This window comes from Dasypus novemcinctus, chromosome 14 (genome assembly GCF_030445035.2).
Source record: "Dasypus novemcinctus isolate mDasNov1 chromosome 14, mDasNov1.1.hap2, whole genome shotgun sequence".
NCBI lineage: Eukaryota > Metazoa > Chordata > Mammalia > Cingulata > Dasypodidae > Dasypus > Dasypus novemcinctus.
The window spans coordinates 64097057-64169145 of NC_080686.1; the positions used below are offsets into that span (position 1 = coordinate 64097057).

The following is a 72089-nucleotide window of genomic DNA, read 5'->3' on the forward strand; positions in this document are numbered from 1 at the left end:
TCAGAGATCATTCAAAAATCACTTAATGAGCACCTACTATAGGTTTTGTTTTGTCCCTGCTTTCCAAGAATTTACAGTTAATTGGAGATATGGGTATAGTGGTAAATTGATTTATGTACTCCAACAGAAGACTTGTTCTTAATCTGCATTGCTGTGGTTGTAAATAGGACCCTTTGAAGATGTATTATCAGTTAATTCCATGTGAGGTTGTTCAGTGAGTCCCTTTATTCTAGGAGTCACCCTGCAATCCTTCCCATTAATCTCTTCTGTATGAAAGCTAGCCGTCACTCTTGCTTGCAAACAAAGAGCCCTGATGAGGAAGATGAAGGGCTCAGCTCTGGACATGGTGAATTTCAGGTCCATGTGACATCCATATGATGACCAGCAGCTCCAGGAAATAGGATTCTTGGGGGGGAGGTCTGGGCTGGAGCAATCAGCATATGAATCTTGGTTGAAACTAAGAATAACTCAGACCATCAAGAGAGAGTGTGGGGATGAGGATAACAGTGAGCAAAGGACAGAATCCAGGAGAACATCAACATGTAGAGTGTTCAGGGGGAGGGGAGAAAAGGAGAAATAGAACCATAACTCATCAGCGAGAACCTCGGAGAACCAGGAGAGTTGAGGAATGAATAAGTGAGGTTTCACATACAGTGGAACAAAGTAAACCAGGGGCTAAATGTTGGACTTGACAAGTAGATTGTTGATCTGAGGGAGAGTGTCACTAAAGGCGTAAGACAGAAGGCAGGCTGTGTGAGGTTGCAAAGTGCATGGGAAATGAACAAATGGAGGCAGTGACCCTGGGGAGTTTTAAATGAGAGATTAGAGTAGATAGTAGGCGGGGAGGGATATAGGGTCAGGGAAGAGTTTGTTTCAGTAATTCCAGTCCAATTACCCTGATTCCAAAAACCATGTTCCTTCCATGTAAAACCCATTATCCCATGGTCTGAGAATAGTAAAGAGAGCAAAGATAACTGGAGTGCAAAGAGTACTCTTTTTCAGGTCATTTTGCCTGCTGCCAGGTGCATCATTGCAGTGGTATGACTAAGTGTGGGAGTGGCTGATGAGCATTTTAAAAATTGATCAAAGTGAAAGCTGGTAGATTTCTTGTGCCTACCTCATGCCTATCTTAGTGCCTAGACAGTCCCCAGACTGTCACAACACAACAAAACTAAGCAAGAGAAAGAGGAAAAACTAAATTTGCTCTTCAGTACTCAAACTAAAGATCCTCTCCTGGGTCCCCCCACCCCAAAATTCAGTGGGGGGGGACAGGGATAAAAACCCAAACCTCAGAAATTAGTATTATAAGGTCAGTAACTGTCCTCTTGTTAGTTGATAAAGGTGTACTCCTTCAACGAAAGCATGGTTTGGCAGCCCATTGTGCTAATGGTTCATAGATGTAATTTATATATATATATATATCTTTAGAGATTTACTGGCAAAGGATGGGTGAAAATGAAGTTGAGCCAATGAAAAGATTTTTAAAAATTCATTTAAAAAATCACTTGAAATTGTAAATTTTATATAGTTTTGAAAATATACAAAGACATAAAATACCATGATGTCTCACCACCAGCGATAGTAGCTTGGAGTATTTCCTTCTAGTCTCTTCATCTAGCAGCATGTCCAATGTTAACAGAATGGCTTTTATGGCAGATCCACTAAGGTCGGTTGTGAGAGTGATCTCAGGAGCCACTTAAAACAGGATCCTAGCCAGTCTGTTAGGGAACGGGAAAATGACGATAAACTTAGGAGCAGGGAAAAAAAAAATCAATCTGATGGTCCAGTTTTAATATCTATGGCGAAAAATAGCAACTTGAGGATGCCCCAGATCTCCTGACTTTGCATCAGAGAGCTGTCATATGACAGGTACACCTTATTGTAAAAAAACCAACATCCTCCTGCACTCCATTCCTAATTTCCATGTCTCTAATTTGGACCATTGCCTCCTATTCTTCACTCTTTCCATCAGGTGACTTTGCAGTGCTTTGGCAGCCTTGACGGACTCTTCCTTGCTCCATTGTCTTTGAATTTAGCCATGTGACTTACCTTTGGTCAATAAAAACATTAGTGGAAGTGATATGAACAGAGGCGTTAAATGTGCTTTCATGGTTTGGTTTAGTCTCTTGGTCTTTTGGCATCTGCCATAGGATGAACTTGCCTGGATGGTATCTGGTCCCAAGGTGAGGAGACACTTGGAACAGACCTGAACCCAACTAGCAGCCTGAAGTCAAGCCTATCTGGGCCCAGCCACCCAAGGGTCATAGGCAACCTGCACGCCCACAAACAAGAACTAAATGCTTAGTGTTGTAATATACTGAGACTATGGGATTGTTACATAGCATTGTAGTAATAGACATTTGGCTCTTAGAACAGCTTAGATGTTAACCTTCAGTCATCTTTGGCTGAATATTTCCTTCCTCTCTGTAGCTATTCCTTGTAAAGTCCTCTTAAAGCTACTTTGAATCATCTTCTATATGTTCCCTTATTTCAATTCCATTGCCATCACCCTCCCTCCCTTCTTACTTGGGATTCTGCAATGACTTCCTTAACAAACTCTTATTTTCCTCTACAGTCCACTGGTCCCGCACAGAATTGCTAGACACAATTGCCTTACCAAGTCCTTGCACAATAGGAAACCTCTGATCAAAAGCCTTCAGTGGTTTCTATTTTTTTCAGAGCCTAGGCATGATCTTTTATGCATGATCTTAATAACCATCTGTAGTCTATGGATCCGATATAATTCTCTCCCCTTACTTTCCATAGTTCTTACCTTTTATCTTTATGGTATGGTCTTAGTGATTATAGGTCATTTTAGTTTAATTCTTCTAAAATAATTTCTTAGAAGTAATAAATAAAAACTTTCCTCTGCATCAGGTCAATTTTCTCTCCTAGATTTTCAAGCCTCTCTCTAATTTGGCCTTATCTCATCCGTTATTCAACACAAAATAATAGTGACATTTATCCAACATTCATTGAATTGCTATGGGCCAGGCATTGTATTGTGTTCTGCATGTTTGTATCAGTTAAAATTAGGTTCAACTATGAGTAACAAAGACATCAAAAACAGTGGCTTAAATAAGACAGATGTTTATTTTTCTCTCATGTAAAAATACAGAAGTAGGTTGCCAAGAACTAGTATGGTGGCTTTGCTCCACGGAGTCTTCAGAGATACAGGTTCCTTCCAGCTCACAGCTCTTCCATCCTTACGGTGTTATCCTCATTTTCATGGTCCAAAGTGGCGGCTAGAGTGCTAGACATTACATCCACTTTCTAGGCAGCAGGCTGGAAGAAGGAACAAAGAAAAAAAGAGCCGGGGGGGTGGGGGGGGGGGTGGGAGAGGGCAGCAAAAAAGTACATGTCTGCTGCCTTTTCTAGGTAGTTACTACTTAACATCTGCTACATACTATTGGCCAGTAATATTTATACGACCACACATAGCTGTAAGGGAGGTTGAGAAATGTAATGCTTTTTTCCTAGGAGGCCATGTGCCTAGCTAAAAATTGGGAGTCTATTATGAGATGTCTTAACCAACCCTCAAGACAATCCTATGAGATAAATACTATTCTCATGATCATTTTATAGATGTGGAAACAGGCAAAGCAAGGATAGCTACCTTGCTCAAGGTCACAGCTAGGGTGAATTCAGGCAATCTGCCTCCAGAGACGGTGCTCTTCACTCCCATGCACACAACTTCCATGGGAGTGAGTCTGGTCTACTTGGAGTCCAGGAATTGCCTTGCATATTCTGTTAGTTGTGACTTCACCCGTATTTCCTCCTCTGGGAAAGATCTCTTCTATCCCTATACCTACCCTTGGGACCTAGGCTCAGTCTCTGCCTGCTCTTGGTTCTCACTAGGATCTCCTTAAAATTCTGATCCCTGTCCTGGCTTAAAATGCCTAAATGGCAGAGACCGTCTTTTTATGCAGCATCCGACCATATAAGGAGGATGTAGTGTTTAAGAGCTTGGCTCTGGAGTCCAACAGAGTGATGCGTGACTCCTCTGTGAACCTGCATAAGTCACTTAACCTCTCTGAGCTTAGCGTTCCCTCATCTTTAAAATAGAAGGAACAAGAGAACCTGCCTTATAGGACTGTTACAAGGGGCAACTGAGAGGATGCATGTAAGTCCACAGACTAGAGGCTCACACACAGCAAGTGGTCAATATGTGGTGGCTCCTGTAATTATGCTAGCCTAAGGGCACCCCTAGCTTCCAGGAGCCCTCAGAGGCACTGAGTGGGCAGGGGACTCATCCCTGAGATGGGTCCCTCCACACCTGTCCCCTTTCAGGGACCTGCAGGGGCTGCTTGAGTTGAGTTTCCTCTAAGCCACGGACCCTTCTGGCATGGCCCTGAATGGCTGTTAGGAGTTACAAGCTCTAACTCCTCTGGTTTAGGCCACCTGTGGAATTTGCTTAGTAGGGGAAATGCTACTATTTAACAGATGTGAAATATCATTCTTGGACAGAACACAAGGCGACAATGGTATCCACCAAAGGGAATGATTTTGATTGTCACACAAGACATTTCCTATTAGAGTACATATAAATCCAGAGAACAGCTGTGTTTTCAGAACAAGGAGATTAAATACCTTTGGTGAACTAAGGGGGAGAACCACAGACCACATTATTTTAAAATTCCGTAGTGCTTTTCTGAGAGAATTTAAACAAAAGACAGTCAGGACAGAGTGAGAAAAAACTTCTGCATGAACACAAACACCTTCTCAAGAGCAGAGCGATTGCAGTACTCATTGCTTTACACGATGAGTTTTCTGTCCTGGGCCTGGGGAAGATGCAACTCCAGTGCCTGCCCCTGGCAAAGAAGGCCTTTGCTGGGGCCCACCTTTCTGAATCTCTAAGGTGGCCAAGCCAACCCGCACCCCGGATCTGTCCTCCTCTGCCCCTGGTTGCCATCTAAGGGACATATACTCAGTCCCCTGCACCCATGCGGCAGGGCACACAGCACACCTGGGCGAGTGCGGGCGCCCAGCAAGGCCCACCTAGTTGTCTCACGCTTCGCCCTGCTTACATCTTCCCGGCCATTTTAGTGCTTCCGCACTCCAGGGCCAGTGCTGGCCTCTCCTGACAGTTTGGTCTGCCCATCTCCAGGCGTTCTCCTCCCTGTCCACACCTACACACTGTTGTTGAGTCATAAAGGGTTACATTTTATCACTCCTCCTTCTGAGTGTAAATTCTTCTAAACATTTTTCTTGACCATTTTCAGAGGTGGAGAGCTCTAAGTCCCAAGATAGCCCATTCCTTCCTTAAGAGTTCTCTTTTACGTGTTTTCTCATTAAATCCAAATTTGCGATCCTGATAACTACACAGGTGAGAGACAATGAATCCATCAGCTCCTTCTTCCACATGGAATTCTAATTCTCTTCGTGGCAGACTTCTAATTGTTTTCCCCACATAATTTCCCCTTCTGTAAAAGTTAACAGTTTTGGGCCAGGGGCTAAACTAAACCCAGCTAAAGACTCCATTTCCCAGACTCCCTTTTAGCTGAGTGTGGCCACATGATAACTTAGGCTATTGGGATATGAATAGAAGAGCCATTTAGCAGGACTCCCAGGATGGGAATTCAATACTTTTTCAGTTATTGCGTGGGTCTCCACCCATGAAAACAACCTCCCACGAACACATGAACATATTCATCTGCCTTAGAGGCATGCCCCAGGTGCACCTCTCCCCACACTCCCATCACTGACCCCTGACCAGTGCTCCTCCACTGCCACAGTCCTGACCTTTCTGTGACCCAAACTTCTCCAAAAACAAAGCCAAAAAAAACCCAAAACAATAAAATTAATAAAATAATTAAAAAAATAAAATACAAAAGTTTTAAAATCTGAAAATTGAAATTTTTAATACATTGTGTCTTTCATCACCTTACGATCTGTTATCTTGTATGTACAGTGACAATTCTTCCGTATATTCCCCAGCATCTTACTTTTCATTTTATCTTCAAAGAAGTTTTAGGTTACAGAAAAGTCACAAAGAAAACATAGGGGAATCCCGTATCCCCAACGCCCTTCCCCTTTCCCACGCTCCCCTGTTAAGAACACTTTACATCTGGATGGTACTGTGTTACAATTGATGTAAAATATTGAAGCACTGCTACTAACCATGGTCAATGGCTTACACCACTCTCACTCCCATCCACTGCCCAACCACACCCCAAACCTTATCACAGATTTTGCCCATATGGGCGTCAGCTCACCTGTCTCTCCCTACCTTCTGGTTGGTAAAGGCTGGAGCAGTGACCTTGGGCACGTAAGTGGAAACCTCGTCCTGAGGAGGACAGAACAGTCAACTAGACTGGGACACCTTGCTTATCTTGATGGTTGAGAGAGAAATCACCTGCCACTGTGTTAAAGCCTATGTATTTTAGATTCTTTTTGTTACAACAGCTTAGCCTGTATAAAATATTCACCCCTCTATATATGAAAATCCTTCCTATTCTATAAGTATTCACCCTACAAGAATGTGCTTCTCCATCCTTTGAGTCTCCAAAGCCCTCTGACCTGCCTCTTGTTTCGCCTCACATTCTCCTTGTATTACAGATGTCTGTGTATGTGTCTTATTTGTTCTTTGCAAGCTTGAAGAAGGCAGAAGCCAAGTCTTAATCATCTTATTATAATCCACAAAGCCTAGCACACTGTCTTATACATGATTGGTTTTCAATAAATGTGTTAAAGGAATGAGTGGAAGATTCTTCATTGTCTATATACAGAATGAATGGTAACCAATGAGAGGCTACTCATAACCATATCCCAAGACTGCCAGATAAGAGTGCCAAGATGGCAAGCTGCTGGTGTGCCTTCCAGTCAACATTTCTGTCAACAATCTGAATGAGACATAGTCATTATATCCTTCACACCTGTGGAAAGCACAGTGGAATGCCAATAAACTAGATAAGAAGATCAAGAATGAAAAAGATCTTTACAGGCAAGAACAAGAATAATGGATCAAAAGTAAACTTTAACTGAGATAAAGTCCTGAATATCAGTTTAAAGGTGGGCAAAAGGAAAGAATGGAGGGGACACTAGTTAAGTTAAAGGTAATAGTAAAAAGGCTTAAGGACTTTATTTGTTTGGAACTTCAGTATTAGTCAAGAATATGATGTGCTGGTCAAAAAACTTCAGTGCAATTCTTGCTGTACCAGTTCACCCAATAGTATTTATTGGGTGTCTATACTATGTGCTGTGTGGAGTGAAGAAATTGCCCCTTGCTTTCAAGGAGGTTATAAGAATATACAGTCAGAAAGTGGATGTGGCTCAAGCAATCGGGCTTCCGCCTACCACATGGGAGGTCCTAGGTTCCGTTCCCAGTGCCTCCTGGAGAAAGCGAGCTGGCACATGGGCAGGCGCAGGGAGCTGATGCAACAAAAGAGACACAAAGAGGAAAGACAATGATAGACACAACAAGTCAGGGAGCTGAGGTGTCTCAGGTGACTGAGTACCTCTGTTCCACATGAGAGGTCCCAGGTTTGGATCCTGGTACTTCCTAAAGAGAAGATGAGGAGACACAGACAGTACACAACAAATGGCCGTAGAGAACAGACAGCAACCACAAACAATCAATGGTGGGGAGGGGGAACGACAGGGGGATAAATAAATAAAAATAAATCCTTAAAAAAAAGAACATAAAGTCCATCCTATAGCATTAGGTAGACAGCATTTGGTGCTGTAAGATCAAAGACATGGAAAAGCTAGACACAAGTATTGCAAAAAGGGAGAAGCTGAGTTTGCCTTGGGCGTGGGTTCATGAAGGAAAGGTAAAACAGGAAAGATAGCTTGGTGCCAATCTGTAGTAGATCATTAGTGCTAGGCTAAGGAGATTGAATTTTTTTAATTGAAAGGAGGGAGTACCTGAAGGACTTTTGCATCCAAAAAATAAAGGGTGGGGAGAGATATCAGAGTGGTGTTTCTGGAAAATTTCTTTGGAGGCAGTGTGTTCACAGATTGGAGTGGGGAGACACACAGGCGCTTAGAATCAGAGCTGTCTCTTTAGAGACTGAGTGACTGTCTTGTTCAACAACTTCATTTTACAAGTGGAGTAATTGGGGCTAAAGGTTTAAATGATGTGTCTGAAGCCACAGAGCTGGCAGAACAGCAGAATTAGAATTCAGGTCTTGTGCTTCTTGGTCCAGTGGTTAATAAACCAACAGCAATTAGACTCTGCTTAGGAAAAGCATTTCTGGAGAGATTTGAGGCGAGGAAATCAGGTAAGAGAGTATTTCCAAAGTCAAGGTAAAAACTACTGAGTAGTGGAAGTGGGAAGAGGGGCAGCTGTGAGAGAAACTGCTTAGTGTCAGAGGGAAGGAAGAGAGGCAAAGGTGACTGCATTTTTTAAGGCTGGGTGTAGAAAGGATGGTGGTGGGATTAATGAACATTGGGGATACAGGGACAAGGAACAGGTTGAGGCAGTCCTGTTTTGGGTGGGTGTCATTTTAATAAAAGGGGCACTGAAAATTGAAAAGTGACCAGAGGAGGCTAACTAGAAAGCAAAAAACAGGAAAGAGTGAAGGAATTTTGCTTAGTGTGGAGAAGCCCAAACTGATTGCAAGGAGTGGAGCTGAGAAGATTTAGGAGGAGATTCCATAGCTGGCTTCCCATATCTGGAGAGCTTTCACAGAACATCTGTAAAATTGCCTTGTAATTTGCACTAGCATGGCACCAATGGAAGGTGCTGTTGCGTGGCTGCAATGTGAAAAGAACATGGGCCAAATGATTTGGGGCAAATCATCTCCTCACTGTAAAGCAAAAGAGCAGGAGCACAGGCTCTGGTGTCACACAGGCCTGGGTTCTGCTCAGCCTACCATTTATGAGTTGTATGACCTTGGGCAATCTCTCGGGGCCTCAGTTTCTACATGTGAAAAATAAAGAAGCTGGTTATTAATATGTACCAATAAAATTGATTTGTTTAAATAAATAAATATAAAGAAGCTGGGCTGAAAGACTTCAAGGACCCCATCTAGATATAAAATTCCTTGGTTCTAAAATAAATAATTAATTGAAGTTTTAGGATAGTCTTATTGGATTTTCCTCCTGAATATGTACTAATATTGGTGATCAAGTATCAACAGCTAGCCTGCTTCTGTGGCACTCCATGATGGCATGTAATAATGGAATCGAGCTGACATGTTCACAAAAGCACTGTTCTCTGTGGGTAGGAGTGGGAAACATTCCCATTTAGCTGATATCACTAATTTTTAAAGAAAACCATATGAGCAAAAGAGAACTAGAGAAGAATGTGGGAGCTATGAGTCAGCCACTGAATTTCAATCGCATTAATTTTACATTATAAATGACATAGTTTTAAAGTTTCTTAGATTGTATAAAACTTGTAAATTTTTCTCTAAAAAAGCTCATACACACACATGCTGATATATGTTGGAAATACTGAACATTTATCCCCATTCTAAAACATGCCTAAAACCATGATTATGATCTTAGCTATTTTCAATAGAAAACCTGTTTTCTAGCAGTTTTTTAACTGGTAACAGTTTTGTTGAAGATTGGCTGCTTCCTATAAAACATAGGCCTTGTGATCCTTATGGGATATATTTTTCCTTCTCAAATTGTTTCATAATGGCTACTGTTGCTTCAAAACATCCAGAAATTTCCATTAGAAATGGAATATTCAGGCTGCCTCTGGATAACCAATTTTTATAAATTGTACCTTTATTCTTAAACACCTAATTCTCAGATACCATCTACTGTGGTAGATTCAAGTGGCATTACAAATTTTGAGGTAGAACACTAAAAAAATAAGATCCAGAGATTATATAAGACCTGTGCTTGCCATTCTGACCTCAAAACAGAGGTAGGCAAGAATTTCAAAGCCTGACTTAAAGGATTATGAAAAATAATTTTATCAAATCAAAGTTTAGGACAGTCTTGGACTGTGGCAAGTAGAAAAGAACATTGAGCACATTGTTAAAAATAGATACTCATTCCCTTTCAACAGCAGACAGTTCTTTAACGTTTTATATTAGCAATGCAGACACAGAGACTGGAGATTTTAATTAAAGTCTGGAGACCCAGGTTTAGTTCATTCTTTGCCATAACCATTCTGAGCCTCAATCTTTTCATCACTAAAATGGGGGTGTTAGTATGTATTTACTACTAGGGTGAGTGTGAGGCTTAAATGATATAATGTCTGTGAACCTCATAGCATTTGGAACACAGGGTTTTAGGTTATTGGCAGAGTCTGTCAAGGAAGATCAGGGCTCTAACGCTAATGTTGTTTTTCAGTATCAAACTACAAGCAGGATTCAGTCTGTAAAAGCATTATTAAGGGGGAAATCCATTCAGCCCACCGTGACTGTGGTATGGTGCCCTATTTCTTGGCACAGAACTCCCACTTAAACACTTAAATGAATAAAGTTCCACGCAGGTAGAAAAAGAATCATCAACTTGAGATTTGCCATGGGAACCTAAAGGATGGAGAAGTCTCTGACTTTTTTTTTTTTTTTAAACAGAAAGCAGCATTCTCTTTGTTTAAAGGGGGAAAGTGGGGGAGGGGAATGTATGTGGGTTTCTTAAATGCTTGAGGAAATTGTTTTAAGCAGCTGGAGGAATAAAAAGGAGGAGCACTAGGAAAAGAATTTGTTAAATCTAAAGGTATAAGAAAAAAACAGGAATTGATTGAAAATGATTTGGTGACAAACAAGGCATGTAATGACAAGAAAGAAGAACGTGCGCATATTGAAGGGATACATGTAGAAAACAGCCGTCTCCTTTTAATTAGCTTTGCTGCCGAGAGGATCTTCTCCCTTGGTTTCTGGCCATTTCTTCTGGCCTAGAATCTTGTTTGCCATCCTTGTGACCTTGTGACGTGCTGTGAGGCTGAGGGGGTGGCTCGGTTGGGGGGTGTTAAGGGGGACATCAGTTACTCTGCTCTGCCTCCAGGCCACAGGCGGAGCCCTGGTGTCCACTGGCCACCTCAAACACCAGGGCCCAGAGTCACCAGGAGGGGCAGCCAAGGCTGTGGGATGGAGTGCTGTTCCTGCAGCTCCACCAGTGCCTGCTAATGGAGAGCCAGTCAGAGCACAGGTCTTTTTAAAAGTGGCTTAGATACTTTGAGCCAGTAGTCACTTTAGATGTGGTAACGATTCCCCCTTTCTGTCTCCCCCAATCCCTTAGCCCTTTCCAGAAATTTCACATTTTCAGGAATATGCTGCAGAGACTACTTGCTGTTCCCCAATGTCTGCTCTCCTCTCTCTTAATAGAATCCTCTGCCTTTACTGGTTGCCCAAATAAAGGCAACACTTCCTGGCCTTCCTTGTGGCTGGTGTGCGTGGGGGGGTGAGTAGCAGATGTGGCTTCTGGGGCGGGCGCCTGGCTTCTTCCTCTCCCTGGCTGGCCCATCCTGGGCCGTGAAGATGAGGGCTTCCCCCAGGGAGGGGCAGCTCTAAGGCAGGAGGAGCCTGGGTTGCAGAATCCGTGGGGCCGCACCCCTAGTCCTGCACTACAGACGTACAGATTGCTATCTGAGAGAAACAGACCTCGTAACTGTGAATCCCTAGGCCAGGAGATGCACTTTCTTGACTAAACTTTACCTTCTTACCCCCTGATTTATAGTCAAAGAATAAATTTAACTTTTTCTGAACCTGGGGTGAAGAAAACTTTAAAGGACCCAGGAGCTCTTCAATAACTCTGGTTCTTGACCAAAGCAGTCCACCAAATTCACGTGATTGAAAAACCAGGGCGAGGTAGTAGGGATAAAAACAGGGTTTTTCACAGGGGATTCTTTGGGCAGCAAACATCTCCTAAATTTAGTCTCTGACAATGTCTGCACAATGCATGTCTGGTTAGTGAGAAGCCAGTGAGCTTAGTAGGCAAAGTTGGCCAAAAAAGAGGATATGGACGCCATCGCATACTGCGGTGTCTTGGACTTCTTTGGGTGAACAAAAAGCCGTTAGGCTCTTGCTAAAATGATCCTCTATTGTCTGGATAAGAACTGATCACACATGAGTCACCAAAGTTAAAACTGAAAAACAATAGCTGAGAGTGGCCTAGGAGACCAATAAGGAAAAGTCAAGTCTGTTATATATTATTTAATGGTATGATGGGGAGAGGGAGAGATTTTGGAAAGGAGTAATGTGGAAGAATATGTGTTAGATTGCTTCAAGATAAAAATAAAATAAAATAAAATCCCTAGCTGGAGTCTAACATCACTTTGGACAACTTTTTTACATTAAAATTCACTCCTATACTTGCATAATCAGAGATGTTGACAAATTCAGCTTTCAAAGAATCTTAGAATTAGAAAGAGAATTAGAGATCCCTCTCCTTCCCGGCTAAACACCAATGCATTATCACCAGGGTTTGGATGTGAATGTTGAGCCAGCTGTAAATTCACCAAAACTAATAACTTGGCCTATGTTTCTACAGTTTATATTTATGGTTATTTTGTAATTTTGTCAGAGGTAGGGTTAACATCCATTGTTAGCACCCATTGATCTACCAAAACAGAATGGTCTAGTCTTCATTTCTGATTCCTTTTTATTTTTTCAGGAAGCACCTGGTATTGAACCCAGGATCTTGTACTTGGGAAGCAGGCACTCAACCACTACCCTAATTCCTTTTTAGAATCTCACATTGTCTTTTAAATTAAATGTTCTATAATTTTTCAAACTTTAAATTTTTTTCCAATTTTTAAATTTTTCAAACTTAATGGCTTGTATTTGCCATGAGTCACCTTTTAGATGACTAGGTAGACATATCTTTGGTTCTGTCTTTGGACCATGCTCCTTATAGGCTGTAAGGTCTTAAGGTTATTCAGTAATATCTGAAAGCAAGTTTTTAGGTCCTAGAAGATTAAATACATTTTATACAGCTACCTATATAAAGCTTTCTCTTTATTACGTTTCTTCCATCCTTTCTAATTTCAAGGGCACTATCCCTGATGGTGAAGAAATGGAAAATAGAATTTTTCTGAAATAGATATCATGGAGAATAGAGACTTAAAAAAAAAAAGTGCTATACTTTTCTAAAGTTTAAATACCAGTGGTTCTCAATTCTGGTTGCACAGCAGACTCACTTGGAAAGCTTAAAAACAAACAGAAACAGGGAAGTGGATTTGGCTCAGTGGATAGACATCTGCCTACCACATGGAAGGTCCAGGGTTCAAACCCAGGGCCTCCTGACCCATGTGATGAGCTGGCCCATGCGCAGTGCTGATGTGCACAATGGGTGCCGTGCCACACAGAGTGTCTCCCGTGTAGGGGAGCCCCATGCACAAGGAGTGCGCCCCATAAGGAACCGCCCCATGTGAAAAAAAGTGCAGCCTACCCAGTAGTGACACTGCACACACGGAGAACTGACACAGCCAGATGACGCAACAAAAAGAGACACAGATTCCCAGTGCTGCTGACAAGAATATAACCGGACACGGAAGAACACACAGCGAATGGACAGGGAACAGACAACTGTGGGGGGTGGGGGGTGGGGAGGGGAGAGAAATAAATTAAAAATCTCTGAAAAAACAACAACAAAAAACAGAAACAACCCATGCCTAGGCTCCACCCCATAGATCTTGATTTCATGTGTTTGAGGTACAGCCTGGGCATTTGTGTTCTTTAAAAGCTCTCCAGATGATTCTAACATGCAGAATTAAGAATCATTTCAAATCTAACCATTAGAAAAGTATGACAAAGTTGTTGCTTTTTAAAGTATTGACTAGCCCTAGTTTGAAGTTTGCAGGCTTCTGCCTTCCTACCACGGATCTCATCAGTTTGTGCTGTTCAGGAGCTCTCCTTGTAACTCACATCCATAAAAGAGTTCCATGCAGCCCCAGGCCTCTGCAGGTTCCCAATCTACTTCTCATGGAAATCATATGTGGCTGCATGACAGAACTGCCTCTTTTTAGTATTCGATCCCTCTTGCTCCATATTCCCTTTTAGTTTCTGGCCATGTAATCAACATCTCTAATTCGTCTCAAAATCTCTACCTCCTCAAAGTTAAGTCTCCTAGTCCCCCAGAGCCTGACTCCGTTCCACCTCCGATTGAATTCCCGGTTTACCTCGGGTGTCCCTGCTAGAATCTGGGGACAGCCTTTGTTCTTTTGTATTTGCAAGCTTTCATACCACTTTTCCACTATTAGTCTCAATACTTTTCCAACATTTAATTGTTTACCCTACAGTGATACATTTTTCCTTCTTGGTCAGAATTAAATCTAAATAGTTGATCATTTTTTTCATTCCATCTTCTGAGAGATGCAATTGTCAATAAGTCAAAATTTTATCAAATACACTCTTTTAGCAAGTGAAATTTCTAGTAAAGGCCCAGAGAACTAAAATACATTTTCACAACGTCTTGCCTTTCTTGGTTTGGAATTGGGCTTAGGAAAGTGCGGCAAGGACACTGTGAAAGGCCTTTGGTCCCTCTTTAATACTGCCCTCATGGTGAAATCACTTCTGATTCTTTCATCTCCACCCACCCAGTCTCCATCATGCTTCTTCATCCAGGTTTCTGACTTTCTGTGCACTTTCATACTTTTTGGATATACACCGCTCCTCTGCCATCCTTTTCATTGGGGCTTCCATAATACAGTCCTGAGCTCTATATTTCAGCAGTATCTAGGAAAGACTGATTTTTTTCAAATGTTAATACTTCAAGTTCTCTTTTCCTAATATTCACACTCGTAACTTGAAGTTGTATATATTATTCCTGACCTTTTCCCTGCTATTTTCCCATGCAAATAAAGGAACTCCCCAATTCCTCTATGTCTAAAAGTCATACGTGTTTTCTTACAAATACTGTCTTACAGTTTCACATGAGCAACTTTTCCATCCTCTCAAATTTCAGTTTAAAGTCTTCTTGGTGAAGTTACTAAATCTCTGGCAAGTACTGACTTTCAGATCTTCACAGGGTGAACTTCATCCTTTGCTAGGAGTCTATTATTCTGCAAAACATTCGCCTCTTGCAAGATGACCTGGGGAGCAATCAAGAGTTTGGAAGCCCTTACAAAAGAAATGACAATAGGGAAGTGGATTTGGCCCAATGGATAGGGCATCTGCCTACCACATGGAAGGTCCAAGGTTCAAGCCCAGGGCCTCCTGACCCATGTGATGAGCTGGCCCACGTGCAGAGCTGATGTGCGCAAGGAGGGCCCTGCCATGCAGGTGTGTCTCCCATGTAGGGGAACCCCATGCACAAGGAGTGCACCCCATAAGGAGAGCTGCCAAAGCGAAAAATGTGCAGCCTGCCCAGGAATGGTGTTGCACACACAGAGAGCTGACACAGCAAGATGATGCATTAAAATGAGACACAGATTCTGGCTGATGCTGACAAGAATAAAAACAGACACAGAAGAACACACAGCGAATGGACACAGAGAGCAGACAACCGGGGGGCAGGGAAGGGAAGAGAAGAGAAATAAATAAAAAATAAATCTTAAAAAAAAAATGACAATAGGTTATTTTTGGCTCATGACTTTGTGGCCCTTAAAGTTTTTGTACTGCTATTTCCCAGTGATGCTTTCTGCCCATAGCCAGGAAGCCTTCACTGGCAGTAATAGACCTTATTACTTGTTACAGTGTCAGCCTAAACACTCCTGAAGGCCAAATGCTGACCTTGTTCTTCCTGTAGCTACCACTACCATTTGCTGAGGTGGGAGAAGGCCTCTTCCTCCCATGGTTCCAATTCCATTATTGAACTCCTTAAAGGCTGGCCTTGTTTAGGTATCATTCAGCATTCTTAGAGGAAGTCTGGATATCACTAGCTCAGAGCTAGGTCAGAAGACCTTGAGCGCCACAAGACCCACCTCCAGAGTGACCCGTCGCCCAGTCCCTTAGAGCCCAGTAGCTCTACCTGTCCTCCTCCAGATGGAGGCCCTGATGACCCAGGCCCCTCTGCAACCCCAAAGGCTGAGACAGATTTGTTCCCCTTTTTGTTTGAGTTTCCTCTCAGCAAAGTGGGATGGGGACTATCAGTGCCAAGGCTCTTTTCTTATTGTAAAACAAACATAAACAAACAAGCAAATAAATGACTAAGAATAAAATTCCCTTGACTCCATATCCTCCTTCAGTGATTTCTTAATTTTTGTCTTCCCTTTTACAAAACTCTTGAAACAGGTGGTCTCTACTATCTCTACTTCCCCATCTCCAGTTCCTCCTTTAACCAACTCATTTGGTTCCCAACCTCACCACTCATTTGAAAATGATCTTGCTCAGGTCACCTATATGACCTCATGTTGCCAAGACTTTTCTGTCTTCATCTTACTTTGCCCTTCTTTCTGAGGTATTTAATAAGGTGAATGCTCCCTCCTTGAAGCACCCTACTCTTTGAGCTTCTTGACAACAAACTTCCCTGGTTCTCCTCTCTTTTCCTGGCTCCAATTTTCTACTTAGCTCCTGAATGTTGGAGTGCCTCTAGGCTTGGTGCTAGGCCCTCTTCTCTTTTCTATCTACAGTCTTTCCCTAAGTGATCTCATCCAATTTTATAGTCTTATTTATTTATATTTTTTAAAGATTTTTTATTTATTTCTCTCCCCTTCTCCCCCACCCCCCAGTTGTCTGCTCTCTGTGTCCATTCCCTGTGTGTTCTTCTGTGACTGCTTCTATCCTTATCAGTGGCACCAGGAATCTTTTTTTTTTTTTAATTTATTTTTATTTATTTCTCTCTCCTTCCCCGCCCCAGTTGTCTGTTCTCTGTGTCCATTTGCTACATGTTCTTCTTTTTGTCCGCTTCTGTTCTTGTCAGCAGCATGGGAATCTGTGTTTCTTTTTGTTTCGTCATCTTGCTGCATCAGCTCTCCGTGTGTGTGGTGCCATTCTTGGGCAGGCTGCACTTTCTTTCGCGCTGGGCAGCTCTCCTTACGGGGCACACTCCTTGCGCGTGAGGCTCCCCTACGCCAGGGACACCCTTCATGGCATGGCACTCCTTGCGCACATCAGCACTGCGCATGGGCCAGCTCCACACAAGTCAAGGAGGCCCGGGGTTTGAACTGTGGACCTCCCATGTGGTAGGCGGACGCCCTATCCATTGGGCCAAGTCCACTTCCCCAATTCTATAGTTTTAAATATCTTCTACACCTTAACGACTCCCAAGTTTATATCTCCATTTACCTCTCCCCTGAGCTCCAGGATCATATATTCAATGGTGTACTTGACATTGCCACTTGGGTAATAGGCATCTTATTAAAGTTATGTCCAAAATCAGGTTCTTAATCTGCTTTCTCCATCTTCTCAAGCATCTCAGCATATAGTATCACTAACTACCCAGCTGATTAAGCCAAAAACCTGCGCATTGCCCGATTCCTCTTTCTCATCCTACCCAGAGAAACCATCAGCAAGTCCATCTGGTAGTACCTCTAAAAGAGCTCTAAATTTAGTCCAGTTACCCCCTTCTCTACTGCCATCACCAGGTCCAAGTCTCCAACATATTTTGCTTGGATTACTGTTATAGTCTCCTAATTTGTCTCCCACTGCCACATTTGCCATCTCTTCCCAGCTCCACACAGCAGGAAGAGTGCTCTTCACCAAAATGTCACTCCCCTGCTCAGATTTTCCACTAATCCCACTGCATTTAAAATAAAATTCAAATGCCTTACCTTAGTCTCCAAAACCTTGCCTTACTCCTAACCTTGCCCCTGCTTACCTCTAAACCTCATGCCATGCCAACCTACCCTCTGTTCCCTGTACTCCAGCCACGTCATTCCTACAGCAGATTGTCTTTCCTGCCTCAGGGCTTCTGTCCTTGCTATTCCCTCTGCCTGCAAGGCGAAGGTCACCTGGCCCTCAGAGGGAGGCATTTGGTGACCACACCCATTATTCTCTTCCACAGGAACCATCTGCTTATCTGCTTCAGTAGACTATATAAATAGCATGAAGTTAGGGGCCCTTCTATCTTGCTCAGGGTTGCATCTCCAGTGCCTGGCGCATGGGTGATCATTACTGAATGTTGATCTAGACATGGGTCCCTTTGCTAATAGGATTCCAAGGGCCTACCTTCATATGCCACAGATTCAAAAGGTATGTAAATTAGGGTCTGTGACAACTGTGGAAGTGTACTGCTCAGATTGTCTTCAGGACAACCAGCTGTGGGGAGCCTCATTGACAGTCCCAGCTGTTGTCACTAGGATGCCCTACTGTGGTCATACTGAGGCCACATCCCCTCCCAGGCTGCTCCCAGGGACTGACCAGCAGCACAGTGGGGGTACTAGTGCTGGCCCATGCCTGCCCAGCCCGGAATTTCTCTACTTAGTAATTTCTGCTCGGGAATTCCCCATCTACCTGGCAGAAGCTTTCTCAGAACTGTGCCATGAACTGAAGCTTTTCCTACCCAATCCTTCTTCTCTTTTCTACCTTCACAGATGTCAGATCTGCATTGCAGTCTGAAGGCTTTCCTAGTTTACTCTTGCTCCCTTATCCCTTTAGTCTTCATAGGAGTTTTCCCCCCAAATAAATCTATTACACATCTCATTCCATTTTGGCATCCACTTACCAGGGGATCCTTTGGAACCCTGAAATATTGCTACTGTAGGCCATGGTCCAGAAAAGCAAACTCTCCTATTTGATACTATGTATAAAACCATCTGTTCACTTCCCAACGTCTTCCAGTCATGACCTTCAACTGGAAGAGAGGAAAAAAATACCACCTGTGCCCGAGCCTCCTAGTTCACCACCTGGGACATCAGATCATTAGATATAAATTCCAGATTTACAATTTGCAGAATGGGTAACCACTGGCAGACACAGTAAATTCTGGCACATTTCAGGCCTGTGCTCCAGAAAGGCAGCCATGAGTTCACGTTCATGCTTTTATACATCTCTTAGTAGACAGTTAACTACTACCACTTGTCTTGGTACTAGTGACAGAATCTTTGTAGCTGCTAGTAACTAGAAATCTTCATTAATTTTGTGAATAAAATCTGCTCTTTTCATTAGAGGGAGAACCTCATTCTAACTTTATAATTCTCTGGTCAGAAATTAATATTTAATTATCCTGTGTATATTCCAGGAACATTGAAATTTTTGTCTATTTTGTCCACAGTTGTATCCCAGCACCTACCTAGAACAGTGCTGTATATCCATAGAAGGCACTCAGTAATCATTTGCTGAGCAAATTGTTCTACGGTGCTTTCAAATGACCTCATTTAAGCCTCAAAACCACCCTTTGAGATAGGTTTTATCTTCATTTTACTTCAACTCAGAAGGATCAAATGACTTTTCTAAGGTTATTTGGTACCTTCCAACAATTCAGACAACAAATATATTGCAAGGAGTATATCCACCAGGTTCAGAAAATTAGTTTGCTGATAGTGTTTAGCTAACATGAATACTCTGGTCTAGGCACCTAAAGATTTTATCACAATTAATGTTGATACTCAGTATCAATAATAGTAATTGAGTTATTATTATTCTCATTCCTATTTTACAGGTGTAAAGCTGAGGTTTGGAAAGATTATGTGACTTACCTAAGGTCACACAGGATACTGAATCACATCTAAATTTTTACACCATATTGTTTCACTCCAAATGACAAGAAACAATTACTGCCTCCAAAACAACAAGAATTTAAAAGAAGTGTCTGGGAGATTAATAAAAAGTCATTAAATCAAATCTAGTAGAAGCAGTAAATCAGGGGGCAGAGAATTCTTTTTCTTAAAAGGAAAGAAAAAAGATCTTTGTATTGTCAGTGCTGTGGTTATTCTCAACTGGAGGGAAGTTTCAACACTTTAATTGGCAGGCCATACAGGTTGGTACATACAGCTAAAAAGCAGTTCGGGAAAGAGATTAACTGGACAACAACTGATTTCAACCCTTCAATACAAGTGAAAATATGAGACATTGCCATTTTTCTTTATTTTTATTTTAGATATTATTTTAAAGAAGCACCAGCCTAGAATCTGAGAGGGAAACCTCTATATTTTGTCTTAAAGGGAGCTTCATTGCCATGGTGCATTACTAGTATTTCTCTGAAACTCAAATTTTCCCTTTTAATCTTTCTTCTCCCTGGAAACTGATAATTATAACAATGCCCTGAGAGATAGATTCTCTTTGGCCCTAAGTTAGACTTTCAGTAACTAAACAAGAAAATACTAGTAAACTTTACTTGATATAACCACACAATGAAATATTTTTAATGGAAATGGAGTTGGAAAGATGTTATCAAGCTGCAGGCCTCCACACAGGAGCGTGTAACACACAGCACTGGGCTGTGGCAATTAAAATCTGGTTTTATATTAATTGGTGAGCCTTGCAATTATAGCTTTAAGGTTTTCTAAAATCACAGAGACCCAGTTAAGGGGCAGTCTTAGAAAGTTGACCACTGGTCAAAGGAAATTTTCCCTTTAGACAATGCAACTAGTCATTAAAAAAAAAAAAAAAAAACAGTATCTTGAATTTGAAAACTCAAACCCAAAGTAATCAACTCACTAATCAACAAATCACCAAAACCAAAACCAAAAGAAAACCAGTTTTAGCGTAGAGGTAGATGAATAATGGGATCTATTTATTTTATATCTTTCTGTATTTAAACTGTTTATCATGAACCATGTATTAGTTTTATAATTAAAAACTAATTGCCTACAAAGAATGAACCACAAGGTAACTATGGGCTACAGTTAATAATAATTATAATACGTTCCAACAAGTTAACACATTAATGCAAAATGTTAATAGTAGGGAAAACTGTTTTTGTGGTAGGGGGCAGGAGTGTCATTTGGGAACTCTACTTTCTGCATGATTCTTCTGTAAATCTACGACTGCTCTAATAAAAAAACAAAAACTTATTACCCTTCAACAAAAGAACAGTAAAAAACAAGATACTCTGAAGAAAAGTTCCAGGGCATTTAAGAGCTAAGAAAGTCATTTCTCACTGCTAAATAAAAGTATAAAGAAAAAATCAAATATTTTGAACACTTACACCTACCCCAGCTGGACACCTTTATTCAGCAATGTATTTGAACAACCACCTTTTCCAAGGAGTATTACCCTTTGTAGATGGCTAATAAGAGCCATGTTTTGTTTTTGTTTTTTAATTTCTACCATGTGCAGGTATAGTGTGCTAAATGCTCAAAACTATTCAGCAAAGTGGCCATCTTCATTTTAGAGAGGAGACTGAGATTCAGGGATGTTCAGTGAGTTTATTCAAGGCGACTCAGGTTCTAAATGGCAATGAAAGATCTATATCTAGGTTTATCTAACTGAGAAAACCTATGCTTTTGTTTCCTCTATACCAGTGTTTCTATTTTTTCCCTGCTATGATGCTATGATATATATATTTGATATTCATGTATGACACAGGGATATGTATCTAAGACTATACATGTGATTCTCAACCTGCTGGCTGTAATTGGAGCCCTTTCTCTCCCTCTCAGGAAAGCACAATGAAATGCAACTGAATGATGCTCATATGGGGATAACCTTGAACCCACCCTAATTCATAAAACAGTTTGCAAACTTTGGAACTTTAAAATGATCATTAGTTAACAAGTAACTTGCCCCACATCTCTTAGCTGAAAACACACCAGTACACTGCATATCACCCTAGAGAACCACTGCACAACATCCAAAGTGCCTTACACTTTTTGTAAGTACGTGCACATATTTATAAAAAAGTCCTTTAGAGTGCTGGCCTGTGCTGGAATACTGGCCCATGCAGAGAGCTCATACAGCAAGATGACGCCAACAAAAAGAGAGTCAGAAGAGAGACAATGAGAGATACAACAGACCAGGGAGCTGAGGTGATGCAAGAGATTGAGAACCTCTCTCCCACTCTGGAAGATCCCGGGATAGATTTCCAGTGCTGCCTAAAGAGAAGACAAGCAGACGCAGATGAACACAGAGAGCAGACAGCAAGTGCAAAACAATGGGGTGGGGGAGAAATAAATAAATAAATCTTAAAAAAATAATCCTTTAAACAGTTCTGTGAGATGGGATGAAGATATTGTTTTAGAGATAAGAAATAAGCCTCAAAAATGTAACACTGATTGGCCAACTCTCAAACCCAGAGCTTCTAAACGGCTCCCTCACTACTTCCTCATATAAAACATGTTGGAAAATGGTCTTCTGTCAAAGGACAGCCTGGGAAAAGCTTAAGTATAACTTGGAAATTTTACTTCTAGGAATTTTTCTAATAACTTACATTTTTATTTAAAAGGAAAAAAAGGATCTCAGGGTTTAAACCATTGGTCAGAAAGGATTTCACAAGGTCAGCAGCTTCCTGTTCAACTGACAATGAGTGACCCAAGGAAGTGCCGTTTTCATGCTAGCAATAAATTATTTATTGGACTAAACACTGAAGAGTGCTAGGTTCAAATGTTATATTTAAATATGGAATATTTAATCATCTTTTATATTGTTAAGTATTTTACATCAGCATTTCAAGTATAAATTAAGCTTATTGCCCCTAAAAACTGAACACCCTCATAGTACTTTTTAAGCTGTAAGCACTTCTCCCAAACTACAAACATTTTAAATAGCCAGAGCTTTAAACCTCCATAAAGGAAGCCTTGATGGCCTAAGTATGGACATTTATTACATGACATTGCTTGCTTCTCAAGGAAGTGGTCTCGATATGCTTCTTCCTTGCCCATACATCTTTCTACCCCTTCCATTTTCTTGGAACATTCCCTTGACCTCAGGAAAGAATTTGGGATTGCTGACCATGGCTGAAGTAGTGTTTATTCTGCAGTCTGGTATAAGCAGGCACTCAAAGAATGAAGAATTCCCACCCCTGGCTACCTAGCCTTTGCCCAAATCCTCCTCTCATGGGTCTTTTGCCAGCCTGTACTATCCTTACTCTCCCTATCCCCTTTCTCTGCTCTTTCAGTCATTTTCCTAGCCCCTTCTCTACCTGCCCCACGAAGTGAGGGCTTTCCAGCACTTTATTCTCAGTCATTTTGCTCTTTTGGCTACATATTGCCTTAGAAATATCATCTATTTCTAAGGCTTCAAAAATCTTTATGCATATTAATGCAAATCTCAGACTTGACTTCTCTTAAATTCCAGCACGATGTATTACTCAAATATATGCTAAATACAAAAAACAAACAAAAACTATTGCTACATGCCTTTTACCAGTCTACTTTTTTAGAGGCACACTGTCATACTTTTAAAATATGCTTTGCAGAATGTTTAACACAGAGTATGGGTCCTTCACACATCTTTTTTTTTTTTAATCAATTTCCATACATATATATCAGTAAGCTCTTAGAAACTATTTAACTCAAAAACAAATGGGCAACCAAGTTCACAAGCTCTACTCCCGAAAGCATGGTCTCCAAAGTGCAATGCATGTGTCTCATGCAGCATGTAAGATGATCCACTGGGATGTGGAAAGAAAAATATTAGAATGTTTTTTTATCCCATCCTATTTTAATGCCCATTTTTGTGAATGCATTATAATTACCACAGAAGAACATGCATATAACTTATAAATACTTATACTGGTAGTATATACTTAAGAATATTTTTACTGAAAGCTTTGTATTTAAGTGTGAAGTCCACTGACATGAAGAATGGCTCTGGCCTATACTATATTTATATTATTACACCACCATTGCCAGATGATAAAACAAAGCATTTCTAAATTAAGTTTGACATCAAGGAGCCTACTGAACATTTCAGTGCGATGCATCCTAGTCAGATATGTCTCAAGTGCAGGTGTATAAAGATATCCTGACTCAATATTTTCCCCATTCAAAATTTACAAAATGTGAGAAATGAAGACAAAGATTAAGCAGTTTGTATGTTAAAATAAGCCAAAAGAAGAGACATTATTTTCTCCATTTTCCTGTTTACCAAATTTGCTCATAGTACAAAACAATGTGCCCTCAGCACTGAATGACACATTACAGGATTACAGAATTAGAGATCTTGGAGCCTATCTACTTTATCCTTCAACCAAGTGCTAGAAACCCTGTTGCTCAGTCCCAGACATGATCAGGTGACCTCTTATTTTTTTACAGCGAGATAATTTCTAGCCATGGCTTCCAAATCTGTCCCTTGGGACAATATAGCAACTTTCTATCTCCCTTGGAAAGGTGGTTTACAGTCCACTCACCATTCTACACCTCTTGGATGTAATATACCAAGCAAACGTTCACTTAAATTCCAACAATCCAAAACCAAAAAAAGAACCCAAATTCACCCAGAATCAAATACCATATTTCATGAGAGGTAGTGATCGATGAAGATTACTTTGTGTGATTAAAATGTATATTCTTAGGAAGTGGATATGCTCAAGTGATAGGATTCTACCAACCATATGGGAGAACCCAGGTTCAAACCTGGGGCCTCCTGGTAAAAAAGAAAAAGAGAATGCATGCCTGCCCAACAAGCCAGTGCCTGCACAGCAACACAATGCACACGTGGTGAGCCAAGTGCCTGCGTGGCGAGCTGAGTGCCCATGTGGCGAGCCAAGTGTCCGTGCGGTGAGCCGAGTGCCCATGCAATTGAGTCACACAGCAGGATGATGCAACAAAAGAGAGATGAAGGGGAGAGTCAAGGTGAAACGCAGCAGAAACCAGGAACTGAGGTGGCACAATTGACAGGGAACCTCTCTCTACATCAGGAGTCCCAGGATCGAATCTCTGTGAATCCTAGAGAAGAAAGATGAGAAGACAAAGAGAAACAGATACAGAAGATCACACCACAAATGGACACAGACAGCAAAAACAGCAGGGTAGGGGGAGGAAGAGGGGGAGAAAAAATTATTTTTTAAAAATGTATATTCTCATAAACTAAGGTTGCAGTCCCACCTTTTAAAGCAAAGAAACCATGCTTGACTTACAGCAAGCTTACAATAAACTAATATACTGGGGGTGGAGGACTTGGCCCAGTGGTTAGGGCATCTGTCTGCCACATGGGAGGTCTGCGGTTCAAACCCTGGGCCTCCTTGACCTGTGTGCAGCTGGCCCATGCGCAGTGCTGATGCGTGCAAGAAGTGCGCCCAGTAAGGAGAGCTGCCCAGCGTGAAAGAAAGTACAGCCTGCCCAGGAATGGCGCTGCACACATGGAGAGCTGACACAAAAAGCAACAAAAAGAAACAGATTCCCATGCCGCTGATAACAACAGAGGCGGACAAAGAAGACGCGGCAAATAGACACAGAGAACAGACAACGGGGTGGGGGGGAGGGGAGGGTGGAGAAGGAGAGAGAAATAAATAAAAATAAAATAAACTAATATATTGGCTTTTATACAGAAAAAATGCCAGTCAGGTTCCTGTCTGTAATTTTTAGGCTTGTGAATACAATATTGCAAATCCTAAATGGATTTACATTTATTCCATTTAAACTGTTTCTTGTTTCAGTCCAAAATCTTTCTGAATTTTAATTCTCTATTAACCTTCCCTCCATGCTTGGTATCATCTTGTAAACTCAATATAACTTTCCCTTTTATCTTCAAAGGTACTGATAACAAACATATGCATATGCACGCACACACACCTGGACAGGACTGTTACATGGAAGTCATTAGGTTGTCACATCTTTCAGACATCTAAATAAGAATGTTTAACTCCATGCAAATGTACTATCAACTATACAAAATCTTGCAATATTATTCACAAGAACACTATAAGGACTTTTGAAATTGAGATAAAAGATGAAAGACTATTTCAAGTGGCTATGAGGATTAGAAGGAACGATCCCATTAGACTGGAGGTCATAAGGAAAAGTGAGATAGGCCTCAAAGGAATGGATGAGGAGAGAGGACACCCAGTAAAGAGGCAGAAAAGGAGTAACAAGAGCTACTGAAATAATTGGTTTGAGCCTGAGATCAGGTATAGCAGCTGAAAGGAACAGGTTTGGAACACATGCCGGGATCAGATTGTATAGTCACATTTGCCAGTCACAGCCCAGGAGTATGTATTCATCTGGTGGGCAATAGAGAGCCACTACTGGCTTTAAAAGAGGGGACTTGCTGAAACTGTTCTTCAGGAGAATTTATCTGGAAGTTGGGAATACAAATGTGGATGGGGAAAGAAACTAGAAATAAGAACAAGTACACAAGTAGCAAAGTCCAACTGAGGAGAAAGGAGGTTTACAGTAAGTAGATAATGTACATATTTACCTACCAGGAAAAAAAAAGCACAAATTTACAATTCTATACTTTCTTCAACATTCTCTCGTGTTCTTGAAAACCAAGGTACAAATTACCTATCCTTGTCTTTTACACAGCTTCCCTTCAGTATCACTTTCCTAGACTGACAGTGACTCAGAAATACTAATCTCTAATTCTGCATAGTCCTATAGCCTCCTCAGTTGTAATTAATCAAGGCCAGGTGAAAAGCAATTAAGTCATATGTCCATATATTGGGTTTGTTTAATTTTTACAACATGTTTTTAAAATACAAGGCAAATATGTAAGTTGATAAGGGAGTGCAATCCAACACTCAACCCTTGTTATTGCTGCTTGACTGGAAACAAGTACTACATATTTTTCTTTACCACTTTTCAGAAACTTTGGTCCTTCTAAAATTTAGTCTCTGGACATCATTTTTAAAAATATAGTTTGCAGTCTTATTTTATATTACTGTGTATTCCTTTCTTCTACATTTGGTACATTTCTAAAAGGACTGAGCTTCATGAAAAAAAGCAGTATTAGAGTTAAGCCCTGAAGAACGGGTAACATTTCCACAGGAAGTGATTGGGATTGGGTGGGGAGAAAAGAAAGCATTTCATTAATAAGCAAGAATATAAGCAGAAATAGGCAAAAATGAGGATATATGTGAGACATATTATTGGATAGGTGCTTAACAATGATTACTCATTAATTTATAACAATCCTTTGACATAGTTATTTTCCAGCAAGGAAGTGCAGAGATACAATTTACCTCTTGAATAAAATAGGTTATGGATTTGACAACCCTGTATTTAACCTGGATAGCAGATTAAATATCGTTAGAAGACCCCAACAAATAAATGGGCAAGGACACTGACAATTCACAAAATAGGAGCTATAACTTTTGACAAATAAAATTAAGATGTTCATAATGCCCTAGAAATCAAGGAAATACAAATTATATGACAAGATACCATTTTTAAACTACCAAATACATGAAAAAATGGTAATATTCAAATGAGGGTAATGAAAGAACTCACATATGCTGAACAACGTAGGAATGATTAAAAAAACAAAAGCAAATTTACCCAATGGATTATTATGCAGCCACAAAAATTTGTTTATAACATGAAAACAAATACACACTTGTTAATATGAAATGGGAAGGTACACAGACACAATTTGCAAAATATGACTACATAAAAGTATGCAATAAATAAAATTATGTGTATGTAATACAGAGAAAAAAAGAATATTCATCAAAAAGTTATTACTGATGAATTTTAAATTCAACTTTATTCTCTAAATTTCTATGTATAATGACAATGTATTACTTTTATAATGAAGCAGAAGACAACAAATATCACATAGAAAAATACAGTAGTCTGGGGTTATTCAGAGCAAAGGAAAACATGCTTAAATAAATCTCTGTGGATCCTAGCCGTTGGCATTGCATTATAGCAGAGCAAAACTCTGCCTGCTAATCTGCATTCATATGGACCTAAGTAATCAAAAGTTATGGTCAGTATACTCTGTAAAAAAAAACAAAACAAAAACCACCAACACAAAACAAAACACGGAAAGGTGTGAGGTTATTAAAAGATTTCTATCAATATGGTATCAAGAAAATATTTTACTGATAAATATTAATCTTCCTAATATACTTGCAACATCTCTCTCCCCTGCCCCCAAACCCTGAAAGGGTCCCCTTGGTGTCAGGAATATTTGAACTATTTACCCCTGTGTGCACATACTGAACAATCTGGTCCCACTCTAATGCTCTAACCCCCCCCATCCCCCACCAGTCTCAAAGGCTCGCATACAAAGCCTTATGTTCTGGCTGGCCCACTCACTTTCTCTCAAAGAAACTTTATGTACTTGCCTGACCTTTTGCTCATTCAGCTGCCCCCATCTTAATTCCTCTATCTACTCCTACTCCTTTCCTGCATCCAGACACAGATCAACCTCCTCAACCCACAAGTCACCTCCCTTCTGTATGTTCCTATTTAAGCTATTGTCTGTAAAACACACCAAGTAGTTAACCATATAGTCTAAAATTACATAACTAAGTATATGCATTATCCCCTAAAATGCATTTTAATTTCTAAAGATTAGAGACCTTTGTTATATTTTTTAATATCTTTCATATAATGCCTTAAAGTACACAAAGCAATTTTATTCTCAGTAAATATGTCGTTGATTTAAAAGGTTCAGTAATGTGTAGAAAGCCTCTCATTCAGGGAGCTCATCCTCTAAAGATATAGGATAAGCATATTGTTCTTCCCTAAACCCAGAAATGACATTAACTAATGGGAAAAAAAGTTAAACATTTCCTTAAAAAAAAAAAAAGAAACTTGGTTATTAAATGCTATTCTTCAATTCAAAGAAATTAGGGTTCCTTGGAGAAATGACTCATTCTAGAGCTAGAGGAAGAGAAAATACGAAGTGAGTCTGGAGCATCATGTAGTACTGAAAGTAAATGCTCAAAAAAAACAAATGGATGGGGGGAACGTCCAAGGGATTCAGGAACCAATCTGAAAGAGCTCTTAATGGCCAAACCTAGAATAGTATCAACAACAAATAACATAGTAATGGATTATGAGTCCATACTGGTATTAAATGGGGTAGAAGGAACAAATCTTCCTTACAAAACAATTCCAAACAACAGATATTTTCTCCTCTAGGAGGTGGAGCTTACTTCCCATTCCCACTGAGTAAAGGCAGGACTTACTGACCTGCTTCCAAAAGGAAAAAAAAAATAAGGAAAGGGAAAAATAGTAACTTTTCCAGTGGAGAAACCTGGCAGATTCTACCTTGATGATGTCATGTGACTATCACATACCTGAGAAGATACGATAAGAAAGGCGCTTCACCTTTGTGGTATTTCAAAAACCTCATTTCCCAAAAGTAATCATAAGGGAAACATCAGACAAATTGAGAAATGTTCTACAACATACCTAACCCATACTCCTCAAAACTGTCAAGGGTCATGAAATACAGGGGAAGACTGAGCAACTGTCAGAGACCAGAAGAGACTGAGGAAAAATGACAACTAAATATAATGTGGCAATCCTGGATTGGATCCTGGAATACAAAAAGGACATTAACAGAAAAACTGGAATTTATTTAATGGTAATGGACCAATGTTAGTTTATTTTTAACAAACATACCATGGTAAGACTAACATTAGGGGAAACAAATTGGGTCAGAGGTATACAAGAACTGTCTTGTACTAACTTTGCAAGTTTTCTGAAAATCTAAAATTATTCCAAAATTGCTTATAAAAATGACAATGGGCACTCTAGACCAGATACGTATAAAATAAAATAAAAAGACTCACCATAACTTTTAAATCTATTAGCTCAGAGGTTGTTAAATTTGTAGCCAATATCACACATTTCCCTTCCCTTCTCCAGTAAAGGTATTTGATACCAACAGATAATACCTCTACTCCCAACTGGCCACTTCATATAGAGGCCCTTTGGATGAAAAGATTACCAGGGAATAAGAGTCTGAATAACTTGGCTCAAATATACAACGTATAGAAATGCCTTTAAATACAGGCATTTCAAAGTTTTGGAATCTAGTTCTCTAAAATTCACTTTTAAATAAAATCTCAGTAGAATTAAAAAATTTTTCTTAAATAGATTCAAGAGCTTTAAAAAACAAAAAACCTTGCCAGTATCATGGTCCCATTTTTATTATAAAGCATGCTTGACTTGAATGTTTAAAAAAACATTTTTAAAGTTTAAAGCTAAAAATTAACCAGACTATATATATTTACCAACTGTAGTTTTTTCAGTTATGCAATATGGAAATTGTATCTATCACTACTGCTTTGTACTCTGCTGCAACCAACAGTCTATAATGTCTCTAATAGCAAAACTACATTGAATTTTTTTTTTTTAGGAGGTACTGGGGATTGAACCCAAGACCTCATACATAGGAAGCAGGTGCTCAACCACTGAGCTACAGCTGCTCCGCAATGAGCAGTTGTTTTTTTTTTTTTTTTAGGAGGTGCCAGAGATTGAACCTGGGACCTCATATGTGGGAAGCCAATGCTCAACCACTGAGCTACATTACCATTCCTGGGTTAGTTTTATCATTCGTTTTGCTTGTTGTTTTTGTTTTTTCAGGAGGAACAGGGAACCAAACCCAGGACCTCCCTGTGGGAGGCAGGCACTCAACTGCTTGAGCCATATCCACTCCCTGAATTCTGCATCTTTAAAAAAACAGGGCCACTTCTAAAACTAGAAGTGCTATAGTGGTAGTTAATGTATAAGGAAAGCCAATAAACACTAACATAGTCCATAGGCTTTCCTGGCAAAGCCTATAGTTTTGCAAAGAATTTACCTTTATACTATCAGAAATATTTTCACAGTAGATAAATTTCTATTCACGTATACTTACTAGAGAAGGACCTGCTAGAGATTAACTTTGGATACTTCTAGTAAAAAGGGCCCCATTTTCATAGAACTGGAAGATCAACTTCCAAACAAAGGAACAAGAGCCCAGAACTTGTTAGTAGTTTGAATGAAGCCAGAATATAAAACACCCTTCTCTGAATGTAGTATTCTTTCTATTCCAAATGCTATTACTTCTCACTGGGTCTCTCTACATATTTGAAAATCCGTATTACAAAACAGTGGCTCTCAAAGGTAAGGGAGTACCTGTTAAAATGCAAATGCTTGTGCTCTACCCCAGACTTAATGAGTAAAAATTTCTGAGTATTAGAAGAGAAAAAAAAAGCCTACTTTTAAAAAGTATCTCAGTTGTTTGATGCAGGTGACCTACAAGCTGGTTGACCTTGTGAATATAGGGGGGCTATATTAAGATTTACCCTGAGACAACACAGTATTTTACAATACTTATTATTAAGTTAATATTTAAACCAAAACTGCCTTTCACAAACCAGAATGTATGTCACCCTAGCCACTGACCTCATTTTGGAACACTGTTACATTGTTATAGGGGGAATATTATGATGGCATACTTCTTGGTAAATAAAGTTTTAATAAAACAGAATAAAAAATGCAAGTCTTATCGTGAATTCTACAATACAGAAGGTGGCAAAGTGAGGTGCTGGGGAGCAGATGTAGCTCAGTGGTTGAGTGCCTGCTTCCTACGTATGAGGTCCTGGGTTTGTTCCCCCATACCTCCTGGAAAAAAAAAAAGTGAGGTGTTTATTTGGTCTACAAAAACCTAAGCCATTATTAACAATGCCACGTATAGAAAAACCATGCTGCATGCATAAAATGATATAAAGTGACATGATTTTAGCATAATTACTTAATACTGTAGATATATCTACTCAAGTCTGGCTCTGTATGTGCAGATTTTAAATCTGGAGTCATACTATGTACAAAGTCACACCTAAAGTTGAAGCAAAAGAAAGGATGTTCAAAAAAAAAGATGGTATTAACTTAGTATACAGTTCATTCAAAGAATATTTTAAAATACTATTTTAAAAATTTTCAGTTTAAGATGGTAATCCATAATTAATAATGTCAGGTTGAACTTTTATTAATAAAACATCTACTCAGTCAAGTAGATGGATATTTTATTAAATCTTAAGAGTTTTCTGAGTTTTTTTTTTAAAGGTAAACATTAAACTAGCCTGGAATATTCAGAATATAAAGCCACAGTAAACACAACCCCCTAGTGTTGATCTTCATTGTTAAACACTCAAAGTACACAGATCTCTGATTAAAAAAATAAAAATCCACAAAAACCAGTAAGATAAATTAATTAATTCAAGCTCAGTAGTTTAAATATGCTATTTCAGTTATGATTTGGATTGTGGTTAATCATATTATGGAACTAAGGCCTCTACATTAACCACATTTTAAAATATGTACAGTAAATTCCAGATGTTAATGGAAAAAAGCTTTTTTTTTTTTTTTTTGGCAAAAGAGTAATAGTAGTAAATTCTTGTTTGAATTATGACATGATTAACTCACGATAGAGTATCCATAATATAAAATTCAAAATGTTATCTCAAATCTTAGTCAATGTCATCAGGGACTTATCCACCAAACTCAATTTAACTGACCCAAATATTTTTAGTTTTAGCATTATTTTTATGTTAATAGCCAATTACTTCCCCCTTTCAACAATGCATACTTATTATTCTATATAACAAGGTATCAGAATGACAAACTGTTTCCTTTCATTCTTAATATTCAATAAACTCAAAATAGACAAAGACTGCAGAGAAAATGCGAAACAGAATCTCTTGCCATCCTTAGAACTACCAAGCTACACTCGAGATAATTCTAAATTCAGAAAAAAAAGAAGAGGTAATATAATAAACCTCTTAAAATGTAGAAGAAATTACACTAGTTTAGTTTTCTTTAATATCTTCTTTAATAATATATTACAGCATACAACTGAGCCCCAGTCTGTCAGTTAAACATGGGGATGGAGATCCATATGAAGAGAATGGAAACAAGTTCAATTTTAACCCCATTTTTTGGCAACTAATAGAAATACAGAATACAAATGGACCAATTCTCTCTGTATTTTATCAAGTTTTTGAAGACACCATAACAGTTTTATAATAAAACTTTGTAGTGATCTGTTAAAGAATCTTCAAATTAAATAATGAGGCTATTTAAGATTTATATTTCCCTTAATAGCAGATTAAATTCAAACACAAAGGAAAATATACTAACAATTCCCACATGAAGCATGAGAATTAATGTCTTATGCAAGATAAATGTAGCTATTGCCTTATTACTGAGATAGAGTTAAATATGGTGTCTTCAGCTGCTTATTTAAAAAGGGTAAAATATAAGAACAAAAAGTTTTTATTCTTAATTACAGTTAGTAAAACAAATGACAAAAAAAAAAGGAAACCAAAGCTTGTAAATGTTTTTTTTAAATGATGTTACAAAACTTAAATAAAGCACTTTTAAAAACTTAAATTTTAAGTTAACCAGAACTTCTCTAATACCCACAAGAAATTAGGCAAAATCCTGATGTTCTGGTAACCAACAAATTAAGAAACAACAAATATTAAATCTGAAACTTAGGTAATTTAACACATGAAACAAAAGGAGTATACTTGCAAGTCAAGGTACTAAGAGTAAGTGCTAAGAAACTATCACCATTGGAGCTTTTCCTTGGAAGTATTATATTTTAAACTTACACTGAAGACAAACAAGTGGGGCAGAATATGCACAGCTACAAACAAATGCAGTGATGAATTACAGGAGAAAAAAAGAATAAATTTTGTAATCCGCACGATTAGGATGGCTACTCTAAGCAATTACCAGTAAATATTTGAGTGTTCCTCCTACTACGTTAACTTTAAAATTTAAACTGAGTTGAAAGTAAATCCCAATTATAATGGTTTCATTCATACAAGTTAATAGTTGAGAAAAACAAATTAGAAGACCCCCTAAAATAAGTCTTCCTTAAATTGGCAGGATTGACGCCATTCATCCAAACCAACATACTTCCCCATCTTATCCAAAAAAATGTGGATATTGGCCCATATTAATCCTTTTCCAGTTCAGACAGAAGTCATACTATACAGACAGTCTTTGATTATAGGAACCAGAATAAAGTAAATTCCTAAAATCAACAACTTGCAAAAGAAGGCAGAAAGAGGGTTCTGGGAATTAACCCAGCCACAAGTCATTCCAATCTTCCTGTTAATGCAAAATCCATTCACAAAACCGGCCAAATCATTAACTTGCCCAAAACTCCTTAAAAAACTATGAGTCTCAATTTCAAATTAAAGAACTTGAATTCTTTCCAAAAACTCAGGCATAATTTATAAGAGAGAGCTCTTTACCAAGTCACGTGATTTGTCCCACCCATGTTTTATATTAAATAATAAGTGTAATGATTTCATTATGGCATATACTTCAGAGCCTCATCTTTTAGCAGGGCTCACTGTAAGCCAACCACTTTAGGAATTTATGCACTATCTCCAGGATACAACTGGTTGACAACTCTAGCCAGGTCTTATGACAAGTTGAAATGTTCCAACTTCAAATACAAGAAAGGATGAAAGGAGGAAATGGCACATAATTGCAATATACTAAGGGAGCAAGTAAGTCATTTTTCACCTAGATCATCAGCTGCCAATAAAACTGTGTAGACAAATTTAATGAATGAGTACACTCTAGTTTCACTAAAGAATCTGCCACTGAGCTGAGAAATGGGGATAAGAATTGCGCATGCAATTCTAACTGATGAATTCATTAGATTTTTATAAGGCAAATAATATATGAAAAGTTAGAACAGAATTTCTAGAACCATTTATCCTGTGATGTTGTAAAATCAAAGTACTACTTTATTAAATGAGTTATTTTACACAATATGAACATCAATATAATTACAATTGTAAAAAAATTTTTATAACAAGGATGGACTGATTTCAGATTTCCAAATCAGAGTCAACTGTACATTTTACACAGAATTGTCTTTGCATGAAGCTCAAAAGGGAACAGCATAAAAATGAGTGTTTCTGTAGCCCCTTTATTTTTGCTGATCAACAGTTTGTTAGAAAAGCAGCTGCAGGTTTGTTACCTAAGGTCTGAGACAGTAGAAGAGTCAAAGGTGTAATGAATTCACCTATAAAACATAAGAAAAACTTTCAGTGAATGTAACAATTTATGCATGCTACTATCTAAAAAAGCATGTCTAAGTTGTCAAGTTAGTCTCTGACAGAGTGTCACATTAGCCAACTGGATTTTATAAACAACAGATGTTTGATGAATTGGCTTTAAAAAGAAATAATTCTCAAACACACATACACTACCATATAGCAAAAGCAAGCAAAATTCAACCACACAGAAATGTGTAAACTGATGGTTTTCAAGCAACTATAAAGTTAATATAGTATAAGCTTACATTTTGCCCTATATCCTAATGTAAAAAGGTGTTCAGTGACATTGGCCTATATCATTTCTGGGAATGAGTCCTCCAAACACTTTTACTATTGTTTTTTTAAGCTGACAAATCTTTTCCATTCTTGGACCACAGTTGGTCAACTTTTCCCCTATCCCCACCCCCACCTATTCCTCAATTTTTGGTTACAGTAGTAAAAACCTGGTGTTTCAAAAGCATATTGAAAGGAAATGGTCTAGGGAAATGGACTTTTAACAAGAGTAAAATTAAACATTAACTTAAGAAAGGGACGTAATATGAAGTCTCAGCTACAAAGCAAGTGATTTCACCATTACAAAAGATTGTTATACTCTCTTATACAATCCTGACATTTACAAACCAAAGGAAAAAAAATTCAATTACCTGTAAACAACTTTATGCCTGAACATCAGCCAATTCTGGAGGAAGTGGAGTCTTAGGATGCTTGCTCTCAAAGTGCTGCTTGAAGGTCTTAGGGTCTGGCATTTGTGTCTAACAAAATAATTGTGCAAAAAAGGAGGGTTAGACCATAGTCATGAAAGAAAAATAAATGTGTTAACTTTTAAAATACTGTTGCTTTACAATGAACCTGTTCATGACAGACAATTATCACAAAATACGTTTTAAAAAAGATTTATTTTATTTATCTAACACCCCCCCCCCCCCTGTAGTTTGTGCTGGCTTGTCTGCTGTGTCCATTTGCTGTGTGCTCTCTGTGTCTGCTCATCTTCTCTTTAGGAGGTATTGGGAACCAAACCTGGGACCTTCCATGTGGGAGAGAGGTGCTCAATCACTTGAGCCACCTCAGATCCCTGCTTTGCTATGTCTCTGTCTTTCCTCTTTTTGTGTTTCCTTGTTACATCAGCTCACCACGCCTGCTGTTGCACCTGATCACTGTCTTGCTCTCTTCTCCAGGAACCAAACCCAGGACCTCCCATATGGTAGGCAGGAACTCAATCACTTGAGCCACTTCTACTTCCCACAAAACACTTTTAAATTCCTAACATTTAGTGACTGGCATATAAAGAGGGATCTCTTGACAAAGAAATTCCTAACATATTACCACATTTTATATATGAAGAAGAGGTAGGTCACACAGAATGACATATTCTGCCTATCTGATTAACAGCAAATAATAGGTAATTTTTATTGAACCCTTACTATGTTAACAATTCTCATGGAACTTTCAAAATAATCTTGAGTTAGTTCTTACTATCATCCTCATTTTAAATGGTAAGGAAACTAAAACCCAAGGGTATAATTTGCACAAGGCTTCTCTTTTAACCTAAGATTAGGAACTTCAGCTCTCAAATACTACATTATACTATCTCCTAGGCAAAGACCTTCAGTTATTCTTCAGAACATTCAATTAGAAAAAACATAAAAGGGTTTTGTTGTTTTGAGTTTTTAAATATGTTAACTTATGGTAGCACTTTTAGGTGAAGATGTTTCATCATCATTAATTTAGTGAAATTTGTTTTTGCCTTGCCTCTTTATAACAGAATCAGAGGCTGATCAATTTCACTATTTTGATTATATCAAATTAAATACGAACAAGACAGTTAATGTAATAGATTTCCTCTCTCTTAGATTAGTGAGAACTTTTATGTAATTAGGAATGTCTATTTCATTGGTAACAACTTCAATAGACAATAAACTCCCACAGTGAAGGAATCATGTCTTATCAAAATCTTTTCCCATCTGCATTACCGATCCTATCTAGGCAGGGCCTTGAGAATAAAAGGAATATACTTTTTAGACTGATACCAAATGTTTCTGCTGGCACTTCCATTCACTAACTTCAAGGGTAGTGAGCTTAAATAAACAGGTGATAAAGAGACTCTAGCTTGGAATTTGAGAAAATTTCTTTGAGAGGGAGTGTGGGATAGTGCTGGCTCAGACCCCAGCTCTACCACTTACAAGCTGGGTAACAGTACTAATTATTTAAATTATTTATTCTCCATGACTCAGTTTATTCATCTGTAAAATGAGAATAAAATTATTGAGTGTAAAACACCTGGAAAAGTGTCTGATACATGGTAGGAATTCAACAGAGTAATAGTACTATTGGTACTATTATTATTCAAAGCTAACACATTAATTCTAGTAAATGCCCTCAACATGAATATACCCTATATAGTTTTACAGACATCCTACTATGAATTTAGTGGAGGAAAAAAAATGTCAATCTATAACCAGAGGTATATTCACTAGTGTCTTACACAACTTCAGTATTCACTAAATAATGTAAATATGACTTCCTTACAAAACTCACAAAGTTTATTATATGTCCTTAACTTAATATTTATTCTCTATAAAGAAAGGGACTTTGTTTCGTTCACTACTTTTCCCTAGCACCTAGAAAACTATGCCTGGCCACAGAAGCCATTTAAGAAATGTTTCTTGAATGGATGAATGGAGATGCATTCCTAAATACTAGCTCTTAAATCTCTTTCAAGTAAAGCATTTGTTTTGCCATTGTTAGAAAATTTTAACCTATATAACCCAATCTTTAAAAAAAAAAACTGCCCATAGGAAAGTTATCTTTTAATCCCTCTTACCCTACAGACAGTGCAGGTATATATTAACGCAGCTTTGGCAGCGGCCTTTTGGTCATGTCCTTGTTTCTTCTTTTGTCCAGCTTGCTTTTTGGCATTTTTCTGCTGAGACTGAATCTTCTGCTGTCCACGAGCCATATCTAAAAACAGAAGTTGAGGCATGAGTGTGATTTATTTGTTCTGGTAAGAATAATCCAAGAATAAATACTCTTCCTCAGAGTTGAAAATTAAAGCTTTACAGAAATATTTGTCCATCAAAATGTACAGGTTTTCAAATTATCACATACACTGCTAGCTAGAGGAGTATAAACTGGTACAACCACTGTGGAAAACTGGTTGCTGTCTACACTTAAACCTAGTAATTCTACACCAAAGTAGATATCCAACAGAAATGCAAATACACCAAAAGACATTCACAAAAATGTTCAGAGTGGTTATTTCCTAAACAACCCAAATGTCCATTAACAGTAAAATGTATACATAATTTGTGGTATATTTATACAATGGAAAAATATACAGCATTGAAAAAGGAACTATTGTTACAAGTAACAACATGGTTGGACCTCACAGTGTTAAAGGAAAGAAGCTAGATACAAAGAATATTGTTTAAAGCCTAAAACATGCAAAATAATCTATAACAAAAAAGGTAACTCCGGTAGTTAGGGGGTAATGACTGGGAAGAGAGGGCATAAATGAGATTTACGGCTTTCTGATAAGGTCATCATATTTTTATTCGGGTACAGTTTACAAATTTAGTTACTCCTCCCCCAAGATTCATTTCATTTTATCACTTTGGAAAGGTATATCTTCCCCTTCCAGTAATCACTGCCATGACTTGAGATTCTTGCAATTTTAAGAGAAATAAAAACTGTTAACTTATGCTTCTGAAGGCGATCAAAGGAGCAGGTGAGAACTGTTCTCTTAAATACTTGCCTTTCATGAGACTACTGTGCTATATAAACCCTAAGAAGTTGGTCTTTGCAGATTGCTACACAAATTATAAAACATGACTAAAAAAAATTATTCCCCATTGAAAGAATGAACTTGGTAAAAAGGGTATAGGGACCTGTTCAAAAATGAAAGGCACTGCTTTTAACTACTGATGGTCTGAAGTGAACCTAAGAGGTAAAAATAATGTCACTGAGAAAAGTTACTTTTATGTTTTCTCTAAAATTAAAGATTTCTATTAGACATCACAAATTAAATCTGTGCATAAAGGGTCTATATAGCCTCACCTGCTTTTTAAACATTTTAAAATCAGATCCTAAGTAGAAATTTCTATATATAGCTTTAAATACCTCTGTAACTAAACTTTAAACTTTTCAATCATCGCAGGACATGAACAAACAATAGATCTCTATCAACTTCACCAGAAAAGCTAGGGCTGGCTTTTCCTGACTGGAATCTAACTTGTTAATGGATGTGAGGCCAAAGCAGTTCATAGAAATAACTGAGCACCCTGAAAAGAAAAAAGGAAAATAAAATAGACCACTTTGACAAATTCCCACTAACATTAAACACTGAACTGAAAGTCAGATCAAATATAGATAGACGCTTTTCTAGGGATCCAGTTGAACAATCACAAAAATATTTAGTATGCCAGCCTAACATAAGAACTCCCTCCCACCAAAACAATGGTAAATATTACCAGCTGTGTTAGTCCTTGAAGCCCAAACTTGTTTTTTGTTTTTTTTTTTAAACCAAATCCTTTATTAAAGTTAAGGCAGCCAGTATTTTAAAATTCAGATGTTATGGCATCTATTTCCCATTGAAACACGTTTGGATACTTATGTATTAGTTGGATGTCAGCAGTCTGGTGTTCCATCTTATGTATCCCAAATGTTTTATAATGTTCTTAATGTCTCAATGTATTAGTATCAGTACCTTGTTAGACTACTTCAGTCCTCTCCTGCATCCTAACTTTCCCACACAATGTATGTTAATATATTAATTTTGTAAGTAACCTCCTTGTTTTACACTAAAAAAAAAAATCCTATAAGATGGAAGACCACTAATTCCAGAAGTTCCTTTGATACCAAAAAGTTATTAGCTACTTTAACAGAATATTTTTGCAGTAATCTGTGCAAAACAATGTCATCAGAAAAAATTACTTTTAACTTTAGCATTTAGGACTTCTAAAATATAACATTACATAATTTAACCCGTTATTCTACTGTCATCTAACAGGAAAGCCACAAGAGCTTTAATAATAAAAGGCAAAGTTGCTTTTTCTTATTTTTAAGACAGAAAGGTTAACATCACGTAAAAGAAATAAAATCAAACAGGCAAAATGCATGATGAGGTTGGGCCTTAACTTCTGACAGGACACTGCACTGATTTCCTTTCTGAAAGCAGAAATGCAAAGGAACAAACCATCTGCTTTTGGACAGCTCAACTTAGAACGTGCTTTCAAGCCAATCAAATTTTCTATAAAATCTTAAGCATGACTACTCCTTAATCAAACTGCACCAAACTGAAAGGCAGCGAGTCCTTTACAAATACCTACACACTAGTTTTGAACTTAACTCTAATTTAGTTTTCTCAGGGGATTGCAAAGGGGGAAGTAGTAGAACGAACAGCCAGTTCTTTTAAAATTAGCTTTTGTAGGAGTTAACTAGAAAGTACTGCCCTACAGATTCTTTTAAAACCAAAACAAATGTGTAAGAGAAGTAAAAGATTTTGGATCCAGGAACTGGGATCACTATAACGATCCGAAATGATGAGGCCCGGGCAATGAGCAATATCCTGACCCTATCTTTTAACTACATCCTTTGCCCGGGAGATGGGGGTGGGGGAATGAAAGCACCAAGACTAAGGTTTACTTCAGCCCACACTTCACCGACCCCAGCTGCACCTTCCTTCCCAAACCGGCCTCTCCGGCCTCCGGCCTCCGAGGGCCCCCTTCCTGCCATCCAGCCCCCAACTACCCACCACTCCTCACCCACCCCTACCCGGCGCGCCTCCTGGAGGCCTTGGCTCCCCGAAACCCGGCCCCTTCGGCCACGGGGAGCCCCGGCCTCGAGAAACCGACCAGCTGCTGTCGCCAGTGGGTAAGGTTACCGCTCCGCCGCCGGCCCGCGACCCGGCCACCTGCAGAGCCTGGCAAGCGCCCGAGCTTCCCCTCCTTCCCGTAACCCGGGCCGGGCCGGGCCGCCCCCAGGGAGGCGAGGGAGGCCGCGGGTCCCCGCCGCCCCTCGCGACCCACGGTGACACCTCACGGTCCCCGCCGCCCCCCGCCGGCGGACCCCCGCCCCAGTTCCCGGGCGTCCTGCGGCGTCAGCGCCGCCCCCGCTGCCGCTCACCCGGGCCGGGACAGTCTTGCGTCTGAAAGACTACGCAGCGCGAGGGCCGGGGGAGGTCGCCGGAAGGGAGAAGCGCGCCCAGCACTGCTTCGGCCTCCTCCACCCGCCAAAGAGGGGAATGACGAGAGCCGGGAACACAACAGCCCGCGCGTCGCACACCCGCCGCCGCCGCGCGCGCTCGCCGCCGCCTCAGCCTTAGAGGAGGCCACTGCGCCTCGTGCCCGCGCACGCCGCGCCGCTCTCCCAGTCGCCCCAGCGCCCGCCAGCTCCTCGCAGCCTCCGCCTACTCGCCTTCTCTCTGCTGCCTCCGTTCCCGCCCCGCCGCTCGCGCGCCTGCGCCCTTTCCGGTCGCACGGGCCAATGGCAGCGCGTACCTATTACATAAGCGGGAGGGGCGGGGCCTGAGGGTGATGACGGCCTCTCCGAGAGGCGAACTGCAGGGGACGTCGCCTTCTGTCGCCGGGTGTCCCACCCCTGCCCCGTGCTCTATCTGGGCGGCCTCATTACCTGGCCCTGGGAGCCGCGTGATCGCGGTCCTGACCGGTGACGCGGGAGTAGGGTGTTTCACAAGTAGCTCGCTCGTGCGGGCGGCGGCCGGCCCTCTGCCCCCGCGGCCCTGCACCAGTGCCTCCTTGCTAGGTCTCCGCGGCGCCGGCCGGAGACGGAGCCGGAGAGGAGTGCCGGGGCCGCCGCGGCGAGGGTCACGCACCGGAGCCCGCCACCCGGGTGCACCCGCAGCTCCCGTCCCCAGTGAGTCCGGCGGCCTGGTTGTCCTGACCTGGGACGTGCAGCCTTTGTTCTCTCACTAGCCGCCGTTTACCTCACTCCCACAACAGCAACAAAACATGGTTATTATTACAAATCTGGGTTTATAGTGAGTTCAAGATTCAAGACTGACTTTCCTATTATAAATTTCTTGTCGGGCATCCCTGTTCAGTTGAGGCTGATTGCTAACAATATTCTGAATAGCTAGTGTTTTGAGCGATGGTTATAGTTTTGTTTTTCTCTTAGTTTTACAGGCAATTGCAGCTAACTTTCAATGTCTGATCAAGATGGCGATTGCAACGATTATTATATCTGCAATTTATCCAGAAACAGCATTTTAGACATTGGCTTTATTCTGCATTCCCCATTACTGAAGAGTTTGCTTTTGATGATCTCACCTTGCGCATAGACTACACTCCTAAATTTGCCTGTCAGTGGTCAGGAACTGTTAGTTGAATAGGAATACACCCCCAATTACCTGGACTGAGTTACAGATATTGCAGCATTGTTTAAAATCGCCAGGACGAGTTGGCTGCCTGTTGCTTTTTAGGCGGAATAAAAATACAAAATCAAGCAAGGTGTGGAATGCTCTGGCTGGTTCATCCTTCCTCTGCAACCTCATTTCATCTCTTCTCACCTTCACTTTTCATACAGACACTCTCTCCCTTATTGCAATTTTTAGTTACTCGTTTACTTTTTATTAATCTCCTCCAGTACTAAATTGTAAGCTCCATGAGGGCAGGGACCCTATTGTTATCATCACTATATGCCCAGTGCCTAGCAGTGTGTTAAATCTAGGAGGCATTGAATAAATGGACATTGATCAAATAAACTGGGTGTGTCTAAAGAAAGCAAGATAGGCGTCCTAATCATAATTGTATTAACCTGGCTAATAGGAGAGGGTTGAGGAACAGGGAGGACCTAAAGGAGAAAGATCCAAAGAGCTGTGTTTGTCCAGCCATGAAAGAGCAGGAAAGGGACAGTGAAATCTGGCTGGCAGAGATAAATCTTCCTAAGTACAGAGGTGATTTTTTTAATTGAAGGGAGGTATTAATATCTTATGCTTCACCGTGGTCTCAATGAAATATCCATTAAAGACAATGTTTCTTACGTTTTTGAGTCATATCCCTTTGAGAATTTGGTAAAAGCTATGGACTTGATCCCCAATAAGTACATATACAAATAAACATCTCCATAGGTAAGTAGGTAGGGTTTCTGAACCTTGGCACTATTGACATTTTGAGCTGGATAATTCTTTGTTGTGGGGAGCTGTCCTGTGCATTGTAGGATGTCGAGCAGCATCCCTGTCCTCCAACCACTTGCTGCCAGTAGCAACCCATCCCCAGTTGTGACAACCAAAAACTGTCTCCAGACACTCCCAAATGTCCCACAGGGGTCAAAATCTCCCCTGGTTGAGAACCATTACCTAGAGGAGAGGGTATAATTGTAACTTTATGTGATGGTTTAGAGCACTTGAAATATGAGGGGAAATAATGAAAAAAAATTAATGGATAAAATTCAACATCTGTAAAATGACACACAGTAAATGAAAGGTGGATGAATTAGCATTACTGCCAGCTGGGCTCCTACTCAGGATATAGAAATGGGATATGCTAATGCAGATGGGATATGGAATACTTAAGAAAGATTTTATACACATATCTGGTTATTATTTTGAATACTTCAGTACTTCTAATGACTGTTTTTTTGCTTTGGTCTTTAGGTGAATATCCAATTAACCTATTTTCTACCCCAAATCATAATTGGGTTAAAATGCTTCTCTGATGACCTGAAAGATTTATTCATGTAGTATTCATGTAGGATTTTCAGGGGTGAAAAAGCTGGCGATTAATCAATATATTATTTCTCAAATAAACATAAATCATTCTGAATCACTTTTCTCAGTTTATCTGTGGCATAATATCTAAATGTGGTTAAAAAAAAAAAGTGCTTGGCTTAAGGGTTCGTTAGAGAGCAAAAGAGACAAGGCCCCAGTGCCCTGGAGCAAATACAATACAAATAACAATAACAACAACAATAATAAACTCAAAAAGGTTTCCTGTGCTGGCTCTTCTTCCTATACTCAGCTTCTATTTTTTGAGATTTCTCAGGGCATCAAGGATCCTCTTGTCTTCTCTATACTCTTTTCCCAGAAGAATCTCATTCACTCTTGTGGTTTTAAATAACCAATTTCAGGTCACCCCACATTTCTATCTCTAGATCAGGCCTCTTTTCTGATATACAAATTGATATATCTTTTTTTTTTTTTAAAGATTTATTTATTTATTTAATTTCCTCCCCTCCCCTGGTTGTCTGTTCTCTGTGTCTGTTTGCTGCGTCTTGTTTCTTTGACCGCTTCTGTTGTCGTCAGCGGCACGGGAAATGTGGGCGGCACCGTTCCTGGGCAGGCTGCACTTTCTTTCGCACTGGGCAGCTCTCCTTACGGGGTGCACTCCTTGCGTGTGGGGCTCCCCTACGCGAGGGACACCCCTGCGTGGCAGGGCACTCCTTGTGCGCATCAGCACTGTGCATGGGCCAGCTCCATGGGTCAAGGAGGCCCGGGGTTTGAACTGCGGACCTCCCATGTGGTAGACGGACGCCCTAACCACTGGGCCAAGTCCATTTCCCAAAATTGATATATCTAACTGCCTACTTTTCATCTCCTTGTCAATTTTTTAGACATTTTGCAATTAGTAACTTACTATATTGAATCCAAGAAGCTCTTGATTGTAAGTCTCATTTGTGTCCACTAAGATAAAAAAAAATACTGCCAATTAAGCTATGACTCAATGCTAAGACACCTTGATTGTAAGATACATCTCAATTTCAGAGATGTTAATAGGTGTTTTAAAAATAATGCCACTTATTAGAATAGCATCAAAAATAATAAAATGTTTAGAAATAAATGCACCAAAAGAAGTGCAAAACTTACATTCTGAAAAAAAGTTTTTTAAATTGAAAGAAATTAAAGACCTAAATAAATGGAAGGACATTCCATGTTCATGGATCAGAAGCGTTAACTATTATAAAGATGATCTACAGATTCAATGCAGTTCCTTTTAAAATCCCAGCAAAGGGATCAGTCCAGGAGATCTAATAGCCAACAAGAGGAATTCCAGAGAATGAGAACAGAGGAACTAGAGAGGAGGAAATAATTTTTAGAGTTATAGGAAGTCTACCAAACTGAATTGCTAACTGAAAGGAACCAATGAGTGCTGGCACAATGGATGGGACTAAACCTAGACCAAGGCACATTAAAATGACATTTCAGGACACTGGGAACAAAAAGGCAGTCCTATAAACTTCCAGAGAAGAAAAAATCAGTTCCGTTAAAGAGTTAACAACAGAGTCCAACTCTGTCACACTGGGGAACATAAATTCCAAAGTAGGTCCTACTGGCAGGGCACCAAACTCCTGAGCTATCTGCCCTGACTTTAGTATCTGGATGTCTCCAGAGCCCTCAGAAATCCCGCTATTTGAGGTAGTATTTACTGTGGCAGTCAATGAGATCCTGCTGAGACATGCATAAACATAACCTCTGGAATGACCTCCTGATTTACTTTGAAGTCTCTTAGCCATATAAACTCATTTGTCTTTACCTTTTCCCCCTTTTGGCCAAGGTCTTTTTCCAGTTGCATTCTAGTTGGGGCTTGGTAGTAATCCCTCGTTGCCATGGAGGTTCATCCTCAGAAGTCATGTCCCACACTGGGTTGAAGATAATGCATTTATATGCTGAGTGTGACTTAGAGAGAAGCCACATTTGAGCAACTAGGAGGCTCTCGGGAAGTAACTCTTAGGCACCCTATAATATTAGCCTAAGTTTCAATTTCAAAAGTGAAGGTTCATACGTACAGTTATTAATATCAAAGGCCCAAAATGAACCATCCTCCTTCATTAGTCACTGCCCCTGTACTCAGAGGATTCTTGCTCTTCCATTAGAGAATGTGGCAGGGCTCCACAGAAGGGACTCAGTTGTGATTTCTGTACATGGCTCTCCTGCCCCTTCTATTCAAATCTGTAGTAGTGCTATAGTTGATAGGTGTAGTCCAAGAGACTTAAATCTTCGGGCTGTCCATGTGCTAGCTGGGCCCTGAATCTCAAAAGAGTTGCAACACCTACTCTCCAGTTTATTGTACTCACCCAGGACAACTAACAAGGAGATAATGATGGCCAATGACCATCCCAAGGAACAGCGAGAGTCTGCAACTGTAAGCAAGATAGTTCCATCCAGCTGCCCTATGGGATCTAAGCCACCTCTCAATTAGAGGTAGAGTGGACATCACCATCCCAGAATCCTCAGGATTGGGGGATGAACAATGGACTAGAGTAGACTTACTGGTATTCTGCTATAGACTTATTGAGATTCTAGCAATGAAAGAACTTATATCACTGATGTGGAGGCTCTGGCTACTGGAGGTTTTGAGGGGAGGGAGAGGGAAAAACAGATGTAATATGGGGGCATTTTTGGGACTTGGGAATTGTCCTGAATGATATTGCAATGACAGATACAGGCTATTGTCTGTCTTGCCATTACTTACACAATTGTGCAGGAGAGAGTGTAAACTACAATGTAAAGTATAATCTACACTTAGTGGCAATACTCCAAAATGTATTCATCAATTGTAACAAATGTATCACAGTAATGAAGGATGTTGTTAATGTGGGAAAATGTGGGAGGGGTAGGGAACATGACATATGGGAATCCCCTATATTTTTTATGTAATATTTGTGTAATCTAAGTACCTTTTTTTAAAAAAGTATATTTTTTTAAAAAAAGCAACAATATCGAAAACAGTATTGAAGGCAATAGAGAATGCCTTCAAAGTTCTCAGGGAAAATTATTTCCAACCTAGAATTCTATACAGAGCTGAGTTATCAATTAAGTGAAAGAGTAGAATAAAACCAGTTTGAAGTGTCAAAATATTTACTTCCTGAGCACTAGGACTCTGTCTCACAGAGCTTACTGGAGATATGCTCTACCAAATAAGAGAGTAAACAAAGAGGGTGGATGATGTGCATGTCAGGAACTAGGGGATCCAGCCCAAGAGAGGGAGGAAGGAAATATACAAGAAGAGATTCAAATTCCCAAGATGACACCCTACAGAAGCCTAGAGACAGCAGGTATTGTTTGAAGCAGAAGAAATTTCAAGTAAATGAAAGTCATAGAATATTTCATGAATCTGAACATATTGAGAGATTTTGCAATCTGGTTGAATTCACAGTAAAGACATTGAAATATAAGCAAAAAATAAAACAATTAGGTAGATTAAAAGTTTTGCAAGAAAGGCAATTAATGCATAGTGAATTACATGGCTCAGTGGTGAATAACATTTACATAGCGATAATTATGTAAATATGTAAATATGTAAATATGTATCTAACTGCAATTATAACTACATGTATAACTTTTTTGGAAGGATTGGGAAATGAGAAGTATGCATGTGTGGTGGGGCCAAGTGGAAAGGAGCACTAACAGGGAGCTATACTCAGCTACCATAGTGGGAAGTCAATAAATAACGCTCAAAGAATTGGATCGGCAGGAGTAGGAAACAACAAAAAGTAGTATATGTTATTTAGAGATATGTAGATAAATACCAAAATAGTTGACTAAAAGAATTGAAAATAACTTCTTCTGAGAAGAGGGAATTTGACCCATGGGAAAAAGCAGTTTCTTTAACCAGTCTTATAGGACTAGTTGAATTCTTAAAACGTGTGCATGTATTACTGTGATAAAATTATTTTATTTCCAATAATCTTGTAACTGTTTTGTTTCCAGGCAATCTGTATGTCTTCAAAGTGTGCTATGCTCTAGAAAGACAGATGCTATAATAAGCCCAAATATTATTAGCATCCTTGGCATTTCCATGCAGTTAGTCTCTACTTTTCATTCCAGGTAAGGGCATGCCTCAGATTCCATTTTTCTAGTTCTCTACATACCATCCTTAACATTGTACTTTCAGGCAGCTGAACAAGCTAGAGAGAAGAGAGTATCCAAATTTAATGTGCTGGCCTTGCTGTATTTCCATTATTCCTCTTAAGCGGTGGTGGTTGGCAGTGAGAGAAACAAAACAGAACAGGAAAATTAAGCAAGGATTTTTCAAAACAAATGGCTTTTATCCTAAAGTATAAGGTCTCAAAGACATCAAAGGATAGTGATGGAGAATAGTAGATGGTCACGGCAGCTATTACTTGTTTCTTCTGAAAAAGCTAGTTATAGAACACACCCTACTGAGGCAAGGTTCCTAGTATTATCATCCCATGCAAAAGTTAGTTCAATTTTACCCAAAGCCTCCTAAAGAAGGCTGAAGAGCTAGTAAGTATAAGAGCCAGGATTGAGAATCTGAAGCTACGTGATTCCAAAGACTGTCTTCTTTCCCCGACAAAACACTGCCTTGGGAGTGAGTTCCAGTGCTGAAAAATCTCTCTTCCATCTGGCTATGAACTTCTTTTTTTTTTTTTAGATTTATTTTATTTATTTCTCTTTCCCCACCCCCACCCCGTTGTCTGCTCTCTGTGTCCATTCACTGTGTATTCTTCTGCGTCCTCTTGCATTATCCAGAGGCACTGGGAAACCGCATCTCTTTTTTTATTGTTGTTGTGTCATCTTGCTGTGTCAGCTCTCTGCATGTGTGCCACCACTCCTGGGCAGGCTGCAGCACTGCACGTGGGCCACCTTACCACACAGGCCAGGAGGCCCTGGGGACCGAACCCTGGACCCTCCTTATGGTAGACGGAGGCTCTATCAGTTAAGCCACGTCCACTTCCCTGAACCTCTGATACTATGGATCAGAATTCACAGTGCTCAACACTTGGGTGCAATGGTTCTTTCTATTGTCATGACCATGCCCAGGGGGTTAGAACTATCGTTAGGAGTCAAAGAGTCCTTTGAGGCTGTTTCTAGTGACGATACTGATCATTCTGATACCAGCAGCTCTTAGTATTTTAGTCAGAATGCTTTCCTTATCATTTTTATGCGGTAGAGAGTGATCATGGAATAGGAGCATGTGCAGGATTTGTGGGTTCTAATTCCAGCCCTGCTATTTTTCTAGGTTGCATAGGGCAATCTCTTATTATCTCTTATCATCTCTGACTCTTAGATTTTCAGTCTGAAAAATGAGGGATTTGAACTAGATGCCCCTTTGTGATCACAGTTTGGATTCTTACAAAATAATTATAACTTAATTAAATTTGAAATATGAGTAACTTATTTTTATACCTTCCCTATTCCAAAGCAAATTTGGCGTGGTTATACCCAAGCATTAGTTTTAACTTTTATTTCATAACTTTTATTTATTCTAACTTTTAGTCTTTCATTTAATTTCAGAAAATCAACAAAGACCATGATTTGGTTGATCTTAAAGAAGGCTATTTTTAGCCGTGGGATTTAAAGTAACAATTAAATGAAGGATATTTTTAATAAATAAATGATGTGTCATTTGTGACCAATGCAATATGATGTGTGAGTTCATTCAACATAGTCATCAGGATACCTCAGCATACTGAGCACAGTTGTAATTAAGAAGATGTATGTGCGTGCACATATCTGCATGTGTGTGTGCACATGTCAACCTCAGTGTTTAATCTGGCCACCAGCTGGCCTCCACAGGGCTTGTGCTTTCGGCTGTCTTTCTGTCAATGCAATTGGATAGATAATATCCAGATCCTTCTTTTGCCTGATGCATCTTTTGACCTATGGCTTACATGTGTGAGATATTTAGTTCGTTAGAGTCTATGATCATAAATATTGTATCATTATCTGGCCCACCAAGGGATTGGACCCAAGGTCTTGTCCCATGAGCCTATAGGTTAGTCATCTATCCTAACCAGCCACTTAGTTCAATTTTTGCATCAACTTGGCAAGTCATGCTACTTTATTGTGCCTCAGTTTCTACATGTTTTTACAGGAATAATAATATCTCCTCAATATCAATTTATGCTGACATAGTGCCCACCAGGTACTATTTATGTATGTTGTCCATATTATATGGAGGAATGCCTGCAATGAGTCGACTGGCTTATGCAATAACCCAAGTTGCTGTAGGGAAAGACAGTTTATAATGTTAAAAACATGTTTTAGTAAAACTAATTATGACTGGGAAGTGGACTTTGCCCAGTGGTTAGGGCGTCCGTCTACCACATGGGAGGTTGACGGTTCAAACCCCGGGCCTCCTTGACCTGTGTGCAGCTGGCCCATGCGCAGTGCTGATGCACTCAAGGAGTGCCATGCCACGCAGGGGTGTCCCCCATGTTGGGGAGCCCCACACGCAAGGAGTGTGCCCCATAAGGAATGCCGCCCAGCGCGAAAGAAAGGGCAGCCTGCCCAAGAATGGCACCACACATACGGAGAGCTAACCCAAGATGATGCAACAAAAAGAAACACAGATTCCTGGTGCCCTTGCTAAGGAGAGAAGCAGAAGCGGTCACAGAAGAACACACAGTGAATGGATACAGAGAGCAGACAACTGGGGGAGCGGGGAGGGGGCGCAGAAGGGGACAGAAATAAATTTTTAAAAATTGAATGTTAAAAAAAACAAAACAGAAAACTGATTATGACCAAGTTGAAAATTGGCTTATTTCTTTTTAAAGAAAATTTTGTCTTGGGACAATTCTACATGAAAGAAAGAAAAAGAAAGAAATGGAAAGAAATAGAGAATCCATATCATATTTGAGTCAAAAATTTTCAGGGAAGCATAAATATTTTAATCACTTATTTTTCTTGCTATTCAATTAAATGTATATTTGTTACTTCAGTATGAATCCTGAGTTTTTTAATTTTCAGAAAAAACTGTCTTTTGCTGTTTTATTATTATCTCAAATATAAGAGCATACCTTTCAGCTGGCACAACATCTTTTTCTTTTTCATAATAGAAATGCTTAGCCTGCACTATGATCAAGACATAGCAGAGTTAAAATTTCAGGTCATAAACTTGTATTGAAATGTGAATGAAGGTAGGTGCTACCTTAATTTTAGCAGGTCAAAAATATGGGAAATGCAGCTGAATAGGCATTTAACCAAGGGTGTGATCCTAAGTAACACCAGTATATCTTGTTGCTGCCTAGTTAGGAAAGGGATGAGTCGACTTGTTGGACAAGTCCGACAGAGACTAACGCAAAGCTCTGAAATGATGCGAGTTCTCATGTTCTGTTCCCATACATAGGGTGATGATTGTCAGGAAGCATTCAAAGGTGGCTAACAAATTGTAAAACAGACTATGAGATTTTAGTGTTGAAACAGTTTTGATATTATCCATGAAGTGAGTTTCTGAGAGCAGTTGGCTGCTGTTTTGTATCCTATTGCTGAATAACTCGACATTTCATATCACAAACTCTTTTACCTTGACCACCTCTTGAGTGTCCCAATAGCATGACATGTACCTACAGAATCACTATATGGACAGTTATGTTCAACGACTCAAAAATGGGATCAATCCACTTACTAAAGGAATTCTGGCCCCACAAATTTGGTTTTTATTTTCTTACTAATCTTCCTCTTCCTTCCCCCCAAAATGTTAGGCAAATGTTGAAATTTTCTTACATCATCACAGCTTCGTAGCCTTCCCAAGGTACATGTCAAAGAAGGGAAATGTAGGGGAATTGCTTTAATTCAATATGTAGATTAATTAGGAATCTCTTTGGAAATTATAGGAGACAAATCAAGGCCTACTCAAATGGATAATCATGAGGTTGATCTTATGTATAAAACATATGTTGATTTCTATGAATAACTCAAATATGTCTGGTCTACTACTCACTGGTTAGCTTCATTGTAATTACCTTGTAGGGACTCCTTTTTCTTTTTCTTTTTACATCATCTACTTTGACTTTAAATTTTCATCACAGCAGATAAAGCATTTGCTTAAAGTAAGAAGAAGCATGCTTAAAGTACTGTTAACAGTGGTGGCATAGGTGTTTTGACCAAAAATTTAGAGGCTCACTGGCTTCTGGGTCCTGGCTGGAGTGCAGGAGGCTGGGATCACCGCAAAACTGATGGGAGTGATGGATGTGCTTGATTCATGATATAAGCAAAGGGGAGGATTAACCGCACCATCTTCTCACACATATAAATAGAAGATAACCTCCCAAAGAGAGTAAAATTGTGCAAATGAGTATGCTAAATCATAATACTCACCATTATCTATATAAGCCAATATCCTTAGGCATCCTTTGTTGGAGTTCATTTTTAGATTACAAAGTTAATTCTGTGTCTTGCATAGTGAATTTTATGTTAAAAATCTGACATCTTTTCTATTAACAGCAGTAATCAACTATTTTACATTATTCATTTAAATTAGAAATGTGCATGTTTTCTGCTATTCCTTTTCTCTGCCATCTGGTGGATTTTATTTAAAACTACAGTAGTAATGTCCTGATTTGAACATCAGGTGATGTTTACATTTTAAGCTTTCTCTTATTTGAATTTTTCTAAATTACTGAGAGATACTATTAATAAATACTTTTTAAAGCCCACAGTAAAGTAATAATAAAATTTCCAAAGACATCTAGATCTCTTGTTTTTAAAAAAAGAGTTTTTGTTATTAAATTATGGTTTACTCTGGCCCATTTCTGTTCAGAAATGGAGTGGTTCTATCTTTAGACAAGAGTCTTAGTTAGGGCCTTGAATTTTTTTTTCTGATTTTTTAAAATATGAAAACTTTCAAACATGCAGCAAAGTTTAAAGAATTTTACAGTGAGTACCCACATGCCCACCAACTAGGCTCTACCATTAACACTTTGTCACATATCATCCATATACCATCCTTTTGTCCATCCATCAAATCAATCCATCTTTTTTTTTTTTTTTTTTTGAGGTACCAGGCCTGGGAATTGAACCTGGGACTTCCTGGGACTTCTTATGTCGGAAGCCAGCACTCAACCACTGATCCATATCAGCGGAGTTGTGTTTGTTTTGCTTGTTGTTCATTTTTGTTTTTTCAGGAGGCACTGGGAACTGAACCCAAGACCTTCCATGTAGGAGGTGGGAGCTCAACCGCTAGAACCACATCGGCTCCCCCTCAGTCTTATTTTTTAATGAATTTAAATTAAGTTGCAGACCTTGGTACACTTTCCTTTAAATGCATGCTGTTAATGAGAGTTCAGTTTTTGTTTATAGTTCTTTTTCTTTTTTAAGTAAAATTTACATACAGTTAAATGCACAAATCTTAAGGGTACTATTTGATGAGTTTTGACCTCCTTTTAACCCTTATCAAAATATAGACTATAATATATATTTGGGAATATTTAATTACCAAAAGAATGTGCTGAGTAAAAGCCCGACCAAAAGACTGTACACTGTATGATATTCCAGAACAGTCAAAACTAGTCTATGATGGATAAAAATCAGTGGTTGCCTCTGGTGCGCAGGGGTGGGACTTGACTGGGATGGGGAAGGGAGGAACTTTCTGTGGTGATGGTAATAGTCATCCATGTTGCAGCTTGTCTCAGAACTTCATTCATTCTTTCTTACAGTGGAATAATATTCCATTGTCTGAAAGTGCTACATTTTGTTTATTCATTCTTCTGTTGATGCGCCCTTGGATTGTTTCCACCTTTTGGCTATCATGAATAATGCTGCTATGAACATTCGTGTGCAAGTATCTGTTTGAGTTCCTGTTTTCAATTTCTTTGGGTATATATGTAGGAGAGGAATTACTGAGTCATGTGTTAGATGTGTATTTAACATTTTAAGGAACTCCATACTGCTTTCCACAGGGGCTGGACCTTTTTACATTACCAGTATAATGCTTTTGAGATCACCCATGTTGTTATTTATATGAACTATTCTTTCCTTTTTATTACTGAGTAAAATTCCATTGTATAGGTATATTGATGGAGTCCTGTTGATGGAGTTCTGGACTTTTACCAGTTTTTTAAATTATTGTAATAAGACTGCTATGAACATTCTTGTACAAGTCTTTTTGTGAACATATGGAACATTAATTTCTCTTGGGTAAGTATGTAGTAGTGAAATTGGTTAGGTCATGTGACAGGTGTATGTTAATTTTTGAGAAACTGCTGTAGTTTTTCCCAAAGTGATTGTGCCATTTCATATTCTCTATAACACTGTATGAAAATTTCAGTTGCTCCACCTCCTCACCAACATCTGATGTTGTCTAGACCTTCTCATTTTAATGAAGAGTTGCTAGGTCTATTTTCTGCTTACAAAATTGTTAAATAAATCCACTTTCCCTTAATCAGTAATGTGGTAAAGGGCATAAGTTCTTCTCAGAAAACAAAACCCCAAGGTCTCCAATCCTCAACTCTTATTTAAAAAATTAATTATAAGAAGTCATAATTGAGAAATATTTCCTTGATAATATGCATTGCATTCATTCTGGCAGGGACCCAAATTTCATCCCTGCATCTGAGAAATGATCATTTCGACAACTTTGATTTAACATCTTTTCCTTTTACAATCGTTTCCTCTGTGTTCCACTTTATGCTATACCTTCAGCTTCCTTTGAGCAACACTATAAGAAACAGAATGTGAAACTCAGTTTGGCTTTACTTTAAGTTAATGAAGTTATAATCAATTACATCAAATATAGTTCCCCAATTCTCTTGTAATGCAGAGCTACAAACATCTGTGCTTCTTTTCTCCTGAGCAACTGGTAGTTTTTTGTTTGTTTGTTTATATTATATAGACCCTGAGACACTTAGAACTGACCCTTTATCTCTTTGGTCACTATAAACTTAGAAATCGTGGCCTACCTACTTTGAGATCATTTCTGGTATATTATACACTTTTGTGTATGTTACCCCTGGTTTAGTTTTACAATACCATTCTTGGTTTTCTCTCCATCTTCCTTTCTTTACCTATTTTGAATCTTTTATATTCTATCAACTACTTCAAATTATTAAAGTAAAATTAGGTCCTTTTGATACAGTTAAACCATTGATTATTCAGAAAAAATACAGTTAATGATTTCCACATATATATTTATAAGAAATTGGAAATATTTAGAATAGGCTAAATACCATTATTTTATGATCAGGGTTATTAGGATGACTAGTCATTTAATGGATTGTTAGTAGTCATCATCCAGTTTTTCCACAAGGCAATCTAGGAGACATGCCATATATTTGATTATTGTAATTAAGAAGATCATGTTTTGTTAAAGGAATAATATCATAGTTGGGAGTTGTGTTTAACTGTACATGACCTAATATGCAATATTATATAAAGTGCAGAGATGACCAGAAATATGCCATCAGAACCAAAATACTACAGTCATAAACCACAATAGTTGTCATACCTGAGGACTATTTGAGAAGATCCTCTCTGGTTCATTCTTAACCAGGAAAGTAGATAAAAGCAGGACCTGACTCTGGACACCCACCAGGGTAGGATTGATCCTGTAGGGAGAGCAGATGGTGGAGATTCAGCTAGGGGGCAAGTCTTACATATCTCAGGGGCCCAGCAATGTCTGATTATGGTTTGGAAAAAGTCTGCTCCAGGAGTCAGAGCAATGGGACAGAAAATGTGAAAAGGGAGCCATGGGTAGAGGCAGACAGGAGGTGAGCACCTGGGAAGATTATACAGAAGGGGCAAGGCTTCACCCAGAGGGTGGGCCCAAGGGCAGGACTCCAGTCCTAGGACAGAGCCAAAGATTTACACGCTTCACAGAGTAAGATCTTCCTGTTTCTTTGTATGTTTTGTAATCTTTTGTTGAAGCTGGAACATTTTGATATTTTCATGTGTTAGCCCTGGAATTTAGACTCTGAGGCATCTGTTCATTAAGCTTGTTTCCAGCTAGTGTCACGACAGAGTTTTTCTTGAATGCGAGGAAGTAATAATAAATAAATAGATAAATAAATAAATAAACAAATAAATGTAAGAAAACCATTCCCAGTTTTCGCAGATTGGTCTGTATGAGTGCTGCTCCTTCAGAGCTTATCCGTACAAAGAGTTTAAAGAATAGCCTGAGGCCAAAGTGTAAGGGCTGCACTGGTTCTTTCTGCGCCTGTGTCTTGTTTTAGGCATGCACAAGTGGCCCTAGGAATTCCATTTACAAGGATGTGAATTTTCTCTCTTCCCTAGGAAATGGTTCCCTCACAGTCCTGAGCACAGTATGTCCTACAGTCAACAATCTCTTACTCCAGGCGGCCCCTCGACTGTTCTCCCATGGAGTTCGATAGACGGGTTCTGTGGGCTGCATTCTACATGCAGGGCGAGTTCTGGGACAGTGAGTATATGATGAGCGTACTGGTTCAGTCCGTCAGACCACCACCACACAGTCTGGGCCAGACACACTTGCTCCCAGTATGTGCACGATGGTTACTATTCTCCCTCCGGAACTGGGACCGGTTCTGTGCCAAGCCAGTGAGGGGTGGGGAAGGGGCCCCACTAGGGCCAGGAGATCCTACTGCTTTTAAGTAGCCTTTTTTTTAAATTCAGTGCTCGCTCAGTTACTGCAGTTATTTAACTGTTTTCTGGAGCACTGGGAAAGCTATTAGTGCCAGTTCTTGCTGATTATTCAAAGCTTCTGTCCATCATTTTTTTTCTGTTTTGTTTTTTAAAATTTTATTTATTTATTTTTATCCCCTCCTTCCCCAAGATGTCTCCCTCATCTATCTGCTCATTGTCTGCTCATCTTCTCTAGGAGGCACCAGGAACCAAACCCAGGACCTCCCTCATGGGAGGCAAGTGCTCAACTGCCTGAGCCACATCTGCTCCCCGCTGACTGTGTCTCTGCTAGCTGCATTGTCTGCTGGCTGTGTCATCTGCTTGTTGCAGTGGTTGCAGTGTCTGCTGGTTGCAGCATCTGCTTATTGTGGCATCTGCTCATTGCAACAGCTGCTTATCTTCTTTAGGAGGCACCAAGAACCAAACCTAAGACCTCCCATGTGGGAAGTGGCATCCAGTTGCCTCAGCCACATCTGCTCCCCGTCATTTGTTTTATAGCAGACAAATTGCAAATATACGCTGAAGTAGAGAGAATAATATCATGAGCCCTTATGTACCCATCACCCAACAGCAACTCATGGCAAAACTTGTGTTCTCTATTCTTCTTTCCTTGCCCCAATTCCACCCCCACCTCCTGGTTATTTTGAAGCAAATCCTGGATGTCACATCATTTCATGCGTACATATTTTATATTTATTTGGTATTATCTCCAGCTCCTGGTACAGTACTTGCTCATAATATGTGCTCAGTAAATACATTGATCTGTTTGCTGAACCAATAAACAATTAAGTGTAAAAAGAAGTCGTGAGAGGCCCCCTGGGGAAGGGCATCCACCACCGTATTGGAGTCTGGGCTCTATTCTGTGGGGACTGGGTGATGGGCCTTCAGTCAAGGAGTGACATATAATTTTCATCCCACCTAAAGTGAGGAGGAAGACTTGGAGATGGCAAATTGTGTCTGCAGAGAGATTTTTTAGGAGGCTGTTTACAAATGCAGGCAGGCAGATTACAGCTGTGTGTGGGAGAGGGTAAAAAACAGGAAGAAGTAAAAGAAGAAAAAGAAAAAAAAAAACCCAGAAAGAGTAAAAGGAAGGAGAGCAAAGTGAACAGTGAAAGAGAACAAAGAAAAGGAGTGAGGCCGAGAAAGACATGTCAGAGGGAGGATGCTGAGAGAAGCAGGAAGGGCGAGGAGGATACAGAGCGAGGGCACGGTAAGCTTTTTACCGTGATTCTCATGCCAGGCAAATGCCAGCTGAAAGGGGATTGCTGGCTTCCTGCCAGTGCTCTTTGCCTCAGGGGGTAGTGCCAGCAACGCTCAGGGGGACAAGTCAATATCTGATCCAAGGAGAGAGGTGGGAAGTGCAGCAACAGTAGTTCTCAGGGTCTGTGGGTATCCAAGGAGCATGCAGGACAATGCGGGGGAGGTGGGGTCTAGGCAGGCAAAGGGCTGGCAGGAATCCGGCTGAGAGGAGAGGGCTCCCGCCAACTGGAAAGACGCTCAGGGCCAGGTGCTGTCCCAGGAGGGGCTGGGATGGGAACCGAGTGCCAGGACTCCGGGCAGGAGACCATTCCACCTGGCACCTCCCAGTGGTGTTTAAGAGGTTGGCAGCTCAAGCACCCACAGACACTGGCGGCAGAGGAGGGCCAGCTGCCCGCCCCCAAGCACGCCCTGTGTTGCCAGCACCCTTTGGCAGCCTCTTGGACCCCTGGCCTTCGTGAAGCCGATCTTGCAAGAACAGCCTTTGGAACCCAAAGCTTGGCGGGCTTTTGACCAATGTTTGAGATGTTTCTATTTTCTAAACTGGCAAGATCTAACCAGGCTTTTTAACCGTCATGAATATTCATTTGTTTTAGCTTTTGACAAACATGGGGCTGCCTCTCCTCCCTGAGCCAGACAGACCGAAAAGGGTCTTCCCTAAACACAGCTGGCCTCGTGCCCCATCCCTTCCTGTCCTGGTCTGAGGGGGTGAGTCCTTGGTTGGGTGACATCCTTGGTCCACGTTTGTTTGTTGGGCAGAGCAGCTCTCCCACAGCAGATCAGCGTGGGTGGGGCAGGATTTATTCTTGCTCTTTATTCTTCTAGACGGGCAAGAGGCTGCAGTCTGGAAGTGTGTTTGCTTCACAGACGCCGCTTTCCCCTGGGTGTGGCTAACCTATTTCTTAGCAGTTTGGGCAACTACCCTGAACTATGCTGCCTATCACTGGTAGCAAAGATGGTCTGGGTTAACTTTCTGCTGCCTCTTCTGTCCAGAATTTGGGGGCTTGCTCTTTATTGTACCCCCTGGAGAACTTGGCCAAGGTCACGTGCAGGCTCTCTTCAGGAGACAGGCTCAGCTCCAGCACAGGCAGAGGTATCTGGCCCCTTTTGTCATTCTCCCGGGGGCGATGGTAAGATACACTTACAATGGACTTTCGGTTTATTTGTGATAAAAAAGGAAAAGTTTCTCCTGGACTCTTCATGGAGATGTGTATCAAAAGAGAAACTAACAGGAACACTGAACAAAAGGGCCCTAGGCAAGGGATTGTCAGACATTATTCATAATACCTTGGTACAAAACTGCAGATGACTTAGAGGAAAGGGAGCTCTCCCCGTGGCTTGTCTCATTCAGGAGCAGTGGTCACACTCTACCATGCACTTGGTTTCTGTGAAGAGGCAAACCTGTCGCGTTGCAGGTCCCATTTGACCATTTTCCTAATAATTTTCCCCATGCCTCCAAATGCTGCTTTCTCTGATCAGATGTGAATTTCTGCTTTCTAGTCTGAATGTCTGTACTTAAAGCTGGAGAGCCTAATGGTATGATGCAGTAACTGTTCATCATGCATTATCTAGATAAGGATGTTTTCTCAGATGCAAAATAATTTAATTCCTGAAATTTATCATTCATTGTTATTTTTTATAAAACAGGTTAGATAATATGTTTCTCAGTACTCTGACTTAGTACACAGCGTGGGGAGGGGGGGCTGGGGCATAACTTAAACTTTTGATAGTTTAGAATCACTGTTGGACACTTCCGATATCTTACCCTGCTCAGGGAGACAACTTAGCTTGCCTTTTCCCTGAATTCCACCAGATTGCTTCTTGGCAACCATCTTTGTTGCTGCTTCTATTTCTTAAAGTTTAATAGTTTAATCATTTTACCTCTGCACCCTTCTCCCTCTTGAAGGCTCTCTACAACCCCAGATAGCCATAGAATAAGAATGTCTAGTGTCAGAAGGGAACTTGGGACTTCCTTAGTCTTTGATTGTTACCAAGGGCAGAACTGCATGTTGCCAAGGAAACCAGATAACCAATAATTTTTGTAATACTAAATCAAAATTGTTTTGTGTTCATCCAAAGGAATAAAGTACCCAAACATTGTCACAGTTGCCATTGGTAAGGTCAGAGTCTTTAAAAGGTATTTACAACTTATTTATTTATTTATTTTTAGGAGGTACTGGGAATGAACCCAGGACCTTGTACATGGGAAGCAGGTGCTCAGCCACTGAGCTACATCTGCTCCCCAATGAGCGTTGGGGTTTTTTGTTTGTTTGTTTGTTTGTTTTTAGGAGGTACCAGGGATCAAACTCGGGACCTCATATGTGGGAAGCAGGTGCTGCTACTTATTTTATGCTCACTGTCAATGAACCAGTAATAGGACCCAGTGTAAGGAGAACACTACTGTATCCACATTTCCCCCCATCTACAGCATAATAGCTGTCTTAGGGCTTGGAACGGAGATCCCACCTGAGAGTCATGTATTTCTTCAGTCAATTTTGTACCCAGCTCCTTCTTTACCTGAAAGAATGACAGACAAACTGTGGTTATTCGGACTTGAGCAGACATTATCTCAAATATGGACAAAATGAACCATTTCAAGGAAAACAATGGACAGTATTTGTTGCCAGTGATAAGGTTTAAGCTTCAGGGCAAAAATTAGAATGTGGAAAATTTGTATCTGCCACCATTAGCTTGACAACTTCTCAGCATTTATTGACAGCTTCCCAGTATTCAAAGACTTTTCTGATAAGATCAGTAATAATAATAATGCATATTATTGTTTTGATACCATTTAATGAAATGTGTCACTAATTGGAGGATCGACATAACTCAGTGAAACAATATTTTCCACATGACTAATGTATGACCTTACAAAATTATGCATGGGTAAATGATCCATTCAAAGTGCAAGACATGTCAATGGATATTAATGTAACAGAATACGAAAATTTCTTTGATATGGTTTCAGATCCACATTGTAACTAACCATCAGGAAATTATTACTTCTTGAGTTGTGGGTATAGTATTAAAGAATAATATCTACAATGATCTGAAAAAGCTGTTAAAACACTTCTTCCTTTTCCAACTACATATCCATATAAGGCCAGTGTGCTTGTTTGTTTCATCTACTTCAGCTAAAACATCATTTCAAATATATTAAATGTAGAAGCAGGTATGAGAATCCAGCTGTGTTCTAGTGTCAGACATTAAGGGTTTTTAAAAATGTGAAATAATGCCACTCTTCTCACTAATTTTATTTGGAAACTATAGTCATTTTTCATAAAAATTTGTCATTATTTAACATGGATGGGTTTATTCTTTTTAAGTGAATAAATATTTTAAGTATTCCTCAGTTTTAATTTTTAATACAAAACATGTTGATAGATATAACCCACATAAATCAAAGCTCTTTAGGGTCCTTAATAATTTTCAACAGTGTAAAGAGTCCTGAGACCAAAAGTTTTGAGAGCAGCTGGTATAAACCATATGATAACATGGTTTAGGACAGGCATGTGACTTTATTCTAACCAAAAAGATTTAAAAGGAATTCTTGGGATTGCTGCAGTCAACTTACAACCATGACAGAAGCCAGTCTGAAGACAAGACCTACTACTGAAGGTAGAGCAGAATGAGGGAAAAATATTAGGACCTTCATAATACCATTGAATCAGCAATTTTACCGTTCCTGAAGCCTGGCCTAACTCTGTATAGCTTGTTATGAGAGATATTAACTTTCTTCCTTTTTTTAGGCCAGTGTAAGTAAAAGTTTACCATTACTTGCAACCTAAGACACTCTAAATGATACACCATGGTACACGTTTCTCTGATGAAAAAGTATCTGTTATTAAAATATTTTCAACTGTTTTTGTTTTCTGTATTTTCCAGATCCATTATTTTACCTTCTTTTTCTATATCACAAACCATGTAACTGTTTAAATCCAAGTAACTTAATCCTTATTGTCCACCTTTTACAAAAATACAGTGAGCTCAAAACAACACATTCCATTCTGGCCAGCCCCCACTCTCATCAGCTTCTCCAAGATGTTATGCCTAATGTCATTATCATTCTATTGCAGTCTCAAATTCTTCCAATTCCTGAGTCAGTTCTGAGTAAGGCAGTAAAGATCTCAAGAGCCTTAGCCTGGGACCCTGTGGTATCTAGAAAGCTGTTTGCTATTATTTGCCTGGAGTTTCGTGTGTGGAGGTGGGCTCTGGGCCACAGGGGAATTCTCACTTTTCCTTGCTGTGTTACGTTCTCTGAACATGTCTCCTTGTTGGTTTCCCTGCCTAGCCTTTCAGTTTCCTGTGAGTCCTGCAGTAGACATCCATGTTTTTTGCCTGTGTGGCATCCATGTTACTTCTTTGGAAACAGCATTAATAGCATTCTGATCTGCCTTTGAGGAAACAACCCCTCACTCAGTGCATGTGGCTTCAGGTGCCCTATCCATCCCTAGCCCAAGTGAGGGCAAGTGGACCAAACAGCCAATCAGACTCTCCCCTGGAATTTGAATCTTGGGCAAAAAGCGGAAACTGGCATTGCGAAGAGATTTTCCCTTTGTTCTTGCTACCTGGATTCTCACAGCCGCCTGAGTTCCAGTCCCTGCCGAGTCCTGGTTGTTCAATCTTCCTTTGGAATTGCTTCTTTCTTAGAATGCCTACTCTGAGCTGCCTTGTATTTGACCAGTACCCTGCTGCTCTCCTTAGCAAAATGAGCTTCCTGTGCCTCTCACTTATGGATGAGGGACTTACTAATGTTGCTGGACTCTGACCGCCAGCCACTAACCTGACTAAACATTTATCATCTTACCCATCCATCAGGTCACATACCATGGATTTGTTAACCCTGTTTGAACCATGCCCGCACTCCCCATGTCCATTCAGACAGCATTCACATAACAGCCCAGATGCCTTCCTGAGGACTAGGTACAGCTTGGGCCTTGCTTCCTTTCTCTCCCCACATGTTCTATGCTTAAAAATTCTCAAAGTTCTTCAGATCCAAGACCTCCTGAGTTATGGTAGTTTTCCTTTTTCCTATGAAAGTAGACAGGGTTTTTATAAGCCCAAAGTGCAAAACCATCAGTGAATTTACAATGGAGAAAGACACATACCCATTTTATGTGTATCTTCATTGTGCATTGGAAAGAACTTAAAACCCAGCATAAGTACATATGAATTAAAATGTCACCTTTACCCCTTACTATGTGATCTTGGGCAACTCATTTAATTTCTCAAGTTTCAGTTTTCTCGTTTGTGAAGTGGGATTGTAATGATCCCTGCTTTACTTACCTTTTAGAGAAGTTGAAAGGACCAAATTAGATGATAAATGTGACAATAGCCTTATTTCCACCAGACTGGATTCTCAAGGTTTGAGCTCTGGTTGTTATCTGTATCCCAAGTACATGGCACTGCACCTGGTTCACAGTAAATGCTCAGAATATATAGGTTGAGTTAATCCACTCTGGGTGGGAATTGTTCCAAAGCTCAGCTAGATATGGGACAAAATTGGTGATGAGAAAAAGGAAGCACAGATCTGGGAGCATGTGGCCTCATTATGCTGTAGTCATGGTCTTTGGCTACTCTTTCGGACCTTTTATATTGAAATGAATTTCTACAGCACTAAAAACGTGGATTTTTTTTTTTACTCCCCCAGTTGTCATTGAAACTGGAACTGCCTGAAGCAGCAGCTGAGCAATTCATCAGGCTCTCGCAGCTTAGAAGGAGATGCAAGTCCAGTCTAAATGAGATTTCCAATGATACACAGGCTCCAGTGGGGATGCTACAATTTCATGGTCGCACGCTGTGTGCATTGTTCTAAGCTTGCATGAAAGCTTTTACTAAGCCCAGCTGCCTTGAGCTTTGCACCAACTGCTTTGGCAAACTGCCAGTTCCTCTGCCACATTCTTTCTAAACCAGAAGGACTGTGGAGTATTCCTCATGGATTTTTCTGGAATGAAACAAACCAACACATATAGGTACATGTACCCTTGGAATGAGGCTAAGGTCAGTGGGATTTGTTGTTGTTGTTAATTAAAATTTTGTTTTTATTGAAAAAGTAAAATTTATATACAATAATACTCACAGATCTTAAGTGTATAATTGGATGAGTGCTGTCAAATGAATACACCTATGTAATCAGCTCCCAATCAAAATGCAGAATGTTTCAATCACTCCATTAAAGTTGCCCTACCCAGTAGGCAACAACTGTTCTGACTTCCATAACCACCCATTAGTTTTACATTTTTTAGAATCCATATCTATGGAATCATACAATATATACTTTTTGGTGCCTGGCTTCTTGCTTATAAGAGTCATCCTTGTTGTTACATGTCTCCATAGTTCATTATTTCTTATTTCTGAAGAATATTCCATTGTACAAATATATCACAATTTATTAATATCTACTCTCTAGCTGAACAATATTTGGGTTGTTGCCAATTTTTGTCTATTACAAATAAAGATTCTACAACAATTCTTGCGCAACTCTTTCTGTGGACATAGATTTTACCAAGGATTGGAATTGCTGGGTCATACAGTCATACAGTGTAGGTTTAAATTCATGAGAAATGGCCAGACTTTTTTCCATAATGGTTACACCCTTTTATACTTCCACCAAAATTTTATGAAGTTTCAATTTCTCCACATCCTCACTTATACCTGTTTTTAATTTTCACCCTTTTAGTGGGAGTGACATAGTTGGTAGATCACAGGGTCAGTGGGATTTTCTGTATTTTCTACACACAACTGAAGGCAGGAGAGATGAGAGCAATAGGAGCACCATGTCAACAAGGCAGAAGTCCCGGTACTCCAATCCCGCTCTTCTCCTATCCCTCATCAAGTTCACAATCTTCCCCAAATCTGACTTCTCCGTTTTCAGAGTTATCACCATAATGCTCTTATAGTTTCTATTTTGAGTTGAATCCCTGACCTGGGCCAAATTTCACCTCCTGTTCCAGGAGCAGGGATGCAGGCAGGGTGGGTGGTCACAAAGAACAAATGATATCAGGAAAGGGGGCTGGTTCTCACCTCAACCTGGGCCTTCTGGACTCCTTCAGGATTATAGTTTCACCTGGGTATGCAAGCAAGAGCAGACACCATGGCTGTTCTACAATGTGGAACAGAAAGCTCTTGGAGTAATTAAGATGATTCTCAGGAATCATAGAACTTAACCCAGTGATCATCAGAATTTCACCAAGATATAGTCAAGTATGACTTCAAGATTTTGAAGAATAAAGGGCATCTACAGATCCTTAGACATTCATCTTCAGACAACCTTTGGTTTCCAGGAGCTCTCCAGGGTACTAGACTTCTGCTTGAAATAATCTCTGACACAGAAAACTAGTTCTAAGCCTGCATCCACCCAATAGCTTGCATGTCTCAAGCCCTGCCCTCTTGATGTCGCCTACCCTGAAATTAGCTTTTAATCCTGGCCCACATTCTGCATGCTGTGACTGCAGGACCTCCTCTCCACTCTCCACCTCCTTAGCCACTACTCTAGGCCAAGCTACCGTGGTTTTCTCACTTAGGGCTCTTCAAATGAATCATCCGGGATTCTTGTTAAAACATGCCATTATCTCTGCTTATACCTCCCTTTTTTCTGGAGGGCTGCCTCCCTCTAATTCTTTAGGACTCAGCTTAAATATTCTTTCTTAGAAACACTCCATTATAGGTACTTTTTTAAAAAACATTGATGAAAAACTGACTTGTTTAAAAAATTAATTTGTTTTCTTGTTTATTGTCAGCCTTCCTCATTTCTCCACTATTTCCATGGAGATAGAAACATGTCCATTTTGTTCATGTTGTAGTACCAGTATACAGTACATCTTTAATAAATATTCAAGTGAATAAGAATGAATACCACCATTCTGCCCAAACTGACCTTGGTGAACAGTTTTCCCCTGCTTCCAAAGGGATAACCTGGTTTTCTGGCTGGTATTCTAACAGCTTATTGCTGATCCCTGAATAATTGCCTATCACTTTCTAACAACTCTGTTTGTCTCTAGGAGCTCTCCTGGCTCATTGCCAATTCATTTTACCCTCCAACATCAGTCAATGAACTGAAGTGTCACTTTTGTTATTTTTTCCCTCTGTTTTAAAAACTGATTCTCATTCACCATTGACTATTGATATTGTCCAATCTCTTAATAGGATGTGGTAGATTGATTGTATTACGGCCCCAACTAATAGCCTCCTTATATCTGTGCCCATTTGCAGTGGGATTTTTGGCATGCCTCCCATCATAAGATGGAGTTTATTTCTCCATCCCTTGAATATGGACTTGCCTTGTGACTTGCTTTGGCCAAAAGAATGCACTGGAATTGATATCAATTTCAGGACTAGGCCTCAAGAGGCCTGGCATGGTTGCACTCTCTTTCAGAATACTCCCATGACAATGCAAGCCTGGGTTAACTGCTGGGGGATGAGTGACCACGTGGAGGGGAGCCTGATTGTCTCATCCAGGCTAACCTTAGATCAACCTTGTTGGGGGTTCCCATGGCCATCCTCATGTTTGGTGACTTGCTGGAAGGACTCTTAGGACTTAGAGGCAGTTGTATTCATGGCTATGGTTTATTACAGAAAAAGGACATACAGCAGGATCAGCCAGGGGTAAAAAATGCATCAGGTGGATTCTTGAGGAGTCCAGGTGGAGACTTTCCTGGGCAGGAAGGAGATTACACTGAACATACTTCTTCCTCCAGCAGTGAAATGCAGTAACATGTGCACAGTATTTCTGCTCAGGGAAGGCCACTTGAGACTTAGAGTCCAGAGTTTTTTTGGGGGCTAGTCACTCTGCCTATGTGACCAAACACAGTCACTGAAATTACAGATCCCCAAAAAGAAAGCATGGGTCTACCATAAATGACATTGTTTGCACAGTCTAGAAAAGTGACCCAGTAAGGTTCAGTGCTCCAGCCATACAAAACCATCCTTTTTAATTAGTGTGGTAGATATACTAGTGGTTCCTTGAAGATGTCTACCTTCTGATGCTCAGGACTTTTTTTTTTTTTTAAGATTTATTTATTTCTTTATTTCTCTCCCCCACCCCCCAGTTGTCTGTTCTCTGTGTCTATTGGCTGCATGTTCTTTGTCCGCTTCTGTTGTTGTCAGCGGCACGGGAATCTGTGTTTCTTTTTGTTGCATCATCTTGTTGTGTCAGCTCTCCATGTGTGTGGCACCATTCTTGGGCAGGCTGAACTTGCTTTTGTGCTGGGCGGCTCTCCTGATGGGGCTCACTTCTTGAGCATGGGCCGGCTCCACACGGGTCAAGGAGGCCCAGGGTTTGAACCGCAGACCTCCCATGTGGTAGACAGACGCCCTAACCACTGGGCCAAGTCTGCTTCCCTCAGGACTTTTGAATAAGTTATGGTGCATGGCAAAAGGAACTTTGTAGTTGTGATTAAGAGTAAGGATATTGAGATGGGAAGATTTTCCTGGATTATCTGAGTGGGCCCAATGTAATCACAAGGATACATATAGAAGGAAGCAGAAAAGTCAGAGACATGATGTTGGAAGCAGAGGTCACAGAGAGAGAGAGCAAGGGAGAGGGGGAGAGTTTGGAAAATGCTATCCTGCTGGCTTTGAAGGTGCAGGTAGTGGCCATGAGCCAAGGAATGCAGATGGTCTCTAGGAGGTGGAGAAGGCAAGGAGTTGGATTCTTCCTTGGAGCCTCCAGAAGGAATACAGACCTGATGACCCATTTCAGATTTGTGACATCAAGAACTGTAAAATAATAAACTTGTGCTGTTTTAAGACACAAGGCTTGTGGCTTAAACATATTATTTTATTGTTTGTTGCAGCAGCAATAGGAAATTAATATAGTTAGTAAGATAGGGAACATACCAAAAGTGAAGTTCCCAGATACCAGTCAAGTGTCAGCTCTGCAAGCAGACCCTTCTAAAGAGCAGTATCAAGCCTGCAATATTACCTTTTTCTTGTAAAGCCTGTAGCCAGTCAATCACCAAACATGCAGGAAGGACCAGCGCTGCCTCCCCAACCCACAGCAGATGGAAGGAACATGATTGGACCTAGCCAAGACCAAAAGAACTTCCTAGTATTGTTATTATTGTGAGAAATAAATGCTTATTTTAAGTCATTGAGTTTTTTGGTGGTTTGTTATGCAGCATTAGTTACGTAACTCACATGCAATTAAAGCCTTTGAGTACATGAGCCCAATCCATATATCCCATCTTACCTCTTGCTGCAAACTTTGCTTTATTTTATTGGTTTATTTGATGTCATCCAAACAATCTTTGTTTCTTCCTATCACTGTACTTTTTTCCACATCATTCCCATATCTGAATGCCATTTCCCTCCATGTCTTTGCCTACTATTTTGGAATGTAATTGACAGGCATTTGGCATGTATTTTTGTGAGCATCCAAGTTTCCAAGTCTAGTCAACTGATGCCATTTGGAATTTGGTTAGGATCATGAATGTGTTACTAGAATTAAAAAGGAGTGTAAGCCATTGCCATCTGTAAGCTCTCAAAAGAACAAATACTTTGGAAAACACTTTCCCCTGAGATGAGAGACTAGAATTTGTGAGAGAGTTGCCAAAATTATTCTTTCTATTGGTGAGAGAGAAGTTTATTGATTCTTTCAGTAATTATGGAATTCATTTCTTTCAGACCTGTAACTTAACTATCTGGTAATTCTTATTGGCACTTTGATTATTATGGTACTTATGAATGCTGAGAGCTTATCTGGCCCAAAGTTAGGAAGCTAACGCTAGCTACAGAGTCTTGAAACCACCCAGTGTTCTGAGTTAAGAGTTGTGAATTTTGTTGGCAATCAGAAATTGGCAAGTTGCCAAATGCTCTTACTGGGTTATAAAACAGAAGCATGTTATTTGGGATGATGGAAAAGTTTTGTAAAGTATTATGGTGATGGTAGCACAACATTGCAAATGTAATTAACAATGCTGAATTATATATTTGAATGCAGTTCAAAGGGGGAAGTTTTAAGTTGTGTACATGTTAGTAGATTAAAAATGTTTTTAAAAAATCCATAGAACTGTACAACACAAACAGTGAACCCCAAGTTAAACCTTGAATATTAGTTAATAGGACAATTATAAGAATGTGCTTTCATCAATTGTAACAAATATACTACACCAATGCAAAATTAGTATGGTGGTATATAGGAACCTTGTATTTTATGCAGAATTATTCTATTTTTCTGTAAATTTGTAATTTCTCTAATTAAAGTAAAGGAAAAGAAAAAAAGAAGCACAACAACCAATATTGATGGAATACTTGCATAAGTCAAGGCTTAGGTTCAGTCCTGGGGATGCAGAAGTAAATAATAAAAAAAATAGTCCTGGGAAATGGACTTGGCCCAATGGATAGGGCGTCCGCCTACCACATGGGAGGTCCGCGGTTCAAACCCCGGGCCTCCATGAACTGTGTGGAGCTGGCCCATGCGCGGTGCTGATGCACGCAAGGAGTGCCCTGCCACGCAGGGGTGTCCCCCGCATAGGGGAGCCCTACGAGCAAGAAGTGCGCCCCATAAGGAGAGCCGCCCAGCGCAAAAGAAAGTGCAGCCTACCCAGGAATGGCGCTGCACACATAGAGAGCTGACACAGCAAGATGACACAACAAAAAGAAACACAGGGGAAATGGACTTGGCCCAGTGGTTAGGGCGTCTGTCTACCACATGGGAGGTCCGCTGTTCAAACCCCAGGCCTCCTTGACCCGTATGGAGCTGGCCCATGCACAGTGCTGATGCGCTCAAGGAGTGCCATGCCACGCAGGGGTGTCCCCCGTGTAGGGGAGCCCCACGTGCAAGAAGTGCGCCCGTAAGGAGAGCTGCCCAGCAGGGAAGAAAGTGCAGCCTGTCCACGAATGGCGCCGCCCACACTTCCCGTGCTGCTGACGACAACAGAAGCAGACAAAAGAAACAAGACACAGCAACTAGATAGAGAGAACAGACAACTGGGGGAGGGGAGGGGGGATTAAATAAATAAATAAATCTTTAAAAAAAAAAAAAGAAACACAGATTCCTGGTGCCGCTGATAAGGATAGAAGTGGTCACAGAAGAACACACAGTGAATAGACACAGAGAGCAGACAACGGGGGGGGGGGGGGGGGGGGGAGAGGGGAGGAGAAAGAAAATAAATAAATAATAAATCTTAAAAAAAAAAGTCCTTAGCCTTACGGAGTTTATAATGCAGTGCAAAAAAAATAATAGCTAATGTCAGAAGTAAATAAATTCCCTAGGCCATCAATAAGATATAAAGATAATTGAAGGTGAAAAATAATTGACCATCATGCTAGCATCCCAAGTATATCTTGGTATCTTTTATACATTACAATATTCAATTCTAACTTTTCTGCCAATAATAATCCCATACATGGCAAAAATACGTTAGACATTCTGCTAGACACTGGAAAATATTAAAAAGAACTTTATAGCCTTTGCCCTCCTAAATCATACATTCTATCTGAATAGTAACAGTAATAAGAACAAAGTACCTGGGCCACAAAAGTGTTGTCCATATTGCATTTTAATAGGTATGTTTTGTAAATCATCAAACAGGATCCTAAATATAATGTTCTTTTCTGGCCAAACTCTTTAATATAGAAATTTATACATTAAGTGGGTTGCCATAGATGATATTTTTAATGGAGTACAAGTGATACTCTCAATGGACTATTAAATATCTCACTATTTATATGGCGAATGTTGCAAAAATAGCACTGGACTTGAAATCATGAGTTCTAGTTTTCACTGTCATGAAACTGCTGTGTCATCTTGGGCAAATCACTCACCCTTCATCCCCAATTTAAAAAAGGAATTTCAGTCTCAACTCTGCTCAGCTCCACAGATCAGTAACTCCCTGATCTCTTTTTCCCATATACTTTTTATTTACATTCCTTTGTAACTTCTAAAAGTCTAAAGTTGTTAGAAACTCCAAGGTAGAAACAGAACTATCCTTTAAGACTTAACATCCCTCATGACTCTTTAACCTCAGGGGCAAGAACGCGAAGCAGCAAAGAGCATCTGCTCACCCAGGACCTTCTTGGTATTGAGGCAAACAGGATTTGGAGCATCAGCCCAGGAGGATCACTGATTATGAAAGCCTGTTTTTGCAACTGTTTCAGAAAGAACATTAGGCTTAAATTTCAGGGTGTTAGCCCTGGTGTGGGGACTCCACCGGGGAGGGAGTGGAGACAGGGCGTGTGCGGCTTTCCTAATTCTGCCACCCACACATTCACGAACTGAACATAGTGCATAGGTTTGCCTTTTTAATATTTTTCTGCTGCATTTTTATTATTACTGCATTTATAAATGCTCAATAGCAGTGGGGGAGCCTCTGGGGAAGTGGGATTTGTAGCTCAGTCCCCTTAAAAGCCACCAGGGGCAAAGAAGGGAGATTTCTTAACTTGAAGATGTAAAGAAAAATCAAACAGAAGGAAACATGGGATATTATTGTTAAAATCCCCAAACAAATACAGGTGCTATATGACTCCCAGGAGACTGATGGGAGGTGAGTGTATCCAATTGCTTCTCAGGAAGGAATCTTGCACATTAAATTCCTGGCAGCACTGAATTGATGGCTCACTTCATAACCCCCCGTGGTGACACGAGTAAATAAATATTCCTGGGGCCATCTCAGGCATCAGTATTTATAAAGAATCACTAATGCCTTAAGAGACAGTAGGCGTGGGTGGTAGAGTGGGCACTATGCTGCAAGCTGCTACCTGCTTGCAATTCTTCTGCTTACTAAGCGCCGTCTCCCCAGACGCCTCATTTCTCCTGGCGCATGCCCTCCTGGCCTCATTATTTATAGAGCCAAATCCTTGTTCTCACAACTTTTGGTTATCCATGATCATATAGCTCTTCCTTGCTTCTTCAGAGCAAACATTTAATACAAATGTGATGTCTCCTGTGCCCCAGCTGATTCTGGAGTCTTGCCTTGGTGTGTGTCAGTGGATGCTCAGGAAATGCCAGCATCCATTAATCATTTAGCCAGGGTTAAACGCAATGCGAGGGCGAGTCTGTCCTGGGCGGAGAGACCTTCTGACAGGCAGTACACCAAAGTGGTGACAGCGTGGGGCTTTGTGCACCTGTTCAGCACCCTGCTGGTGGTGCCAGACTGGGAAAGTCATCTACCCTCACAGCCCCTTGTTTTTTTCTGTCTCTGCAGTGGAGGCTATAAAACTACTTAGCTCATAGGGTTTTAATTAGGATTAAGTGAGTTAATACTTATGAAGGTCTTAGTACCGACTCTGGTGCGTGGGCAACAGCTCTAAACTGTACTCGTGTATTTGCTGTGGCCCTGGCAGGACCCAGACAGTACATTCAAACTCGGTAACCTGAGGAGAGTTTAATAAAGGGACTGCAGATGTTTACAAAGGTGTGGACATGGCTTACGTTGAAGGGTTGAGGGCAAGGGATCTTGCAGTGCCAGTGCTGAGAAGCTACCGACTGCGCAGCCCCTGCAGGGAGCCGGGAGGCAGCCAATCCCAGGAGCCAGAAAGGGGAGCTGTAGGGAGCGGCCACCCCCACACCAGCTGTGGCCCTGGGTGGAGGCTGCGGCTAATCCACAGCGATCTGCATCCTACCTTGGGGATAAAACGCTCGCCCTCACTATTCTCCCTCTCTCAATGCCCGCCAGTACCTCCTTCTGGCTGAATCCAGCCAGAAGGAAACCACAAGCACCCAGCCTCCTGGAGCTCAGAGTAGAATGGAGTGGGGAGCAGAACCTTTCCAGCATGGCTATAATAAAATCTCATCCGTTCATATTAACTGGGGAGATACCTTGTTAATCTAACTAGAGAAAAGGCTGAACTACTGACCAGCCAGAGGAAGCACAACTTGATTGTGCTAAAGTGCTAACAGCATCGGGAAAGGAGGGGTCCTTGGGGGCTCACCTCAGTAAATAAACAAGAACCGTTTCTAATGAGTACC

General features: G+C 40.2%; 1 long non-coding RNA gene across 1 annotated transcript; it reads right to left on the reverse strand.

Moving 5' to 3' along the window:
* Positions 1-3074: 3074 nt before the first annotated feature.
* Positions 3075-34601, reverse strand: LOC131273297 (uncharacterized). The gene is made up of 2 exons (XR_009180485.1): positions 6216-34601; positions 3075-3285 (listed from the first exon to the last, which is right to left on the reverse strand). It is a non-coding gene; the product is annotated as an uncharacterized lncRNA (long non-coding RNA).
* Positions 34602-72089: the final 37488 nt, after the last annotated feature.